Here is a 56,660-nt window from a genome sequence, read left to right as displayed (position 1 = left end):
TAGGATTTTTAAAGAATTTATTTGTAAATTAAGGTGGAAAATAAGTATTTGGTCAATACTTTGTAACATATCCTTTGTTGGCAATGACAGAGGTCAAACGTTTCCTGCAAGTCTTCACCAGGTTTGCACACTGTAGCTGGTATTTTGGCCCGTTCCTCCTGCAGATCTCCTCTAGAGCAGTGATGTTTTGGGGCTGTCACTGGGCAACACGGACTTTCAATTCCCTCCACAAATTTTCTATGGGGTTGAGGTCTGGAGACTGGCTAGGCCACTCCAGGACCTTGAAATGCTTCTTACGGAGCCACTCCTTCGTTGCTCAAGCGGTGTGTTTGGGATCATTGTCATGCTGGAAGACCCAGCCACGTTCCATCTTCAATGCTCTCACTGATGGAAGGAGGGTTCAGCTTCAAATCTCACGATACATGGCCCCGTTCATTCTTCCCTTAACACGGATCAGTCGTCCTGTCCCCTTTGCAGAAAAACAGCTCCAAAGCCTGATGTTTCCACCTCCATGCTTCACAGTAGGTGTGGTGTTCTTGGGATGCAACTCATCATTCTTCTTCCTCCAAAAACGATGAGTTTAGTTTTTACCAAAAAGTTCTATTTTGGTTTCATCTGACCACATGATATTCTCCCAATCCTCTTCTGGATCATCCATATGCTCTCTGGCAAACTTCAGACGGGCCTGGACGTGAACTGGCTTAAGCAGGGGACGAGCCTGGCACTGCAGGATCTGAGTCCCTCTCGGCGTCGTGTGTTACTGAGGGTAGCCTTTGTTACTTTGGTCTCAGCTCTCTGCTGGTCATTCATCAGCTCCCTCCGTGTAGTTCTGGGATTTTTTCTCACCGTTCTCATGATCATTTTGACCCCACAGGATGAGATCTTGCGTGGGGCCCCAGATCGAGGGAGATTATCAATGGCCTTGTATGTCTTTCATTTTCTTACAATTGCTCCCACAATTGATTTATTCACACCAACCTGTTTGCCTATTGTAGATTCACTCTTCCCAGCCTGGTGCAGGTCTGCAGTTTTCTTCCTGGTGTCCTTCGACAGCTCTTTGGTCTTGGCCATGGTTGAGTTTGGAGTCTGACTGTTTGAGGCTGTGGACAGGTGTCTTTTATACAGAAGTTACATGTCTGTGAGAGTCAGAAATCCTGCTTGTTTGTGGGTGACCAAATAATTATTTTCCACCATAATTTACAAATAAATTATTTAAAAATCCTACAATGTGATTTCCTGGATTTTTTTTTTCTCATATTGTCTCTCATAGTTGAAGTGTATCTATGATGAAAATTACAGACCTCTCTCGTCTTTCTGAGTAGGAGAACTTGCACAATCAGTGGCTGACTAAATACTTTTTTACCCCACTGTATAAGATCCATCCATTTTCTAAGCCGCTTCTCTGTCAGGGTCGCGGGGGGGTGCTGGAGCCTATCCCAGCAGTCTTCAGACGGAAGGCAGGATACACCCTGGACAGGTCACCAGTCCATCGCAGGGCAGACAGACAAACACAGACAGTCACTCACACACTCACACCTAGGGGCAATTTAGCATGTCCAATTGGCCTGACTGCATGTCTTTGGACTGTGGGAGGAAACCGGAGAACCCGGAGGAAACCCACGCAGACACGGGGAGAACATGCAAACTCCACACAGAGAGGACCCTGGTCGCCCGGCCAGGGATTCGAACCCAGGCCCTCCTTGCTGTGAGGTAACAGCGCTACCCACCACACCACCGTGCCTACCTCAAGTATAACATATAGTGACATACCATATATGTGTAGCCCCAGCAAGGAAAATACCATATGTGGAGGCCAGATTCCTCATGGTGAAGGTTTGTACTGTGTTTAGTATTGTGTGTGGTACCATGCATGTGATATGATTGTACCCAGAGCATTAGGTTCTGCCAATTTTTGTCTATACCTACATGGTCACACTTTAGTTTGTGTATATTTTCTCTAGACATTATCTATATTTAACTTTATATATATGTTATTTGTTGTTATATGTTATATTGTTTTGTTTTGTTTTTTTACTTACTTATTTTTTGTAGAGTATCTGAACCTCAGCACAAGCATTTCAATGCATAAATGTCTTGACATGTTGTGCAAAGGACAAATAAACTTGAAACTGTCACTTGTTATGTACTTGGCTTCAGTCCATGATTGTGACTGTGCGCTGTTTAATGGACCAGCTGAATGTCTGGGTTTCTGCACGCAAGACACAAAAATTTTGTTCCCCAGACATGACATTGCTTCTTGGTTGGTATGATGTATAATGTTTAAATCAAATCAAATCAAATTTATTTGTAGCGCTTTTTACAACAGATGTCACAAAACTGCTTCACAGAATTCCAGTAAAGACAAAGTTTTAACAGGAATGTAAAACCACCAGTTGGGCAAGCCAGGGGCAACAGTGACAAGGAGAAGCTCCCTCAGAAGTCAGGAAGAAACCTTGGGAGGAACTAGGCTCACCAGGGGGGACCCATCCTCCTCGGGTCAAACTACCTACAAGTGATTATACTACTAATATTAATAGCAGTAATATTGGTATTAGGAATAACTAGGAGTCTATGAGAACATCAGCGTAGGGTGGGCAGCTCGTCCAAGGTAGGTGGTGGTAGCTGGGGCGTGGGCAGCTGGTCTGAAGTGGGTAGCAGGAGGGCTCGGCAGTCGATCGTCCTTCAGTGTCCTGCCGGACATGTGGGCAGTTGGATACTCGGAAAAAAGGCAGGGAGATGGAATTAGTTTTATTCTATCTGTTTGTACATAAACAGGGAATGTGAACATTTCCAGAGTGTGGCTAACGACTCCGGCAGATCTGACTATGACAGCTTAACTAACAGGAGAGAACCAGAAGGACACACAGACACGGCAGCACTCTGAGACAGTCTGGCGTCCCTCCGCTCCACCGCTCCACAAACTTGAGTGACCGCGTGCGAGCAGCGGGACGACAGCACCAGCGTCTCAGTTTACTATAATTCCCTGTAATAAGCCAGCACTCTGTGATCTGAGTGGTCGTGATGGCTCATAATGAGAAATAAGGTCTTGCAGGTACTCAGGAGCAAGACCATGTAGGGCTTTATAAGTCAATAAAAGGATTTTATAATCAATACAGAATTTAATAGGCAGCCAATGAAGTGATGATAGCACTGGACTGATATGATCAGATGTTCTAGTTTTAGTGAGGACCCTGGCTGCGGCGTTTTGGACTAGTTGGAGTTTGTTTAAATTCCTGCTCGTGCATCCTGACAGTAGCGCGTTACAGTAGTCCAGCCTGGAAGTAATAAAGGCATGTACTAGTGTTTCCGCATCACGCAGGGACAGGGCATTTCTGATCTTGGCGATGTTGAGAAGATGTAGAAAAGCTGTCCTAGTGATGCCGCCTGTGTGTTGATCGAATGATAAATCTGAATCTATTATAATGCAGAGATTTTTAGCTCCTGATCCAGGTGTGGCTGGAAAGTCGGCGAGATTTAAGATTAAATCTGGTAATTTACTTCTTGCTAATTTTGGACCCAGAAGGAGAACCTCTGTTTTGTTACTGTTTAATAGGAGGAAGTTGCGTGACATCCAGCCTTTCACGTCTTTTACACAGTCCTCCATTTTCTTTAACCTGTATTGGTCATCAGGCTTGGCTGATCTGTACGGTTGAGTATCGTCTGCATAACAATGAAAGTTTACGCCATGATTACTTATAACTGTGCCTAACAGTAACATGTATAGTGTAAATAGTAATGGTCCTAATATAGAGCCCTGTGGAACTCCAAATCTTACTTTTGAATAATTGGAAGATAAATTGTTTACCCTAACAAACTGCTAACGTTCTGTTAGGTAAGATCTGAACCATGATAGGGCCGTCCCTGTGACTCCAACCATGTTTTCTAACTTTTCTTAGAGAATATTGTGGTCTGTTGTATTGAAAGCTGCGCTGAAGTCAAGTAACACTAAGAGAGATATTTAGACTTGATCAGAGGCAAGAAGATCATTAGTTATCTTAACTAGAGCATCTCAGTGCTGTGGTGTGGCCTGAATCCAGATTGGAATTTTTCATATATGTGGTTCTTATGTTTCAAGGTGAAGGTGGGGTTACATCAGGGATCAGCTTTGAGCCCCTTCCTGTTTGCAATGGTGATGGACAGGTTGAAAGATGAGGTCATGCAGGAGGCTCCATGGACCATGATGTTTGCAGATGACATTGTAATCTGTGGTGAGAGTAGAGAGCAGGTGGAAGAGAATCTGGAGAGGTGGAGGTTTGCACTGGAGAGGAGAGGAATGAAGGTTAGAAGACGAAACACGTTACAAGACGGAATACATGTGTGTGAATGAGAGGGAGGCAGGTGGAAAGGTGAAGATGCAAGGAGTAGAGGTCGTAAAGGTGGATGACTTCAAATATCTTGGGTCAACGATCCAGAGCAATGGACAGTGTAGAAAAGAGGTGAAGAAGAGGGTGCAGGCAGGATGGAGTGGGTGGAGACGGATGTCAGGGCTGATGTGTGACAGAAGGATAGCAGCAAGAATGAAAGGGAAGGTCTACAAGACAGTAGTGCGTCCTGCTATGATGTCTGGTTTGGAGACTGTGGCTCTGTCTAAAAGACAGGAGGCTGAGCTGGAGGTGGCAGAGATGAAGATGCTGAGATTTTCGTTGGGAGTGACAAGGATGGATAAGATTAGAAATGAGCAGATCAGAGGGACAGTGAAGGTGGAGCAGTTTGGAGATAAAGCCAGAGAGGCCAGGTTGAGATGGTTTGTACATTTGTTGAGGAGGAATAGTGGATATAATGGTCAAAGAATGTTGGAGATGGAGCTGCCGGGTAGAAGGAGAAGAGGTAGACCTCAGAGAAGGTTTATGGATGTAGTGAAGGTGGACATGGAGATGGTTGGTGTGAAAGTAGAGGAGGCAATGGATAGGGCAAGATGGAGGCAGATGATCCGCTGTGGCGACCCCTAAAGGGAGCAGCTGAAAGAAGAATATATATGGTTCTTATGTAGATATGAACTAAGTTGTTGGGCCACAGCTTTTTCTAAGATCTTTGATGTAAACGGTAAGTTATAAACAGACCTGTAATTTGACAATATGCTAACATCAACATTTGGTGTCTTGATCAGAGGTTTTGATACTGTGGGTTGAATTTGTCGTCTAATATTTTCAATATTATTATTAAAGAAGTCCATAAAAACTTCACTAGTGAGAGTTGCTGGGATTTCTGGTTCAGTACCTGCCTGATTTTGTGTGATTTGGGGAAATCACATTAAACAGAACTAGGACTATACTTATTTCTCTCGATCAGCGAGGCCAGATATGCTGAGCGAGCTTCAGTGAGAGCATTTCTATCCTCTATAAGGCAGTCCTTCCAGTCCTTCCAGGCAGAGCGGAACACTTCCAGTTTGGTTTGACGCCATTCCTGCTCTAATTTCCGAGCTGTTTGTTTTAAGGTCCAGGTTTTATCGTTATACCACGGGGCTTTTTCTGCCTTATTCTTTTTATTTTAAGTGGGGCCACATTTTCTAAAATGGATCGTAAGGTATTTTCTAAATAATCGGTTAGTAAATCTAGTTCCATTGGATCTGATGCAGTGGAGACTGGGGTTGATAACTCTAGAAGATTTTCTATAAATTGTAGGGCGGTAGAAGGTTTTATTGAGCGCTTTGTTGAATAACGATGGGACGTATATATATTATGGCTAAGTCGTAGCTCATATGAAATTAGGTAATGGTCTTATTACCATTATACCTAACAGTTGCACACAGCCAGGTTTGCAGCGAAGTCACTAAATTATTTTATAAATTCAGAGTCGCCCCCTGGTGGCCTGTAAATGTTAAATAATGAAAACGCCTTCTTTTTTGTGACCGGATTTGTGACGTGAATAGAGAGGACCTCAAAAGAAGTGAAGGTGTCACATAGTTTCTGACTAATATCGAGAGTATTTTGGTATATTATACAGACTCCACCTCCCTCACCTGATAATCTTGGCCTAAATGCATAATTATAGCCTGCAGGCGTGGCTTCATTTAAAGCTGAATATTCATCTGGTCTAACCCGTTTCAGTGAGACAAAAAAAGTAAAATTTATGATCGCTTATAATTTCATTCATGACGACTGCTTTAGAGTTTAATGATCTTATATTGAGTAGTCCAAGTTTTAGGTCCTGGGTGTTAATGCTATCATCAGAACATGGATATATGTTGATTAGGTTATTTAAACGGACTGATTGAGTTTTTCTATGATTAAATTTAGTTTTAATTTGGGGCAAAGACTCTATAAAGTTGATCTTGGGTGATGCCTCAAGGTGGATCGCAGACGGTCGGTTTAGCCTGACTGTCTGCGGTGTGGTCCCGGCTCTGGACTGTCAGCAGCTATTTACACTACTCTGGCGACTAACTAAAAGACTAAAAGACTAAACTAAAAGACCCCTACGTTAATGACTATCCTTGAATATCTCTTATCAGCTAAGAGTCTAAGGTTGCCACTAATGGCACTCTGGCTCCCGATAAACATCTAACTGTAACCGCTGGCACCCCTAACGGAGTAGCTAACTTCACGTGTCGAACAATCGAGTCTCATATGACCAGAGTGCTTTTAACAGGCTTCACAGTGGGTGCTTCACTGAGCCGGGCAAACCTGTTTGACACGTCAATTGGAGGAGCGTGGTGTTCTGGTGGGCTAGCTTTGGCCTGAGCGTTAACATTACCCTTAGCTTTCCGGCTAGACCGCCGAGTCGCCACCCATTCGCCCCGCTGTGAGGGCTCTGACGCCGGAGTCGAGGGGGTGCTAACTCTCCCTAGGGTACCCGGAGCTGCTAACGCTGCCTCTGGCTGCCTATCCCTTAATAATCCCCGGATACGCAGCTCTAGCTGGTCCACCTTCTCCGCCAGAGAGCTAACTAGCTGGCACTTAGCACAAACATAGCCACTGTCATTATCACTAGAGGCGGAAAAGGGCGTTAGGCTAAACAGGCCACACTCTGAGCAGACGAAGCAACCAGCAGAAGCCATGATACTTCAGGTGCTTACCACTTTTGGTTGATTTGGTTTAAGGTCATTGAATTATGGGTATTGTTGTTTATTTGCATTATTACTTCAGAAAGTGTAGTCAAATTTTTCTCTTCCTTTTTCCTCCTCACTGCACTCATCTTTGTTTTTGTTAAATACATGAGCTATCTGTAGTAAATTTCAAGCACCTCATCAATATTCAAGTCCAGTTTATCCTTTTGGAACAGAAGAAGCTCAAAAACATCAGATGGAAGTTAAACTCACTCGGCTGCCTGAGGTTCTTACAGGAAAAGCTCAGCTTCTTACCTAATCTAGCTGAAGCTTCAGTAACTGTCAGATCACTGTTTTAAAAATGTATTAAACCTTCAGCTCAGTTAGTTATCACACGAGCTGTGATCTGAGTCCGCAAGGAAGATAAGCATGGATGATGCTCATGTTTGGGACCAGACGAAATGAGATGTTTAATAGGAATACGGACAGACACAAAATGAACTGCAGACGAGGAGGCCGAGCAGATAAAACAGTAGTAATTGGTTGCTGCTTAATGCGAGGATTTGCATTTTCCATCCCTCACAGCAATCAATTCATTTAACAATTGCAGTGTGAATAACTGCAGACACATTTGACTACTAAATGTAAATGCATGTGGCTAAAATCTTATTTAATGGGGTCAAAGGTATGATGTATATTCAGGGGACAGGTGTGGCTCTGTGGGGATCCAAACCAGGAATTTAACCACTTATGTTAATGGGGAGTGTTCGAAAAATCAGCATTATACTCTAAGTCAATGATCACTATCATATCAATGTTGTAACCACTTACTAACAATAGTATAATGATCTTTAATGCACCCCTATCCTCGCCGTACACTCCTTTGTTTCACCCCTGGCCTACCACTGCACTTCTCCTTTGTTTCACCCCTGGCCTACCACTGCACTTCTCCTTTGTTTCACCCCTGGCCTACCACTGCACTTCTCCTTTGTTTCACCCCTGGCCTACCACTGCACTTCTCCTTTGTTTCACCCCTGGCCTACCACTGCACTTCTCCTTTGTTTCACCCCTGGCCTACCACTGCACTTCTCCTTTGTTTCACCCCTGGCCTACCACTGCACTTCTCCTTTGTTTCACCCCTGGCCTACCACTGCACTTCTCCTTTGTTTCACCCCTGGCCTACCACTGCACTTCTCCTTTGTTTCACCCCTGGCCTACCACTGCACTTCTCCTTTGTTTCACCCCTGGCCTACCACTGCACTTCTCCTTTGTTTCACCCCTGGCCTACCAGTGCACTATTCCTTTGTTTCACCCCTGGCCTACCACTGCACTTCTCCTTCTTTGACATAGTAAGACAAGGATACAGATGAGATGCTGCATTGTTCTTATGATATACTACGACAGGAGGAGCTGAGGGGGGGCCAAAAGGGAAGCATGACAAACACCCTGGCTCATCACGAGGTAATAGTAGGTGTTGGCTCAATGTTCTCAATGTAGACTATGTTCGTTGTGTAACTGCTCCCTTTCTGCAAGAATATAGACTTCAAAGACATTGGTGATCTCAGGCTGATTATTTAAAATAATTTTTCTGTCAGGGAGATTCCCATCACACTATATCAGTGTTGGCACAACTGGAAAACCCTTTTCTTTCAGCTGTTTGTTCAACTGCTAAGCACCATGTCAAATACAAGTCAGAGCACACCTGCAAAAGACATCCCGATGTAAGTGAGGAAAACACATGACCAAACATTGGTGCATCTATTGGAGACACAGACAATCAATATTTCCGTGCAGACATCTGATAGTCATGTGATCAGCTATTAGTGCAGAATGCAATTTAAAACAAGGAAGAAACAACAAAATTAGCAAAAAAGACAAGTAAAAGTAGACAATAATCATTACTTCTATAGAAACACAAAAAGTATTCCTTATTTACTCTAATTTCATGTAACTCACACTACCACCACCATGCTTCACTGTTGGAATGATGTTCTTATTGTGGAATGCTGAATTAGCTTTACACCGGATATAAAAGGATTTCATAGGGTTTGTTTCATCCTTAACAGAGTGTTTTGTTTCTTTAGAGTTAGTGTTTTTCTCTCCACAGTCTCTTTCAAATAGTGGAATCATAAAAACTGAAATGATCTAAACTGAGTGAGGCCTGCAGTTCCTTGGATGTTCATCTGGGTTCTTTAGTGACTCCCTGGATGAGCTGCTGTTGTTGTTTTAGTGGGAAGGTTCACCCCTTTACTCCAAGTTTACTCTATTTGGACAGTCTCACCACAATCCTTCCCTCCTGATTGGCCTGTTTTGGTTTATCTTGGCACCTCCTCATCAGATTCGCCTGACTGAGTTCCTCTTTCATGGAGTATTTATGCTCTCCAGATCTGCTCAGTCTCAGCACTTCAGGTCTAACCAAGACAAACACTGACACTGACCGAAGGCCATGGAGAGAACAGCAGTCGTCTTCGTCCTCCTCAGCTTTTGCTTCACCTCTCTGGGTGAGTATATGGCTCTCTTTAAAATGAACGTATACAGTAAGGGATGAACATTCAGACAGATTTCTTTGTGCTATACAATATATTCACAATACATAAATCCACACATTTTTATCAAGCAAAAAAATGTTTTAGACACAGACATTTAGAACATTTGAGATATATTCATAATAAAACCATTTGAAAAATAAATGCTTGGACATTTGATCTGCATTTTAGCAACATTAAGAGATGAAGATAAGATAATGAAACAGATAAAAATGGTTTTTTTCTTCTTATTTGTAAAATATATTTAACGGAAACACAATTTTCTTGTGAGTAAAAAGTTAAGACACCCCACATGTATTACTACTTAAAATGCCTTAAATTAGAATCAGGTGCATCACAGCAGCTGCACATGATTAGAACATTATCAGAGAGGATTTTGGAGGAGATTGTCTTATTGAAAGCTCAGACCCTGGCGAGACGCCTTCAGAAAGAAGGTTGTCAATGTAAATCAGATGTCAAGACAGCGGAAATCAGAATTTCCACTGTCCGGAAACAAGTGAAAATTTACAAGTGAAGGACATTTAAAACAACAACCATCATATCCAGGTCAGGTCATCCTATCAAGTTCAGGCCAAGAGCAGATCGCAAGATGCATAAAGAAATGTCCAACAATCCTGAAATGACAACACAAGACCTACAGGCATGAGGTACCATAGCAGATACTAAAGTGCTTAAATCTACCACAGAATCTACCAAGTTTGATTTTCATGGGAAGTGTGCAAGGAGGAACCTCTTGCTGTTTCAATCTTGGAGCAAGACTAAACTTTGCCAGAGAACACCTAGACAAAGACCAGGACCTCTGGATCATTGTGCTTTGGACAGATGGATTCAACGTTTGAGCACAAGGACCTCATGCCAGCTGTGAAGCATGGCAGTGGAAGTGTCACGGCTTGGGGCTGCCTTGCTGCAGCATGGCATAGCAAGCTCTCCATCATAGAATTCATTTTGAATTCTTTGCTGCTTTGAGGAAAATATGAAACTGTCTGTACAAATATTAGAGGTAAAGCAGAGGTTAAATGTGCAACATGACGATGCCTCAAAACACTGCAGTAAATCCACAAAGGTAGGCTCAAAAAGAAATGGAGAGCTGAAAGAGTTCCGCACTGGGAAGTGGGAAAAATTTCTGTCAATGCCAGAGACTCGTAGACGCATAGGAAAGGATAGAACTAGTATAGGACACGTCTAATTGAGGTTTTTCAGTCAAAGGGGGAAATACCATCTATTAGGGTACAGGGTTTCTTACCTTTTCCTCAGGAAAAGTTGGCATCTTTTTTCATTTTTTTGTTAAATAAATGATCAATTTTTTCATTGATTTTGCAAAGGCAATGCAATTACATCACCTTTATATATAGACATAGTTTGTTCATCTTTATTTGTGTTGGCTGATTTATGTGAATTGCTTCTGTAATATCTCTGTTTTTCTGTCTGTCTGTCTGTCTGTCTGTCTGTCTGTCTGTCCTCACAGCTTTAGAGTGCAGGGTGGTTCCAGGTAGCCTGAAGCAGCTTGATGTTGGGAACGGTCAAGTGTTTGGGGTCAGCTCCAATAATCAGATCTACACACTGTACAGCACTGGCTGGATCCAGGTTCCTGGATCTCTGAAGCACGTCAGTGTGGGACCTGCTGGCGTCTGGGGAGTCGATTCCAACAATTACATCTACAAACTTGTAGGAGGACATTGGGTTATTTTTCCAGGTGAGCTGCTCTTACTTGAGAGCCAGCAAATATCAACAAATAGCCTCCAGCCCAGTGTGTGAATGAGAGTTCAATGTTCAGTAAATGATGTCCTGAAAGTTTGCTCAAGTGCTCAGTCCAAGTAAACTCAGGCAGCAGGAACATGGAGAGAGTCTGATACTGTGTATATAGTTTGAGCAGGGTTTGTGTTCGTGATCTGGCGGGACTGTGGCTGTGGCCAGTTTAACGACTCAAGCTTGGAAACTAGGACTTTCCCTTGTGCAGCAGTGGAGCTGCTGTACCAGCCTGTGAAGCAGCTGGTCAGGATGCTGCCCAGTGTGGACCTGTAGAAGCTGCAAAGGAGCCAATGTGGCAGGATTGAGACCATAAGCATCCTGTGTGTTCGTGTACACAAGATGCATATGGAAAATATAAAATGTGGTCTGTGCAAAATCTTTGACATTTTATACTGCTTACTTATATCCAGTATGTTAAAGTTAATCTCAGCAGATAAACAGAAACTGTGCACTCAAATTTAGGTTTGCTCCCTGTAGAGCAGAAGTATTCAAACTTTTTCCTCCTGAGGTCCCCTTGCCAGTTTTTTCAGAACTTGGGGCTAAACAAACTTGACAATATACAAACTACCTCAGTCTGTGTATAAGGTCAAATCATCATAAAGCATGAATGCTTTAAAGACTGGATCTGTCCAGCGTGAGAGAGATTATGCTGGCATGCAGGCTGGAGAGAAACAAAAGAAAAAGGATGAGAAAGAGGGAGTCTGTCTCGTTAAGGTAAAAAGCTGAGCAAGCCACGTTTAAGTTTTGGTGTTAGAGATGTGTTAAAGCACTTTGGGTATCTGGTGCCGGTTGTTGTACATGTGTTTCTGAGGTCTCGCTGGGTGTCCCAGTCCGATTGGGAATGTGTCCCAGTCAATTGTTTGAAATTCTGCCCCCATACTACATTTTTGATCTTTGCCTGCTTTTGTTTCCCAGGCCTGCTGAAACAGGTGGATGCTGGAGGAATGATCTCTCCAGCAGGCGTCAACATGAATGATGATATCTTCTGCCTTACTGGGGGATCTTCCTGGATAAATATCCCAGGAAAGCTGAAGTACTACAGCTGTGGGCCGTACAGCTGCTGGGGAGTAAACGGTGCAGACAACATCTACATTATGAAGGTGATCTACAGACACAGCTGAAGATACAACAGATAATGTACTTCATGAATATTTGCCCATTAAACAGCATATAGGGTGTGACGAGAATATAACTGTTCTTAAGCAAGGGGGGGTTGACAAGTGGCATTTTGTGCTTCTGAATCCGGGGTTGATGCACCAAAGGTGGTGGTTCCATATTGTTTTGGCTCAAATTCACATAAATTATCTTAAAATAAACCATCCAGACTCGTACTCTGTAGCTTGCTCGAGCTCTCGTTCTCTCTCCCAGCTCTTTCTGCTCTGCCTCTCCATTCGTCAGCTCGGCTTCCTGGGTCGAATGTGAGGCAAGTTTCCTGTGGAAATCCACCACCAGCTCTTTGGTTTTAGCCGTGTTGATCCGGAGGCAGTTCTGCTGGCACCAGTCCACAAAATTCCTTGTAAATACTCTGTATTCCCTTTCATCATCGCCTGAAAAGCAGCCAATGATGGCAGAGTCAAATCTGTTGAAGAAGGAATTGAGGTCATGTGCCCATTGCAGGTTTCCTACAGGCTGCCTGTTGGACTCATTAAAACCTGAGATGGTTTTAAGACCCCTCCAAACTCCAATTGCATTGTTCTGTTGAAGCTGGCCTTCAGTTCTCTTCCTGTACTGGTCTTTGCCCTCCCCGATTTTCCTCCACAGCTCCTTCTGTACTCTCCTCATTTTCTCTTTGTTTCCAGACCTAAATGCCCTCTTCTTTTCTTCCAGAAGGGCCTTCAGATCTGGGGTAACCCAGGGCTTGTTATTGGAAAAACACCGTACAGTCTTGGTGGGTAGGGTGTTCTCCACACAGAAATTTATGTAGTCTGTGATGCAATCAGTGAGACCACCAACATCCTCACCATGTGGGTCACGGAGAACCTCCCAATCTGTTGTTTCAAAATTGTTGTTACACTATTGATTGTACTTTTATTTCAGCGATGTTTAAAAGTCTTTTTTAACATGTTTGCTACTGTTATCTTATATCTTTTATTAGCCTCTACCATGCTTCCTACCTAATTTTCAGTCTGAGTCTGCTTTATTTCAGGATGTGACTCCAACGACTTGTGCTGGCTCCTTAAACTGGGAGCAGATATCTGGAGGTCTTTCCATGATTGAGGTTTCCACGGATGGAAAAGTCTTCGGGGTCAGTTCGATTGGAGAGGTCTATCAGAGGTAATTTTATTAAGCAGTTATTATTGCGTGTAGTGGATGTTTGTTAACAAATGTGGTAGGTGAGCAGCTCCTAAGTGGCGCAACCATCTAAGCATTGGCTCTATCATCAGGAGATCACGTTTTTCATACCTGGTGACCTCTTGGACTCCGTGGCCAGGAGTCCAAGAGAGCTCAATTGGTCTCGGCCTCGGGGTGGGTAGGATGGCCCCTCGAAGCCTGTGCTAGCAGTCGCCCTTCTGGTGCTGGTGGTACTGGATGGTATTCGACCCATTAACTAGTGATTAGAATTAGGCATGACTAAACTGGGGGGAAGAGTGGTAGATGAGTCTTGAAATGAGAGACCTTGTCTTGATACCAAATGACCAATTTGATTTGATTGGTGTCTTGCAGGGATGGTGTTTCACCAAGTAACCCTGCTGGCACTGGGTGGCGCCAAGTACCATCTCCTCAGAAAATCAAGCATGTTTCTTACGATAACGGCCACCTGTGGCTCATCGGCAGAGATGACCGCATCATGGACTGCACCGAATGAAAGGGCAGAGAGCTCTAGAGCCCTGCAGTGAAGTCCAGATCAGACACCTCATCTCATCTTAGAGTCTCTGAGGATGAACAGCAGCACAAAAGTTATGATCTATAATGGTGACTGGAACTCTTTCCTGACTACGTTTCCACCTTTTCTATTGCATTTAACCAAAACTTTCACATGTTGCTAGGCTGAAAAAAGAAGGTAATATTACGCCCAATGCAATAAATGTTTACTTTCATTAAGCATTAAGCAAATATGAATCTTGTGTTATTTTTTCCATTTCATATATGTCCTATGATTTATGGGCTTTGTTTTGAAAAGTCTGGGGTACTAGGAAAAAAGCTTATAGAAGATTCCCTTAGAAAAATATTTCTCTTGAAAAAACAGAAGTCCTCTCATCATATGTAAAAGTACTGGGTAATTCCAGCTGCTTTAAAATAGCTGTGCTATTTCAGAGATGTGTGGTGCGCTCACCCAGGGAATCTAACTCCTGCCTGCTGGATGGAGTGCAGAGGTCTTACCCACTACACTGTACTCAACCACCAGCCACTAGTATTATGCATTTGTGGCCAGGCTGGGCTCCTCAGTGAGTTAAATCAAATGGCTCAGTTCACTAATAAGAATCAAATTAATCTCAAAGTAATGACATTAGCAGATTTACAAATATAACATATATATTTAAAAGTTGTTCATTTCTCCCAGATGCAAGCATTACATTTAGTTTTACTTTGATGCTAATGTCAGTTTGGATGTAACAAAATACAAGTATTGGGAAAATGTATTCAGAAAAGAGAATATAAGCATTTGCATTACATCCCAGTTACACTTTGTAAAGACAGTGTTCAGAATCCTGTGGTATCAGCAGAAGAAACACCCAAGTGACCATGATTCTGCTGTAACAAGTGCTCTTTACTGAACACACCGGTAAAAAGGAGCACCTATAAGACACTGGACTTGAGAGAGAGGTCACCTCTAGCCCCTGACGGTGCACATCTACTCCCCGACACCAAATAACACAAACTACATGTACACAACAATTAACCACATTAAACAACAAACAGTCCCTTTGTTGGAGGTGTGCTACCATGAGCCTTTGCACGTGGTCATCTGCCGAGCCACACCATCAGGCTCAGGCACCAGCAGCCTGCTACAATACGATTACTTTACATTTTTGGAAAGTATTTTTAGAAAACACTAAATCTTAAAAAAAAATACAATCCCATTTGCAAAAATGTTTGGACGCTGTGCAAAATGGTACATAAGAATAAAATTCAGTGATGTGCAAGTAATTTAAACCATGTATTTAACTGAAAGTAGTACAAAGACCACAAATCACATTTTTTTTCACACGTTTTTTAATAAAAATTTCCCATTTTAAATTTGATGCCAACAACACGTTCCTAAACAGTTGGGACGGGTCTGTTTACCGCTGTGTTTCATCACTTCTTCTTTAACAGCTCTGTCAGTGTTTGGGAACTGAGGAGACGCTGCTGTAGCTCTGAAAGTGAAATGTTTTCTGTTCTTGTTTGATGCAGGATTTGAGCTGATCGTCAGTTTCAGGAGCTCATTTGTCATATTTTTCATTTTATAATGTGCCAAATGTTCTCCGTGGTGACTGGTCTGGACTGCAGGCAGGTCAGTTTAGCATCCGGACTCTTTAATACGGAGCAGTGCTGCTGTAATACATGCAGAATGTGGTTTAACATCACCTTGCTGAAATAATCCAGGCCTTCCCTGAAAAAGACGTCGTCTGGACGGCAGCAGATGTTGATAAAACATGTTTATATCATTCAGCTTTAATGGAGCCTTCACAGATGAGCACGTCACCCATGCCATGTGCACTAATGCCCCCTAAACCATCATGAATACTGGCTTTAGAACTGAGCACTGATAACAAGCTGAGTGGTCTTCAGCCCGGAGGACACAGTGTCCACGATTTCCTAAAGAATTTCAAATGTTGAATCGTCAGACTGCCGGACACTTTTCCACTTCCCCTCAGTCCATTTTAAATGAGCTCAGGCCCAGAGAAGGTGGCAGCGTTTCTGGATCCTGTTTATATTTGGGTTCTTCTTCGTGTTTTAGAGTTTAACAGCATTTGTGGATGCAGTGATGAACTGTGTTCACAGACAGTGGTTTTCAGAAGTGTTTCTGAGCCCATGCAGTGATTTCCACTACAGAATCATGTCTGTTTTTAATGCAGTGCTGCCTGAGGGCCCAAAGATCACGGCCAGCAGATACTGGTTTTCAGCCTCGTCCCTCACAGATAGAGATTTCTCCAGATTCTCTGAGTCTTTAATGATATTGTACCGCAGACGATGAAAAGCAGAAGCTCTTTGCTGTTTTATGTTGAGAAACGTTCTTCTTGAATTGTTGCTCTATTTGATGGTGCAGTCATTCACAGAATGGTGAACCTCCTCACATTTACTTCTAAAAGACTCCGCCTCTCTGAGACGCTTTTTTAGACCCAATCATGTTACTGACCTGCTGCCAATCAACCACCAGATGCTTTTGTTTTTTTTAAGCATTGTACAACATATTGCTGGCATCAAATTCAAATATACATATACATATAGGGTTTAAATGATTTGCACATTATTTCATTTTTCTTGTTATTTACATTTTGCGCAATTTTCTTGGAAATGAGGTTGTAGCTATGTATTGTGTACAAACAAATCGACTATTTGAGCAAACTAATTTAAATGAACACCTGGAGCTGACCCAGTTGAAGAGTCTTGTTTTTAACACAAGACAAATAGATGAAATGAGCTCACTTGAAGTGTGAAAGTTTCTTACCTATCTGTGACTTTTCATCTTGAGCTGCAACATAATAGAATGATTCAGACGCTCGTGGATAGAAAATGGAAAAAAGCTTTACTTGTGAAATTGTGATCCAAAGTCGCATTCAGGTAACAAGCAAAAGTCAAATCCAACAGAGACAGAAAGTACAAACAAACAAACATAACAACTGGAAAACAGAGTCCAGAGGGCAAAGGCAAAAAGGGAAAAGTCCAAAAATACAGAAAAGAATGCAAATGCACCTCACAAAGATCTAAACTAAAAGCCCAGGCTTTGTACTACTCCCACTAGGCAAACTAAGACAGTGACAGGTGAAACTCATTAGTATTCAGGAGAGGCTGAATGGTAATTGGAGCAGGGTGGAAGGTCAGGAGTCACATGAGCTCCCAGAGGATGCTGGGAGATGGAGTCCATGGAGGTGTCAAGTCCGGAGGGATGCGTGACACCAGCAAGAACAGTTTGCTTATAGCATGGGTCGGTTAAGAAGAGTAATTTCATACCTTCAACAAAAATCAAACATCTTGGCTGTAAATATGTCTCAGTGTGTGTTAATGTACTAAACGCTCTAAAAAGTATAATAGGAATAAAAACCCAGACTTATTTTGCTCTGCTTCAAGCTTTAGCTCAGCTACAGCCGCTTTTCTCATATCTCCAGCAGGAAACTTTTCCACAAGAGTGGAACAGTACTCTGTAAAATGTCTCTCGACTTTCGATTTTATATGAGGTTGAAGTTGCTTCTCATTCATCAGCTTCTTGTTCAACTTTTTCCGTTCCACCTTAAATGGGGCCTAAGGTGCCAGAGTGTAACAGCTGTATCATTTAAGGTGGAACGGGAAAATTTAAACAAGAAACTGGCGAATGAGAAACTTCACAGATTTTGGCCTTGTGACACCACATTTCCATCGCTAAGTCTGCTCTGCTGTAAGCATCTTCAGAGTAAAACTAGAGGTGATGTGTAACGCGCCAACGTAAATTAGATGCTTGTGGTTAGAGAACAAAAATGAGATTTTACTAGTGGAATCAGCGTCCAAGATCGTAGTCGAAAAACATGCAGGGGTCACATCTAAAAGACACGGCAGACACAAACAGACAAACATATCACGCTAGTAACAGTCCAAAAAGGGGCAGGAACAAGGCGTCATCAAAAAACAAGCAAACAGGTCCAAAACCGGAATCAGAGAACAAGGGCAAACAAACCAGAGGGCAGAGCAAAAAGCAGAGTCTGAGAAATGAAAAGCTGTTCATTCACAGAATACAAACTATAGATGCAACACTCAGTAAATCACAAACAGATACGATATGTCGCAACCTTCTAGGACTAAAGCCTGGGCTCATAAACTTAACTGAGAAAGTCATATGATCAACAACACAGGTGGCACACATCAGTACTCCGGTGATCTAGAGCGCTGATAGGAACGTGAGGAAAGGTCAGGAGTAAAGTGATCTCCCTAAGGATTCTGGGAGATGGAGTCCGGATCCTGGCTAGAACTCATCAGATGCGTGGCGTGATGTCAATGTCGAGAAGAAATAAACTTATATTTTAAAACATGGATATTTGCTAGTGTCATTACTAACTTTGAGATTTTTTATATAAAAACAAAGACAGATAATGAAAGGGAGATTTCCTAGATGGCCTCTGAACAATGATCAGTACAACATCACTTTGTTAAGTAGAAGATACGGTACGACGCCATTTAATAACTGAGGCTCTAAAAAGACACAAAGACCGGAATATTGCTGACATTGGCCGAGTTTGAAAGAACTGGCAATGCTGTTGAATGGAGAGCTGTTTAGCAGCTGAAACAGCTGGTTCTTACTGGTGAACTGAGCATTTGATGTGGCTCACTGAGGATCCCAGCCTGGCCACCAATGGCCATCAAAACAAAGCCCATACATCACAGGATATGTATATTGGAAAAAATAAGCTGGATTCATATTCGGTTAATCAAAGTAAAGATTTATTGCATTGGGCGTAATATTACCTTCTTTTTTCAGCCTAGCAACATGTTAAATACAATAGAAAACGTGGAAACGTAGTCAGGAAAGAGTTCCAGTCACCATTATAGATCATAACTTTTGTGCTGCTGTTCATCTAAGATGAGATGAGGCGTCTGATCTGGACTTCACTGCAGGGCTCTAGAGCTCTCTGCCCTTTCATTCGGTGCAGTCCATGATGCGGTCATCTCTGCCGATGAGCCACAGGTGGCCGAGATCGTAGGAAACATGCTTGACTTTCTGAGGAGATGGTACTTGGTGCCACCCAGTGCCAGCAGGGTTTCTTGGTGAAACACCATCCCTGCAAGACACCAATCAAATCAAATTGGTCATTTGGTATCAATACATCAATACATCAATACCACTCTTCCCCCCAGTTTAGTTGTGTCTAATTCCAATCACTAGTTAGTGGGTCGAATACCATCCAGTACCACCAGCACCAGAAGGGCAACTGCTAGCACAGGCTTCGAGGGGCCATCCTACCCACCCCAGAGACCAATTGAGCTCTCTTGGACTCACCAGGTATCAAAAACGTGATCTCCTGATGATAGAGCCAATGCTTAGATGGTTGCGCCACTTAGGAGCCGCTGACCTACCACATTTGTTAACAAACATCCACTACACGCAATAATAACTGCTTAATAAAATTACCTCTGATAGATATCTCCATTGGAATTGACCCCGATGACTTTTCCATCCGTGGAAACCTCAATCATGGAAAGAGCTCCAGGTATCTGCTGCCAGTTTAAGGAGCCAGCACAAGACGTTGGAGTCACACCCTGAAATAAAGCAGACTCAGACTGAAAATTAGGTAGGAAGCATGGCAGAATGCAAAAATGACCAAAATGGCATCTGACGGCCGTGTTGAATGCACATCTTTGGCTTCATCTCCTGTAAAATCTCAATCTCCAGACTAGCTGCGTTCCTCAGAGAGCACTGCAGTGCTCACAAAGCGGCTTCGCTATGGCAACCAGGCCCACTAGACTCTCTTAGCAGTGGGCTAGGGGGTAACAGCACAGTGCACGGATGGGTTAACCAGTGTAAATATAGTAATATATATAAAAATAGAAAAACTGTAAATAGAGCACAAGAACGTGCTGACAAAGTGTATTGTATAGTTGCCACACAGCGATGTAAGTAGATCAGTTTTTATTTTAAGCAAATGTTTATGTTGGGCTGTTTTGGGTTCATTCGTACAAAGACTTTTATGTTGAAAAGCCTGAATGTGGGTGGACTGGTGGGTTTTCCAGAGCAGACAGCTGTGTTTTTAGCTTTTAGCGTGGGAGAGGTTGTGTTTCGTCTTGGTGTTCGGCTTTGTTTGGCACTGCCTTTAGCAAATTAAAAAATAAAGCTGTGTTAAAGACAGTAAACTCTGAATGTTACAGTATTTTGTAGTTCACCTCTATAGATAGTCTACATTTAGCCCCAAACAAAGAATATCTGAATCCTAAAATTAAACATTAAATACTGACCCAATGAACCAACATCCAAATCAGAATTTTTGGGTCCAGCTCTAATACATCTGTTTAGATTGATGGAGAAATTGAGCCCCAAAGTGGTCAGTTGTTTTGAGATTTTATAGGGTTGTAAGCAATCTGGGGATCTGGACCACCAAACTATATTTTTTTTCAATGGTATTAAAGAATTTGAAGTATAATTATGAACAAGGGTGTCATTTAAAAGTGTTTATATATATATATATATATATATATATATATATATATGTGCTTAATGTTAGGGTGCCAGTTGTTAAAAAAGAGAACTTGTTAGTTAGATTAGAGATTTCTGTGCCTCTTTACAATGTTCAAGGCTGTTTCTATCAAGGGAACGGGAAGATGTCACATACAACTTCAGGCACCACTAAGTCTGCACATCACACACACACACACACACACACACACACACACACACACACACACTTACCTTTCACCTCCATTGACTACACTTCATCTTTAGCTTTAGGTAGTGTATAAATCAGGTCTTACGATGTTCTGAGGTGTATTACAGTGTTTGTTTCCAGAGTTTGTGCGGTCGGGTCGTTCATCTCTGTTGCCCTGACAGTGAGCGCTTTTCTCTCTGGTGAATGCTGATTGGATGAAGGAGGCCACTTCAGATACGCAGGGTTGTTAAAAATTCTTTTGGTAAAACCTTAAGAGTTCAGTTCAGGCAGGAGCTCAGAGAGTTGAGACTTGGAGTGATAAGCAGGAACTCATTGTCTTGGGAGACGGGAGAAAGAGGGAACCCAAGTCTACACTCAGGTTTGCTGGGGTGATGGCGCCCTGAAGGCTCTCAAGCCTATTTTTTCCATTTTATTTAAAATTTTCATGTTTAGCATGGTTTTTCTGTCTTGATTTCTATTTTTCATATTTCCTTCATTATCATAAAAACTGTTCTGTCCAGCAGTTTCATCCAATAAACTAGCTAAACTCCTTTTGGACTCAGGCTGGGTTTTTTTTACATCTCAATGGACATTTTCTCCATTTTCACAATCTTACAGAGTAATCACAGTTCCCTTAGACACACCAACGAAGTTGATAATTGAGCCTGTCAAATGTCTGCTGAAAGCTGATTTGCTCATGGTGTCCACAACTTTCTAGATATCATGCCAAGTTGTTTACAAATCGCAATATTTTTTGAGGTCCAATAAAAGGTCCAGGCTCTTGCTGATAATTCAATACAAGTTTTGTGAGGGTTGGATTAAAAAAATAATAAGTCCACAAAAGTAGTTCTTGCAAAAAAATAAAATTTTTCTCCCCAGAAAAGCACCACTATGAGTTTTTTTTATTAATGTTGGTTTAGTATGAGCCAATAAATCAGCCTCACAAAGCAAATATGTCTGTAAGCCTCACTGTATTGGAAATTTGGGCAAAAACATAAAACACCATGCTGCTGTTGCCCCCCCTTCAGGCCAGTTGGACTAATATTCACTTCAAGCCCTGTATGCTGTTTAATGGAAAGGTCCTCATAGTTGACATTATTATCTGTTGTATCTTCAGCTGTGTCTGTAGATGTGGTGGTTGGTTAGTGTAGTGGTTAACACATTTTCCTTCTACACTGTAGACTGCAGTTCAATCCCCCACCAGGGCAAGCGCCCTACACTATACCAATAAGGTATAGCACCTAACACCACCTTTGCCTACCTGTGTAAAAAAATTATCAATTTGTAAGTTGCTCTGGATAAGATCATCAGCCAAATGCCATAAATGTAAATGTAGATCACCTTCATAATGTAGATGTTGTCTACAGCGTTGACTCCCCAGCAGCTGTACGGCCCACAGCTGTAGTACTTCAGCTTTCCTGGGATATTTATCCAGGAAGATCCTTGCCCACCAGTAAGGCAGTAGATATCATCATACATGTTGACACCTGCTGGAGAGATCATTCCTCCAGCATCCACCTGTTTCAGCAGGCCTTAGAGACAAGGGCAGACAAAGATGTTGTTTAGGGGCAGAAGCAGATGGATAGAAATCAAAACACTTAAATGTAAAGACGTGGGGAAAAGCCCACAGGTTGAGAAACACTGTTCGACAAGGGTTTCTGTGGGAATTTGTGCCCATTCAGTCAGAAGAGCATGAGGTCAGACAGTGATGTAGACCGAGAGGGTCTGGCTCACAATCTCTGTTCTAGTTCATCCAAAAGGTGTTGGATGGAGTTGAGGGCAGGGCTCTGTGAGGGCCAGTCAAGTTCTTCCACACTGACCCAGTCATGACTTTATGGAGCTGCTTTGGTCACTGGGGCTCAAGTCATGCTGGAACAGGAAAGGTTCTTCCCTAAACTGTCCCACAAAGTTGGAAGTGTATAATTGTCCAGAATGTTTTGGTGCTGAAGCTTTAAGATTCCCCTTCACTGGAGAAGAGTTCTAGACCAACACCTGAAAAACATATCATCATCCCTCCTCCACCAAACTTTACAGCTGGCACAGCGCAGTCAGGCAGGTAACGTTCTCCAAACCCAGACTCATCCATCACACTGACAGATAGAGATGCGTGATTTGTCACTCCACAGAACACGGTTCCACTGATCCAGAGTCCAGCGTACTTTACAACAGTCCATCCAGTGCTTGGCATTTCACATTTTGATCTTAATGTCCACACATATTATGGATGGAGTGGTGTAAAGCGGTGTGCAGCTGCTCGGCTATGGAGACCCAGTTCATAAAGTGATTGAAGAGAGGATAGGACTGTGCGCTTCAGCACTCACCAGCTCCACTCTGTATATATGTATAAATATATACTTATATACATATAAACCAGCGTAAACACCCCTAATCAACTGACATGTGTTGTATATTTTTCTAAGAGACACGGCAGAGATTCAAACAGGTGAGAGTTGAGATAGAAATTTGCAAGAAATTAATATTTAAAAAAAAATTTGTAAAACCATAATTTTTAAAATTATTTTATTAGCCAGTTAATAATAGATTATAAAGATTCTGGACAAATTGGATAATTTTCATTCTGCATTTCGATATTGTTCAAGTTTGTTTCATCTGAAGTCCTCAAAAACTGGAAAGAGGGCACAACTAAATACAGCACTGCCTGCACATTTTAGCGCACAGTTTCTATTTATTTGCCAAATTTTACTGCAACCGCGACCCTATCTGGACCAAGCGGTTAATGATGATGATGAAGAATTTTACTGCAGTATAAAATCCTGCCACATCGGCTCCTCTGCAGCTTCTACAGGTCCACACTGGGCAGCATCCTGACCAGCTGCTTCACAGGCTGGTACGGCAGCTCCACTGCTGCACAAGGGAAAGTCCTAGTTTCCAACCTTGTGTCGTTAAACTGGCCACAGCCACAGTCCCACCAGATCACGAACACAAACCCTGCTCAAACTATATACACAGTATCAGACTCTCTCCATGTTCCTGCTGCCTGGGTTTAGTTGGACTGAGCACTTGAGCAAACTTTCAGAACATCATTTACTGAACATTGAACTCTCATTCACACACTGGGCTGGAGGCTATTTGTTGATATTGCTACATATATTGTTTACATATTATGTGCACTCATGTCCTCGCCTGAATGTTTATGCTTACCTGTTAAAGCACCAGAGGAGTAGCTTGAACATGGTTCGGTAAACTCTACCCCTCTGTACGTGTGAATGTAACATAATTGAACAAGGGTTTTTCTCAATGTTAAATTCAGCGAATAAGTAGTAATTATTACAGTGTGCAGAAGGGGTTACATTATTACAGTATCTCTCATTCTTTGTCGTTTTTTCAAATTTTGACATAATTTGAAAATACCCATTATCCTTCAAAGTGTGTGTAAATTTCATGAAGAATGGACCAAAAGAAACAGACCTAAATGATATTAAATGATACCAGAAAAAAATTCTGGTTCCATCGACTTACATTAAAAGTAAAGTATCTTCCTTCTCCTGTAAAGTCACCACTTTGGAGATATGAGGTTTTTGCTCTAACATCAGCGATAAGTTACAATACTGTATGTAAAATGTGAGTCAAGTAAGAGCAGCTCACCTGGAACAATAACCCAATCTCCTCCCCCAAGTTTGTAGATGTAATTGTTGGAATCAACTCCCCAGACGCCAGCAGGTCCCACACTAACGTGCTTCAGAGATCCAGGAACCTGGATCCAGCCGGTGCTGTACAGCGTGTAGATCTGATTATTGGAGTTGACCCCAAACACTTGACCGTTCCCAACATCAAGCTGCTTCAGGCTGCCTGGAACCAACCTGCACTCTAAAGCTGGGAGGACAGACAGACAGACAGACAGAGAGACAGACATAGATAGACAGACAGACAGAGAAAGACACACAGATAGACAGGGACAGATAGACAGACATACATAGATAGACAAACAGACAGACAGACAGAGATAGACAGACAGGCAGATGAGAGAGCAGAAATAAGTATATTTGCATATTTACATTGCATATAAAACATTTACAAGACAGTAGTGCGTCCTGCTATGATGTTTGGTTTGGAGACTGTAGCTCTGTCTAAAAGACAGGAGGCTGAGCTGGAGGTGGCGGAGATGAAGATGCTGAGATTTTCGTTGAGAGTGACAAGAATGGACAAGATTAGAAATGAGCAGATCAGAGGGACAGTGAAGGTGGAGCAGTTTGGAGATAAAGCCAGAGAGGTCAGGTTGAGATGGTTTGGACATGTGTTGAGGAGGAATAGTGGATATATTGGGCAAAGAATGTTGGAGATGGAGCTGCCGGGTAGAAGGAGAAGAGGTAGACCTCAGAGAAGGTTTATGGATGTAGTGAAAGTGGACATGGAGATAGTTGGTGTAAAAGTAGAGGAGGCAGTGGATAGGGCAAGATGGAGGCAGATGATCCGCTGTGGTGACCCCTAAAGGGAGCAGCCGAAAGAAGAAGAAGAAGAAGAAGACGACATTGCATATAAAACACATTTGTTCTATTTGCACGAGAGCAGGTGTTGCACTAAGTGGTATAAGGTAGTTACAACACAATGAATATAAACAACTATAAATATTGTGACTGTTTACAGTCTAAAGCTTCCTAACAGTAGCAGGTTATGATATGCACAGTGTGTCTTAACAAGAGAGGAGATACGGTGATGTGGTTCAGCTCAGTTCAGACAGCAATGGCTGTCAACCTAAAAATGAATGTCGTAACCAATTGAACGAATTTCATTCCATTCAAACAATTCAAAGCATTTATTTAAGCTGAATAAAACTAGCCAATTTACTTTTTGCCACATAAAGTAATTTAGGTTGATCTGACAAACCATTTTTTACAGCATAGCTTGACTGACTGACTGATTAATTGATTGATTGATCCTCTAAGGGAAATTGCTGTGTTGCAGCAGCAATTCACATAAATCAGCCAACACACATAACTTACACTCACAACAGGGACATGAGGTAGTTAAAAAATTAACAAATTACAAATATTTACAATCCCATTTCCAAGACAGTTGGGACACTGTGTTTTTAGAGGTGAAACATTATACATTTACATTTACATTTACAGCATTTAGCAGACGCTCTTATCCAGAGCGACTTACAAGAAGTGCTTTGTCAATCTAGAGAAAGTATCTTTGCTAGTTATCAATAGCTTAGAGAAAAAAACGGTCCTGAGCTCAGATACTGCTAGAAACAAAATGTCACTGCAGACACCAAGAGAAAAAGAAACAGAGTTGAGCGCAGAACTCCGTGCCATTCAATGCAATACAATAACAGAAACGTTACATGTAAAAAAAAAAAAAGGCTAGATTCAGTAAGGCCAGTACGCTACCAGTGCATATACCTACTTCACATTTATATGCATAATGTGTTTTTGACTACGTACATATAAGGTCTTTGCTATGGCTCTGTAGCTTTTTCTGTTCATGTTGTTTAATGAGGCTCTTCTTGAGAACTCCAGGAAGCTCCTTCAGCTTCATCATGTACATACACATATACATATGTTACATAAAAAAATGAAGTCTGTCTGAATATTTGTTATTCATTTTAAAGAGATTCACCACTCACCCAGAGAGGTGAAGCAGAAGCAGAGGAGGATGAAGACGACTGCAGTTCTCTCCATGGCCTTCAGTCAGTGTTAGTGCTTGTCTTGATTAGAACTGCAATGCTGAGACTCAGCACATCTGGACAGTATATATAGTCAATGTATAGTCAGGTGAATCTGATAAGAAGGTGCCAAGATAAACCAGAAAGTGCCAATCAGGAGGGGAGGATCCTGGAGAGACGAAGTTTATGATTTTATTGTGTTATGCTTGACAATAATGGCAAGAATTACATCTCGGCTTGTGTGTCAAATATAACAATAAAGTCATAAACACACTTCCATTAAAGTCCTTGATAGATACCAAGGCAAATGACAGGCAGGTTATTCCATTAATATATGAGTAGAATAGGTTACCAGATAACTGGGGGCTGTGACTGTTCATAGAGAAATTAACCATATTAATCTTTAGCTGTAATTCCCCAGGGATCCTCTTCATTTCCTGAAGCTGACTTTTACCGACATGGTCTCGAGGAGTGAATCCTGTGGGTTTATTTTGTGATATTTGTGATTTCTTTACTGAGACCTTAGAGAAATCCACCATCCAGGAGTTACTAAGCTAATCAAATGGAGAGTTAACCTGGCTTAATGGCAACATCATCAAGTGTTCAAGAATTGTGCCTGTCCAGAAAGGAACTCAGTTAATGGAAGTCACCCATAGAATGACGGTAACACTTTATTTGAAGGCTACCTACATAAGAGCTTCATAACGCATTCATAAGCACTGAATAATGTATTTATAAAGCACTACTTGAATATTTATGAAGGGCTTATGCCAGTACTCGCAACATGACATATGATGTTTTATGAAATAAGCTTATGCCAGTACTCACAACATGACATAGGATGTTTTATGAAATAAGCTTATGCCCGTATTCACAACATGACATAGGATGTTTTATGAAATAAGCTTATGCCAGTACTCACAACATGACATATGATGTTTTATGAAATAAGCTTATGCCAGTACTCACAACATGACATATGATGTTTTATGAAATAAGCTTATGCCCGTATTCACAACATGACATAGGATGTTTTATGAAATAAATTACATTTTATTGACATGATATGAATGTGTTGAACATATTTACAGCACTATACATCATTATCTGTGTCAGCATTCTCAAGATATCATTGTATTGACATTTGGTAAAATATGCATGGAAACCATCCCCTCTTCCCTTCATGGTATATAATACATAAAGGTTGCTTTTTTACAGTTTATATATGAATTTGAACTTAACGTCATTCTTTTTCCCTCTTAAACCAGGTACATGTAGTCTTGGTCTCACAGTAGTGTCAGCAGGACAGTGCTTACCTGTTACGAAGTACGTTTGACGGCTTCATGAAGGAATTTGATGCCCTTAAACTAAAGTGATGGATATTTACTTCATTTATAACACTGTTATGAAGTATGATTCCCACAGGATGTAGAGGTTATAAGACAGATGGCTATTTATGAACACTACATATCTGTTCTATGAATGATTTTAAGGCCCTCAAACTAAAGTGGTAACACATTTTCCATTCATAACACCTTTATTAAGAAGAATTCACTAGACATGATGACTGTGAAAATGAAGATAATGTTAAAATGAAAAAGAAAAAAGACAACAAATGGAATGCTACAACTTTGTTTATATCAAACAGATAAATGTCACAAATACAGCTCCAAGTCACATCCTTATCCATATTACTGGCTACAATGGGCATCAAAATACACACAAGAGAAAACAAATATATGCACCTTATACATTTTTGCCTGTATATTTCTGATCTTTGCAACAACAACAACAACAACAAAAATAAAACCAGCAGCATCAAGCTCACAACTGGTACCTTTTACTGGTTATAATAACTGGTTCATTTGCACAAACAAAACAGCAAATGGAGAGCTATAACCTTATTTATAAGAGACACAGCAAAAAATATATATATATTAGTTGTAGTTTGGTTAAGCCACGTTCTGAACTGTATTAGGAATTTGACACAGTGTAACAGTCTTCCAAAAGAAGGGCATTATGCTTAAGAAGACAAGAAATAGTCCTTATGAATATACTGCCAATAAAACAAAAAAAGGCAGAATTACAAGCTCATGCTTCTACATTTTTTACTTCTATGAATAAACAATTGGTAGAAGCTCCCCTTTGCCTTTCATCTCAGTTTTTTTTTTTTTTATGTCTGCAGTGAGCGCAGAATGGCATCTATCTGCAAATTGAGCAAGCTTTTCTTGTTTGTCATTCCATGGTAGAAGGCTGGCAAAAACATCTGGTGAGGCAATGCTGAGTTCTGCGATGGGAGCAGTACGGGCAATCGTGTTCCTGTCCACACCCAGGCGGTCAAAAGCTCTCTTCATTGATCCAGCCTGCTTGTAATACTTTAGGGCCTTCTTGTACCGGTTTATCACACCAGTCATAGTCTTCACTGCAAAATAAACTTATGTTAATATACAAAGGAAATACCTTAATGGTTACATATTAAAAATAAATAAATAAGATTTAATTTGTAATTAAACTTTTTTCTAGAAGTACAATCTGCATGTCTGTAAGAAGGCATTACAACATTAAGCACACAATACAGCTTTTAAAATAAAACCCAGAAATAATAGTGCAGATATTCATATATGATGATTAAAACAACACTATGTAACAATTTTACACATGTATGTGTACAGCTCAAAGCGTACTTATGACAGTGGTGTAAATGTAAATTACACATTGCAACTGAAGGGGCAAAAAAATACCAGATCTTGCATAATGCCGCTTTAAATAAATCTAGAATTGTAATGTCATACTTTTCAATAATAAAGCTGACATTTGGAGTATTAATCCAAACTATTTAGACTGCTATTGTTCATGTGATTTCTGACTTTAAGTGCAAACTCAGAGAAGCTGCCTTATGAAATGGTGGCACTTGGTAATAAGGTAATTAACTGGCTTGTTAAGCTGTTATGTTTTGTGAATATTATTAACATTTATTTATTTGTTAAAAAAAGAATATATAAAATGCTTCATACCAAGATCACCTTTAAAGCAAAGATTCATTGTGAGTTTGACATGTGTTCAGGATAGTCCCTCCAAATTTAAGATTAAGATTAAGAGATACTTTTTTGATCCCACAAACGGGGAAATTCCACCTCCGCATTTAACCCATCCGTGACGTGAAACACCACATACGCACACTAGTGAACACACACACTAGGGGGCAGTGAGCACACTTGCCCAGAGTGGTGGGCAGCCCTATCCACGGGGCGCCCGGGGAGCAGTAGGGGGTTAGGTGTCTTGCTCAAGGACACCTCAGTCATAGACTGTTGGCAATGGGGATCGAACCGGCAACCTTCCGGTCACAGGGCCGGATCCCTAACCTCCAGCCCACCACTGCCCCAGATTTAGACAAATAACTAAAATCAAAAGAATTATTTTGCCTCAGAACATAATAAGAAAATGCTTATTGAAATATTAAGTATTATAGCATTGGAAATGAGCTTATAGGCTATAGGGGATTGGTGGCTTTCCTGTATTTTATCAGCCATCTAATGTCATTCTGATACCAAACATTTTTGCAAACATTAGTAAACTGATGCACAAATATTTAGGCTTTTTATCATCATCTTTTTGATAAGTTTGATAAGTTTGCAACACCAGTTTATGGCCATCACCAATTTGTAGCCAGCAAGATACTATGAAAGAGAATGCTGTACATAAAATCTAAAGCATGTTACCATGTACATTATGAACAAACTACTCAAACTCACTTCTCATCCGTGGGTTATCGTAGTGGGATGACTTCTCATTTTTCACACGTGGTTTAGCCTCTTCATCAGATAGCAGCGAAAAGTTGAAGGACCCAGCAGACTCTGAGTCAGAAGATATCTTTATGCTGGAAGACATGGCTATAGCATAGACCAAGATAACAGAATCAATCATTGTTGTGTTAATTCATTATTATTATTATTATTATTATTCTGTGATAAAGAAAAGAAAGAAAAAACATGTATTTCCAAAACAGTAACTTTACAAATGGCAAAACTGTTTTGTACCAAGTAATTCTGTACCACTTCAAGCAAATGTAAATCACTGTAGTACTGGAATTTTTAAACAAACAAAAGACTCGGCATACCTGAACTTGAAGACTGGCCTTTCCCTTGTGATGTCAGCTGGCTCTGTAGGAAGGCTTTATCAGCTTGAAGCTCTTTAACCTTCTCTTCAAGAAAAGAACACTTTGTCTTTTCAATCTGGAGCTGGGCCTTCACTTTTTGCAGCTCCAGAACTGCGGATGGAGAATCTGACATGGGGAAAATACTCGTAAATGTATGTAATAATGTGAAAAGACACTGCAACCAACAAATTAGAAATAAGAACATCAGATAACCAGGCTAACACATGGTGCCAAGCTCAGTGAAATGCCCATAGCACTAAAGGCAAAAGTTAAAAAGCTGTTGGTTAAGGCATTTCTGGACTGCAGTGTTAATAAATATAACTTTTTAAACTGATATTTACTAGAAAGACTAATAAATGGGACAGAGAGCAGAGTAATTTTGTTATTTTCAGCACACAAACCTTTAGTTTTAGCAAATGACTCGTCTGAGGCGGTGGAACTTGCTCCCGCTGCAGCTCTCGGTTCAGCCTCAGGCTCAGCCAGAGCTGTGGTGGACCTTACGTAGCGACGCTTTCGGGTATCCATCTTCGACTGCTCTTTGAAATAAACACGTTGTTTAACGTTAATAAGGATTCCTTGAAAAGTTTAGCTATGAAATAATATGGTGCTAACTGGGATATACATAGCCAAACACTTAAAACTATATTCAAACCTAGGTTAGCTGACATCAGTTAATGAAGTTAAAAGTTAAGCCAGAGATACACATATAAATTAGCAAGGTATATAACTAATAACTCTGTTTCTGCAGATAGGTTACTTGCTCAATGGAACATTACAGGCAATGCTTGGCATTTTCCTCCGGCATGCATGACAATCTTAGCTAGTTAACCTAACGTTAGTTGGCTAACGCTTGCTAGCTAGCTAATCGGCTCAATTATTCAAATACGAGTTCAAGCGTAATAACATTTCTTTACTTCTGCGTAATGTTATATGTAGCTATCAAATTAATCAAACAGCAAATAAAAGTGTAAAACAGCTAAATAAGTGCAACGCATAGCGTACTTACATCTTTAGTGTCTTTTTTCGTGCCTTTTCAGGATGGAGGGTGCTTGTTGCTGCAGGCTGGTAAAGACTGCGTGGGTGGGTGGCGTCGGTAAAAGTGCAAATGCCTTGTACAGCATTAACTTTTTCTCAAGTGTCTCAAGTATCTTTAAAAATACTGTATAGACACTTGTATTGATGTATTTGATTAATTAAAGATTGTATTAAAAATATAGTTTATTGCTCATCTTTACTGCTGTGACGTCACTAAATTAGTTACCTTTTTTTTAACCTCAGCATGTACAATGACCCCACGACCCTGAAGGAGGAGCGGCTTGGAAAATGGATGGATTTATGTACAATGACTAATCTTAACAACGAATTTTTGAGGGCAATGTACGTGTCTGAAAGAAAACTGGTGAGATGGATGCAACATAAAGTTATTCTAAAAAAGACCATGAAGTGTGGAGTCTGCAAGCTGCATATGAGGCTTGAGAAGTGCAGGACTGCTGATGGATTACGCTGGTAATAGCAAAATCTAGTTGTTTACGTAGCATAGCCTGCTGAGCCTAGGTATATAAAACTACAAATGGTTTTATTTCCTTTCTAGGACATGCACCAAGTTCCACAAAAAAGTGAAAAAGTCTGTACGACAGAACTCCATTTTCTACAAATCACACTCAAGTTTGAAAAAATGGATGCAGTTCATTTACAGGTTCGATTTCATAATTTTATTCTCACTTTGTCCTGTTCACTTACATTTCATATTTTAGCTGACTAATTGGAAATAGCAGTGTACATATTTGTCATTGACTCATCTGCTTCCCCTTAAGAGATCTCTGCTGAAAACAGCTTAGACCAGCATGAATTCTATAAGTTAGTGTATGCTGATCTAGTGCTGGTTTATCTGATTACTGAGCATAGAGATGCTGGTTGACCAGCATCTAAAACACAACATATACTGCTTTTGGTGGTGACAAGGGATGTCAGAACACCATGTCTTAGAGGCCAAGGTCCTGATGGTGTAGAACAGTTCTCTGTTAATATTTTGTCATTAGGTTTTCACAAGGACTTCGCCTTCGTCAACTGGACATGATAAGTGATGGAATTGCTGGAAGCTCTGTTACTTTGACAAGAATGGCACAGATCATGAGAAAGGTATATGTGAAGCATTTCTGACCATAAATAAGTTAAAACACACACAGATTTCAATGGAACACAAACTGCAGCTATGACAGTGTGATCAAGAGGTGGTTGATCTGTCTTAAATATAATATCACAATATAAAAAGACATTTTAAAGACACTTGATGTGCATTACTTTTTTTCTTTTTTTTTTTGAAAGAGAAAAATGGTCCAGAGGAGCCACATAAAAAATACTATAAATACAGTGATTACTGTGCTAAATCTAATTAAACAGGATTAATTATGTTCTACTTGTAAAAAGAACATGACCATTGTTCTTTAATCACTAATGATATACACAATGCGCTCACAAAAACATACTGTGACATAATTTATCAGGTTAACATGTATCCACACTCCTAGTGTGATAACATTCTTTTATTATACAAAATCGATACATAACATCTATATACCTGTCTGACTGCCTAACATATTTTTGTTGTCAACTGTATGCTGAATTACTATTACTAAAGACCACTTGAAGTGTTACTAAGTGTAGCACTGTTATTTGAAGGTTTGTATTACAGCTCACACTCGCATGAAACAGAAAGGAATGAAAATGGGTGGCCCTGGGACCTTTGTTGTCATTGAAGAGAGCAAGTTCACTCACAAGAGAAAGGTTAATATCTTTGGCTAATAATTATGATTTTTGTTGTTATTTTTATATTTCATTGGATTAATGGTTCTTTTTTCAATTTCTAATTTCTTCTTGTAAAGTTTATTAACACAAGTCTCCAAATGTTATTGAATTCTCTACAAGAATACATTCAAACATACTGTAAAACCTGAATGAGAATATCAGTATCCTTTGGTCATACGCTCTCAGAATATTGTTGATTACTAAATGTTTGTATTCTGATAATTTATCTTCACTAGTACAATCGTGGACGGTGTGGCAACACTTGGCGAAGGAATCGACAGTGGGTCTTTGGAATGTTAGAAGTCAGCCCAACAAATAGCCGTCCCATTTTGAAGTTAGTGTGCACCCGCTCGAGAGCAGTCCTAATGCACCACATCAGGGCCCATGTGAGAAGAAGGACAGCTATAATAAGCGATGAATGGCGTGCATATGCAGGACAACTAGATAGAGCTGGCTACAGACACTACACTGTATGCCACAAAAATGTCTTTGTTGACCCTGATACTGGAGCCCACACCCAGCACATTGAACGGGCATGGGGTACATTCAAAGTGGAGGTCTGGCGGCATAGAGGGAATAGAACAACAGCCCTCTTGAAAGACCACTTGAAGGTTATTGAGTGGCACCACTGGCTAGCCAAAAGTCATCGTCATTATGTATTAGGACGGCTCTTTCATGATATCAAACAAATGAACCAGTTATTACAACCAGTAAAAGGTACCAGTTGTGAGCTTGATGCTGCTGGTTTTATTTTTGTTGTTGTTGTTGTTGTTGCAAAGATCAGAAATATACAGGCAAAAATGTATAAGGTGCATATATTTGTTTTCTCTTGTGTGTATTTTGATGCCCATTGTAGCCAGTAATATGGATAAGGATGTGACTTGGAGCTGTATTTGTGACATTTATCTGTTTGATATAAACAAAGTTGTAGCATTCCATTTGTTGTCTTTTTTCTTTTTCATTTTAACATTATCTTCATTTTCACAGTCATCATGTCTAGTGAATTCTTCTTAATAAAGGTGTTATGAATGGAAAATGTGTTACCACTTTAGTTTGAGGGCCTTAAAATCATTCATAGAACAGATATGTAGTGTTCATAAATAGCCATCTGTCTTATAACCTCTACATCCTGTGGGAATCATACTTCATAACAGTGTTATAAATGAAGTAAATATCCATCACTTTAGTTTAAGGGCATCAAATTCCTTCATGAAGCCGTCAAACGTACTTCGTAACAGGTAAGCACTGTCCTGCTGACACTACTGTGAGACCAAGACTACATGTACCTGGTTTAAGAGGGAAAAAGAATGACGTTAAGTTCAAATTCATATATAAACTGTAAAAAAGCAACCTTTATGTATTATATACCATGAAGGGAAGAGGGGATGGTTTCCATGCATATTTTACCAAATGTCAATACAATGATATCTTGAGAATGCTGACACAGATAATGATGTATAGTGCTGTAAATATGTTCAACACATCCATATCATGTCAATAAAATGTAATTTATTTCATAAAACATCCTATGTCATGTTGTGAATACGGGCATAAGCTTATTTCATAAAACATCATATGTCATGTTGTGAGTACTGGCATAAGCTTATTTCATAAAACATCATATGTCATGTTGTGAGTACTGGCATAAGCTCTTCATAAATATTCAAGTAGTTCTTTATAAATACATTATTCAGTGCTTATGAATGCGTTATGAAGCTCTTATGTAGGTAGCCTTCAAATAAAGTGTTACCAGAATGACTTGTAGTTCATGGAACCATGAATTGTGATCGCTACCAAAAAGTCCTGCAGAAGATCAGTCCAAGATCTGAAGCTCAAGCATTAAACAGCAAGGCAACAATCCAAAGCGCAAGGGCAAGTCCACCACTGCATGGATCAAAAATGGCCCATTAAAGATTATGACTGGCCTAGACAAAGTCCTGATCCCTGTTGAGATGTTGTGGTTGGACCTTCTTCTTCACCTCCATAAAGCCCTCCAATGTGGCTTAATTAAATCAATTCTACAGAAAAATGTGGGCCAAAGTTCCTCCACAGCGATGTGAAAGAATGATCTGGAGTTGCAGTTGTTGCTTCTAAAGGTGGCACAACCAGTTAGTAAGTCTGGGGGGGGGGGGGTTTCTATTTCCTCATTTTTCTTCTTCTGTTGTGCCTTTTTTATGAGTGTCTGACACCGTTTAGTGTGACAGTTTATGGCAAAAACAGACCAAGTCAGGAATACATCGCGTGTTTTTGTTAACCTGGTTTATTGGGTTTTCTAGTTTTAGTTTTTTCCTTTCTACTTTAGTTGATTCTTTCTTTTGTATTGCATATCACAACGATGGCTGTCAGACATCCACACACAAATATTGATTGTCATCAATAGATGTTCATATGCCTGATCGTGTGTTTTCCTGACTTCCAGCAAATGTGTTTTGTAGGTGTGCCCTGACTTGTATTTGCTCAAAACAGAATGTCTGTTGTTTTAAGTGCATGTACATACAGCAGGTCTGTTGTCCTGACAAGATCTCTACCAGTTAAACCAATAGCTGTAGGGGAAGAGTTTGACAGTGGTGCTAAAACACAGGAAGGATGGTGATGTGGTGTGATGGAAATCTTCCCTGGATAAATTCCAAAACCAGGACCTCCTCATTCCCTCTTAAACCCCTGTCCCATACTTATGCTTCCCTTTTCTTTCATTATTCTCTCTCCACTGCTTCCTCTCCTGCCTATGTCGCTGCACAGGTACGACCAGCTGATCTAACAAGATCTAAGTTAGAGCTTGGTCAAGTGTTCTGCTGCCAAAAAAGGGAACACAGGCATTTTCTGGACTAATTGGGAAGTGGGGATGCTGGTCTGAATCCCCAAAGAGCCCCACCCACCCCCTATTGAACTTGCAGCATAACTAATATCGAACATTTGAAGGTTTGGGCTGTACTAAATTTCTCTGATCTGTGGATTCCAGAATGCATATTTGGTTGCTTTAAATGACAATACTTTTCAAATGTCAATCTATAGTATTCAGTTACATCATTAAGGAGGACCACATTTGTGCCATGTTGGTAGGTGAGCTGTAACTCTGAGCTCTGATGGAGCTCGTCTCATCACCGCTACTGCAGATACAGCCCTGCAGGAGGATAAACACCAACAACACTGACCAGAATAACCATGAAAAAGATGAAAACTCCTACATACAGTATCCTACATACAGGGGGCACGGGTTGCGGCCACAGGAATATGTATGCTGCAGGGTGCAGTAATGGCATCAGGAACTCTGGCGGCATACACAAAGCCAGGAATGGACTGCTGCACCAACCTGGAGGAACATAAAGAAACGGAACCCTCTCGGCCTCTCCCCAGGCTCACCTGAGCTATGCAAGCTTGGAGTTGCGCTTGAGAGCATGACAATCACGTCTCACTGGCTGATCTAATGCCATGTCCCAAACTACACACTTTCGTACTTCACCTACTACACTAATGAGTGCACTTCTAATGGGATATGCACTATTTAACACACTATTTAGTGAGCTTGTATGCAGTTTGGGACATGAAAGTGATCTCAGCCGTTTAGATTTAACCTTAGATTTATACCACAGCGACAAATCAACTTAAATTTAGGCAGGTACCTTAAAGATATTGGTAAATTAATTTAAAAAATGAAATTTTAAACAAGTAGCTCCCACAGCACTGCTGAGCGACTAGTGAATATCCTGTAAAGCTTATATGTGATTAATGAAAGGTAAAGTAAGGTTCTGCAGCTATTCAGCAGTGGAGTATGTGGCAGATGGTGCACGGTTTACTATCAGCTGTAAGATGAAGAGGTGGTCTCACTGAGCTAGTAGATAATGAGTAATGGCCTACACCTGGGCATTTTAATGTAGAGCAGTTTTATGTGTGCATAAAGTGTAATTTTGTGTATAAAAGCTGATCAGCTTGTGCCAAATTTATTTAAGCAATCCAGCTCTGAACTACTCCTGCCCCGTGTCCCTCTTCCAAATGTAGCCAAGAGGTTTATAGAGATACACCTCAGAAATACGTAATGAATTGCAACAGCAAAGTAACACAATAGGTACTATTCATCCACAGATATTAATATCTCAAGATAACCATCAAGGCATGACACACAAACGATGATTCAGGAGAATCAGTAAGGTGTCACGGAAGAAACAGAACATTACACAAAGCCAGAAAGTTCGACACACACCCTGGATGGAGCCAGAAAGTTCGGTGCAGGACCAGGATGGAGCCAGAAAGTTTGACGCACGACCAGGATGGAGTTAGAAAGTTAGACACAAGACCAGGATGGAGTTAGAAAGTTAGACACAAGAACAGGATGGAGTTAGAAAGTTAGACACAAGAACAGGATGGAGTTACAAAGTTAGACACAAGACTAGGGTGGAGCCAGAAAGTTAGACACAAGACCAGGATGGAGTGAGAAAGTTAGACACAAGACTAGGGTGGAGCCAGAAAATTAGACACAAGACCAGGATGGAGTGAGAAAGTTAGACACAAGACTAGGGTGGAGCCAGAAAATTAGACACAAGACCAGGATGGAGTGAAAAAGTTAGACACAAGACTAGGGTGGAGCCAGAAAGTTAGACACAAGACCAGGATGGAGTGAAAAAGTTAGACACAAGACTAGGGTGGAGCCAGAAAATTAGACACAAGACCAGGATGGAGTTAGAAAGTTAGACACAAGACCAGGATGGAGTTAGAAAGGGTTTCAGGCCTGGAAGGATGTTGAGTGAGGCCAGAATACAATATAGAGGACATATTCCTGTTGTCCCTTTTGGCCACTGTTGTTTTTTCAAAACCTATAACTAATCACAACAACATGTCAACAGTGTGAGGTATTACAAAAGAGTTTCTGAAAACTAAAGTAGTCAACAACTTTTTTCATATACTTACACAAGGAAAACAACTGGGGAAAAAACCTGTCAGTTAACAAAAACTCGAGACCTGAGAGAATATAATCTGCCGGCTCAGCAGAGTGACATGCATGTGCCAGTAAACTCAAAACTGAGCGTTGAGCCTTTGGAGCGCTCCTTAAGTAGAGCGTGCACAGCTGCACAGCTTGTCATGGTTCTCTGACTTCTTCTAGTGGTTGGAGGTGTCCTAGAAGGAGGACAGGTTACAGTTAACCATATTAACAATAATGGTTTGCTCATGCTGAAAAGCTGCTATTTTAGAATAATACATGAATTTCGGTCTGAATTTAAGTTTTCCCCCTTTGTTTATGCTGCAGTCTTCCAAGCTGGAAGTGTTCCACACTGCCTGGAAGGACGGCCTTATAGAGGATAGAAATGCTCTCATTGAAGCTCGCTCAGCATATCTGGCCTCACTGATCAAGAATAATAAGTATAATCCTAGAATACTGTTTAGTGTGATTTCCCAAATCACAAAAAATCAGGCAGGTACTGAAGCAGAAATCCCAGCAACTCTCACCAGTGAAGTTTTTATGGACTTCTTTAATAATAAAATTGATAATATTAGACGACAAATTCAACCCACAGTATCAAATCCAGCTTGGCAGTCATCTGACTTGGCTGATATAGAACAAAACACAGCTGTAGAAAAGAGCCTGGAAACCTTTTACCCCCTCCCACAGCTGGAGCTAGAGAAGATTATCTCTTCTGCAAATTACACAACCTGCACACTCGATGCAATTCCATCAAAATTACTCAAAGAAGTACTGCCAGTTATTATAAAGCCTATCTCAACTATTGTAAACTCATCCCTTAGTCTGGGCCATGTTCCCAAAGCTTTTAAACTAGCAGTTATCAAACCTCTGATCAAGAAACCAAATCTTGATGTCGCCGTTTTGTCTAATTACAGGCCTGTTTCTAACTTACCGTTTATATCAAAGATCTTAGAAAAAGCTGTGGCCCAACAACTTAGTTCATATCTACTCAAGAACCATATATATGAAAAATTTCAGTCTGGATTCAGGCCACACCACAGCACTGAGAGAGCTCTAGTTAAGATAACTAATGATCTTCTTCTTGTCTCTGATCAAGGCTACATATCTCTCTTAGCGCTACTTGACCTCAGCGCGGCTTTCGATACAATAGACCACAATATTCTCCTAGAAAGGTTAGAAAACATGGTTGGAGTCACAGGGACGGCCCTATCATGGTTCAGATCTTACCTATCAGAACGTTATCAGTTTGTTAGGGTAAACAATTTATCTTCCAGTTATTCAAAAGTGAGATTTGGAGTTCCGCAGGGCTCTATATTAGGACCATTACTATTTACACTATACATGTTACCGTTAGGCACAGTTATAAGTAACCATGGCGTAAACTTTCATTGTTACGCAGACGATACTCAAGTGTACATATCAGCCAAACCTGATGACCAATACAGGTTAAAGAAAATGGAGGACTGTGTAAAAGACGTGAAAGGCTGGATGTCACGTAACTTCCTCCTATTAAACAGTAACAAAACAGAGGTTCTCCTTCTGGGTCCAAAATTAGCAAGAAGTAAATTACCAGATTTAATCTTAAATCTCGCCGACTTTCCAGCCACACCTGGATCAGCAGCAGAAATCTTGGCGTTATAATAGATTCAGATTTATCATTCGATCAACACACAGGCGGCATCACTAGGACAGCTTTTCTACATCTTCACAACATCGCCAAGATCAGAAATGCCCTGTCCCTGTGTGATGCGGAAACACTAGTACCCGCCTTTATTACTTCTAGCAATTTAAACAAACTCCAACTAGTCCAAAACGCCGCAGCCATGGTCCTCACTAAAACTAGAACATCTGATCATCAGTCCAGCGCTATCATCACTTCATTGGCTGCCTGTTAAATTCCGTATTGATTATAAAATCCTTTTATTGACTTATAAAGCCCTACATGGTCTCGCTCCTGAGTACCTGCAAGACCTTATTTCTCATTATGAGCCATCACGATCACTCAGATCCCAGAGCGCTGGCTTATTAATAGTCCCCAGAATTCCTAAGGCTGCAGCTGGGGGAAGAACTTTTTCTTATAAAGCCCCCAAACTCTGGAATGATCTTCCAGAAACTGTTCGGGACTCAGACACAGTCTCAATCTTTAAGACTAGGCTGAAAACTCACTTGTTCAGTTCAGCTTTTGGTAGCTAATGTCCCCCCTAGATAAAGGCAGCAGATCCAGGGGTCCATGGACACAGGGAATTATAGTAAACTGAGACGCTGGTGCTGTCGTCCCGCTGCTCAAACGCGGTCACTCAGGTGGACGGTGGAGCGGAGGGATGCCAGACTGTCTCAGAGTGCTGCCGTGTCTGTGTGTCCTTCTGGTTCTCTCCTGTTAGTTAAGCTGTCATAGTCAGATCTGCCGGAGTCGTTAGCCACTGTGGAATTATTAGCCTTATTATTGTTCATATTACTCTTAAGATGTATTAAAGAAAGCTTATGTTTAGCATTGAAAGCTTAATGGTCATATTGTCCAATTCTAAGAGCTAAGAGTCAGCACATGAGGCTGTGTGCTGACTAACGGTGGAATACACAAGGACGTCAGATAACAGGAAATACCTCGAAGCTAATAGTAGTAGACACTGGGATTAGCACACCACACATGTGGTTCATCTGGTCAGATAAGCAGAGCCATTGTCTGGAAAACGAGGGGAGTTGATAAACACAGGGGACACCTTAAGCTGACCTTGCAGACGCGCTCACATCTCGAGCGCATCCTTAAACTTTTATGATGTGGATTGGTGAGCTGGGCTAACGCACACACTGGAGGCTTGATGGAATCTACTGATATCTTGGGTAAGGGAGGAGCGGTCATGCGACTATGAAAAGGGAGTCAGATGAGAAGGGGTCAGAGCTGACCTGGGAGATACATGATGCATGTTCTCTGTTTGTAACCTCTCCAGAATTCTGTAATAAAACTGTTTGTTTCACTTCAGTCTGATCTACTCGTCTCATTTGTTTTGCATCAACGAACATGCAGGACTGGTTTCGTCCACAATTTGATGACCCCGACGTGATGCAAAGGAGACCATTGGAAAAACAGGCTTGATCTTTCTCCTCCATTACTCATCACAGGCGCACCATTTATTCAGGTTGGCAGAAACCTATTTAAATAAATTCTGCATATTGACAACTGCTAAATTATGGATGGGTAAAAGAGGTTGGATCAGGTGATTAAATTTAAAGGACTGAATTGGAACAAACGTAAGGTGAAAATAATGGAAAACGTTTTTGGGTAAATGGTAAAGTGATACTGAGTGATTAATAAGGTATGGGTTTGTGTTTTGCCAGGAATAGGTGAACCCCTCCCATCATCTGATGAGGTAATGGGATAAGGACTGGGTTAAAAGCCCCTGGGATTGGCTCTCCCTAAAACAGGGTTGGAGTCCCTGAGGTTCAAGTCCTCTAAAGCAGCGGGTTGGAGTCCCTGAGGTTCAAGTCCTCTAAAGCAGCGGGTTGGAGTCCCTGAGGTTCAAGTCCTCTAAAGCAATGGGTTGGAGTCCCTGAGGTTCGAGTCCTCTAAAGCAGTGGGTTGGAGTCCCTGAGGGTGGTCCTCTAAAGTACCAGGTTGGAGTCCCTGAGGTTCGAGTCCTCTAAAGCAGTGGGTTGGAGTCCCTGAGGTTCAAGTCCTCTAAAGTACCGGGTTGGAGTCCCTGAGGTTCAAGTCCTCTGAAGCAGCGGGTTGGAGTCCCTGAGGTTCGAGTCCTCTAAAGCAGCGGGTTGGAGTCCCTGAGGTTCAAGTCCTCTAAAGTACCGGGTTGGAGTCCCTGAGGTTCAAGTCCTCTAAAGCAGCGGGTTGGAGTCCCTGAGGTTCGAGTCCTCTAAAGCAGCGGGTTGGAGTCCCTGAGGTTCAAGTCCTCTAAAGCAATGGGTTGGAGTCCCTGAGGTTTGAGTCCTCTAAAGCAGCGGGTTGGAGTCCCTGAGGTTCGAGTCCTCTAAAGCAATGGGTTGGAGTCCCTGAGGTTCGAGTCCTCTAAAGCAGCGGGTTGGAGTCCCTGAGGTTCGAGTCCTCTAAAGCAGTGAGCTGGAGTCCCTGAGGTTCGAGTCCTCTAAAGCAGCGGGTTGGAGTCCCTGAGGTTCAAGTCCTCTAAAGCAGCGGGTTGGAGTCCCTGAGGTTCAAGTCCTCTAAAGCAGCGAGTTGGAGTCCCTGAGGTTCAAGTCCTCTAAAGCAGCGGGTTGGAGTCCCTGAGGTTCAAGTCCTCTAAAGCAGCGGGTTGGAGTCCCTGAGGTTCGAGTCCTCTAAAGCAGTGGGTTGGAGTCCCTGAGGTTCGAGTCCTCTAAAGCAGTGGGTTGGAGTCCCTGAGGTTCGAGTCCTCTAAAGTACCAGGTTGGCGTCCCTGAGGTTCAAGTCCTCTAAAGTACCGGGTTGGAGTCCCTGAGGGTGGTCCTCTAAAGCGCCCATTCGTGATAAGTTTGAAGTTCCTCACATGCAGCAAACCTAACAGTGATAACTGAGCATTGTGAGTTGAGCAAGTAAAACTTAGAAGACGTCTTGGTGAGTACCAGTTTTTGATCAACATGGCTGAATACAGTAAAAGAGATTTAGAAAATAATTGGATAATACAGTTGGGGTGGGGAATTGGCAATGGAAAACATTGGAGAGACAGATAATCATTTTGGCTAAAGCGGTTTATGACTTAGAGATAGACCCAAAAAAGTGGAAAAAGTGAAGGCAGAAACGGAGAAACTGTTGAGAAAATGGATGTTGGATAAAGAACTGTCTCCCCAAGACCAGATTTCTTTGGGACAGGCATTAAAGGATTTTACAGCTAGAGCAATAAAGGAATTAGACGAGGCTAAGGCAGAACATGAAAAGGCAGGAATGTTTAAGAAGGGGAAAGCCAGGAAGAGGTTATCAGATGCAAAACAGGAAATAGCTAAGGTCAGAAGGTTGAAGTGCACATATAATGGCAACCTGGATAGAATGGTAATTATCCCCAAGTATCCCCACCCTCCTACGATAACCTAAAGCCAGGCATTTTGACATGGACACCTGAGCTAGAGCAGGCATTCATTGAACTAAAGCAGGAACTAGCACATGTGGCTGACCTTGCTAGACCAGACTACACCATTCCATTCTACCTGGATGTTTCTGATACACCCTCATTGGTAAATGGAGTGTTGTTTCCGAAAAAAGGGGGAGGTAGACAGGTGGTAATGTACCTGAGCATTCCTCTAAATTTAGTAGAGAAAAGACAACTAAGTTGCACCAGACATGTTGCAGGACTAGCCAAATTAGTACAAAAAACAGCACACATAGTTGCAGGATATCCATTACATGTGCTGACCACACACAGAGTGGTAGCATATATAAATTCTCAGATGTTCACACTCACTCCCCTCAGGCAATGACGCATACATAAAGTACTGACGGCCCCCAACATTACTTACACTCACGACGGGATTAACATGGCAGATAACATGTTAGAAGGACCCCCGCACGAGTGTGCGAGAAAGGTAAAAATAGAAGGGAAAATAAGACCAGACCTCAAGGGCACGCCAATAGAAGGGGCACTAAATCTGTGGACAGATGGGTGCGGTTACAGGGGAGAAGGTGGAGAAATGAAAGCAGGGTTTGCGGTAGTACAAGAAATGAATGGGGAAGTAGATGATTTTTGGACAGTGATCTCAAAAGAAGTCAAGAACGGGTCCCTCAGCTCAGAAAGCGGAACTATTAGCGGTCATGGTGGTGCTCGAATTAGCAGAAGACAGGGAATTTAACATCTACACAGATTCAGCCTATGCAGTGGGAGCAGCCCACATCAAATTACCCCACTGAAAGGAGACAGGTTATCTCACCAGTGCGGGCAAACCCATAAAACACAAGGAAGAGTTGTTAGCACTAGAGAAAGCGATACAACTACCAAAACAGGTTGCCATCATAAAGTGCAAGAGACATCAGAAAGGGGACTCATTGGTAGAAAGAGGTAATGAGGCAGCAGACAAGGCAGCAAAGGAAGCAGCAGGTTATAAAAGAACCAAGTTGGCAGATGGTATTGAAGGAAGGTGAACCATGGGAACCGATTCCGACAGGAGAAAAGCTCAGGCAAGTGCAGGACAAGGCTAGCCCAGAAGAAAAGACTATGTGGCTGGATAAAGGTGGTAGAAACACCAATCAAACACGATCAACTTCCGGCGCCGGCGAGAGTGGTAGCCTGTTACAGCAGCTCCTGCTTACTTTCGTGTTTTCCTACTTTTTCTCTCTCTGTTAGTATGTAAGTTAGTTGTGAGTTGTTTTTTGTCTTATCTGCACTATGGACACCAAACTACTAGAGTTTGCTCTGGTCCTCGCTCTGCTTTTTTCTTTGTTTACGCCCGCGTGCGGAGCCATGGCTCCATTGTTTACAACCGGGGTCAGCTGTTGGCGCCGGACGAGAGACCCGACATCCCCCACGAGCTGAGGAGGAAGAGACACGGGTGTCGTGCCGGAGCTCTGCGTCGGGCTAAGAGGAGACGCTACAGACCTGTTCTCCCCTCCGTCATTATGGGGAATGTGAGATCTCTCCCCAACAAGATGGACGAGCTGGTGGCGCTGACGCGACACCAGAGAGAATATCGCGAATACAGCGTTATGCTGTTCTCGGAGTCGTGGCTAACGGCGCTAACCCCGGACACGGTCGTCACGCTGGACAGCTTCCAGCTCATACGCGCAGACAGGACAACGGAGAGCGGGAAGAGGAAAGGAGGTGTGCTGGCAGTGTTTGTGAATGATAGATGGTGTAACCCCAAGCACATCACCATCAAAGAGCAAACCTGCTGTAAGGACATCGAGCTGTTAGCCGTGAGCATGAGGCCCCTGTACTTGCCCAGGGAATATCCGCATGTAATCACGGTAACTACGTATGTCCCCCCCTCCGCCAACGCTGAGACTGCCTGTGAGATCCTGCACTCATCTGTGAGCAGACTGCAGACTCAGCACCCTCAAGCCCTCCTTCTCATCTCTGGCGACTTCAACCACGCTTCTCCGTCCTCCACTCTGCCCACCTTTACCCAGTATGTAACCTGCCACACCAGAGACAATACAATCCTGGACATGTTTTATGCCAACACAAAGGAGGCATATAGGTCATCACCCCTCCCTCCCCTGGGAAGAGCTGATCACAACCTGGTTCATCTCCTGCCTGTGTACAAACCTCTTGTACAGAGGGAACCAGCAGTCACCCGCACAGTAAAGAAATGGTCTGAGGAAACTGAAGAGGCTCTGAAGGACTGTTTTAATACAACGGTGTGGGAAGTGCTGTGTGATCATGAGGAGGAGGACATAGACAGCCTCACACACTGCGTAACGGACCATGTGAACTTCTGCGTGGAGAACACTGTACCCACCAGGACTGTACGGTGTTTCTCTAACAGCAAGCCGTGGATTAACCCTGACATAAAGGCTCTTCTGAAGGAGAAGAAGAGGGCCTTTAGATTAGGGGATAAGGAGGAGCTGAAAGCGGTGCAGAAGGAGCTGAGGAGGAAGATCCGGGAGGGCAAAGCTAGCTACAGGAGGAAGATGGAGGAACAACTACAGCAGAATAATGTCAGCGGAGTCTGGAAAGGCCTTAAAGCAATCTCTGGCCACAAGAAGTCCGACTCTCAAGCAGTAGGGGACCAAAAGTGGGTGAACGATCTCAATCTGTTTTTCAACAGGTTTGATCACTCACCCGCCCCTCCCACTACACAGACATCTCTGCTGAAACCCTCCTGTCTGGCACTTCCAACATGCTGCTCTACCCCCTCTCTCACAACCACCCCCAACAACTTTCAGCTCACACCCACCCCCCACTGGTTCTGCTGGTTGTCGTAACACCCCGTTCACGCATTACAACACTCAGCACCCCCCCTGCTCCAGTCTGACCTTCACAATGGCCCAGGTGAGAAATGAGCTCAGGAAGATCAAGGCGAGGAAGGCTACAGGGCCGGATGGCATCAGTGCCAGGCTCCTCAAGTCCTGCGCAGATCAGCTGTGCGGGATAGTGGAGCACATTTTTAACACAAGCCTGAAGCTGGGGAGAGTACCACAACTGTGGAAAACATCTTGTGTGGTGCCATTGCCAAAAACACAGCACCCAAAAGACCTCAGCAGCTACAGGCCGGTGGCACTGACGTCACACCTGATGAAGACACTGGAGAGGCTGGTCCTTAGACAACTCCGCCCTATGGTGAGCTCATCTATGGACCCACTTCAGTTTGCCTACCAGCCTGGCATCGGGGTGGATGATGCCATCATCTACCTGCTGCATGGAGCTCTTTCTCACCTGGAGAAGCCTGGGTGCACTGTGAGAATCATGTTCTTTGATTTCTCCAGTGCTTTCAACACCATACAGCCTGGGCTCCTGAAGGACAAGCTGGAACAGGCAGGGGTGGGCCATCACCTAACACACTCGATCCTGGACTACCTCACCAACCGTCCACAGTATGTGAGGACAAGGGACTGTGTGTCCGACATGGTGGTCTGTAACACAGGGACCGCACAGGGGACGGTGTTAGCACCGTTCCTCTTCACCTTGTACACTGCAGACTTCATGTACAACTCACCCAACTGCCACCTACAGAAGTTCTCTGATGACTCAGTGATCGTCGGCCGCATCACAAATGAGGACGACAGAGAGTACAGAGAACTGATTCAGGACTTTGTGGACTGATGTCTGCGGAATCATCTACAGATCAATGCAGGGAAGACCAAAGAACTGGTGGTGGATTTCCGCAGGCGCACACATCCCCCTCCAGCAGTGAACATCCAGGGAACGGACATTGAAAGAGTGGACTCCTATAAGTACCTGGGTGTGCACCTTAACTGTAAACTGGACTGGTCAGACAACACAGCTGCACTTTACAGGAAGGGACAGAGCAGACTCTACCTGCTCAGGAGACTGAGGTCATTTGGAGTGCAGGGGCCACTCCTGAGGACCTTTTTCGACACAGTGGTGGCATCAGCCATCTTCTATGGAGTGGTCTGCTGGGGCGGCAGTATCTCCACTGCAGACAGGAAGAAACTGGACAAACTGATCCGGAGGGCCGGCTCGGTCCTAGGGACTCCTCTAGAACCAGTGCAGGCGGTGGGAGAAAGGAGGATGCTGAACAAGCTGGCATCCATGCTGGAGAACGACTCCCACCCCATGCGTGAGACTCTGGCAGCACTGGGCAGTTCCTTTAGTGACCGGCTCCTTCACCCCAAGTGTGTGAAGGAGCGCTATCGCAGGTCCTTCCTTCCTGCTGCTGTGAGACTGTACAACCAGCACTGCTCCCAGTAGACCACATACAATACAATATACACTTACATTCAGAATGCGAACATTTTTCATTGTGCAATAGGCTAAGTGCAATACAGATTTATATGCAACTCTTATTTTATTTTATTTTATTATTATCCTTATTTTGTTGTAAATAGTCTAGAGATTTTGCTTTAATTTTTATTATTTATAATGTTGATAATGTTTATACTGTTTCCTGTTTCTACTACTGAGTGCCTTACTCCTGTTACTCTGCTGCTGCTGTAATACTGTGAATTTCCCCGCTGTGGGACTAATAAAGGATTATCTTATCTTATCTTATCTAGAAAGAGTGAATTAGTCTGGGAAGGTCCCAATGGACTTTGGAAAAGCAGGGCTGGGAGAAGCTCACGGGTTGGCACAAGTAGGAAAGGTACAGATGAAGGAAAACTTGAAAGGATGGTGGCATCCATTTCTAACCGCTATGATAGCCACACATGTAAAAGAATGTGAAGTATGTAATGTAAATAATGTGGCAAAAAACTTGCAAATCAGGGGTAGGAAAATTCCCTAAGCCCAATGGCCCAGGGGAACACATTCAGATAGATTATACAGATATGATTCAGACAGTCAGGAAGTACAGGTATCTGTTAATGCTCGTGGACGTATTTTCGGGCTGGGTGGAAGCGTTCCCCACTATGAGGAAAGATGGCAAATCAGTCTGTAAAATGTTGATTAATCACTGGATTCCCCAACATGGGGTTCCCAAAAGAATTCACTCAGATAATGGTACTCACTTCACAAGTAACGCCTTGGCATGGGTAGAACAATTATTAGGCCTATAGCTTCTTAAATGGTAAGATATCTGTAGATTAGTCACTGTGTGAAAATTGGCTTTGAGAAATAGTCGGATTTGGCTTGATAAAATTTGGGGAACACCCCGGGCCCAGGGAATTTGGTAGATAAAGTTAATAAAGAAAAGTGAATGGTGGCAAAAGCATGCTATAGTAATGTATGAATGAGTCGACTTTAAGGAAAATGCTGAGCTCGTTCTGTGTGTGTTGTATAGTTTTTCATTCTTAGAGAAAAAAAGAAGAGAAAGGGGGGTTGGTCTCTCTCTCTCTCTCTCTCTCTCTCCCTCTCTGTGTGTTGTGTGTGTGTGTGTGTGTGTGTGTGTGTGTGTGTGTGTGTGTGTGTGTGTGTGTGTGTGTGTGTGTGTGAAGCTGGACTTCGTCTGTGTGTCAGCCCCTCCTTTTCTGAGTAAGACGTGTGTGTGTGCAGATTTGGGTCTGTGTGTGTGTCTGAGCGCCACACCTCCCTCTTCTCTTTCTGGGGGTGAAGCGTTTATGTTCTCTGACCTGCTGTGTGTCTATAGAGTAACTTTATGAGAGTTGAGGATTGATAAGGAATGATATTTGCTTTATTTAGTTAAAACTTAAGGAGCCTTTGTAGGGGACTTTGCTGAAAAATTAATAAATAAATAAATAGATTTATGAGTCTCTTATATGGAGGACAAATACATTTAGAATCACTAGTTAAAGTGAGTAATGTTTATAAAATTTGAATATTATTAATGTGAGGAGGAAAAGTTGTATGGATGAGGAGTCCAATGTTTTGTTTTACCTTTATATGGTTATAAACAACAATGAGTCTTCTTTGGGAGACAAAAGAGGACCTTTGATTATATCGTGGACATCTAAGAGTTAAGTAAAATCTATGAACCTCTTTTCAGAGACGTCGATAAAATATATATATAAATGAGATGAGCTCCCAAGAAAGGACAGAATAGTTGAGGAAGTAAATAGCCAGTGTGCTGACAGATAAGTGTATAAATGTGTGCAGTGTTAAAAGAATGGATTGGGATTAACTCTTTGGTGTGTCATATTCACTTTTGTTTGAGTGAGCAGGAGAGAGCCAGATGACTGTGGGCGGAGAACCAGTGCATTACGTAACCTGAGCTCCATTGAAGACATCTGTGGGTGAATAAGAGGCGTCTGTTTTATCCACAAACTCTTTCACAAACTTAGAAATTAGTATTTAGATGTAAGTGCATTTAATTCTAGCTAGCACTGTTTATAAATCTTCAGTGTGTGTTCATTTATTGATGAATAAAGAAATTTGTAATTAACAGTAAGGGTTAATAAGGGAACTGTTAAAAAAGACAAAAAAGCAAACTAAGGTGTCAAATGTAATTACTCCGGTTGATGTTGTGCGGAAGAGTTTATGGTGGGAACACAGCCTGCCATAGGAGGTATCAGGAGACTTTTAGCTAATCTCCTAGGGGTTCCAGCTATGGATGAGATTCTACAGGAAGCTGGACTAAATTGATATGTGGGGACTGCTGAGAATGATCCAGAGCTGTTTTCTGCAGTTTGAGGTCGAATGTAGAGAGCATTGAGTGATACATTTCCGACAAATCCGCATCCTGATAATATTCTGATTGAGCCACTCGGACTGAAAGAAAACCCGAGAGCTTATGTTTCAAGAGCCCTTCAAGTGTGGAGAAATGTTACAGGAAAGGATCCGGATTTGAATCAAATGGAACAGTCCATTTTGCGAGCCAAAATACAGAAGAGGTTGCCCCTACCAGTGAGGAGCAAACTGGCAGAGGTGGTTGGCCTTGGAAGTATGACAAAAGGTGTGTATACAGATCATATAGCCCACCTGGTGGGGCTTTACAGGAAAAAGGAGTAAGATCAGAAAGAACAGGATCAAGAAATCCTCAGGAAACTTAAGCACATACAACTGGTGGATGACAAGAAGAAGGAGAAGAAGCAAGCTTTGGTTAAGTGTCAGTCTCTGCTAAATCAGCTATCATCACAACAATAGCTGAGTCAGGTTCAGCTCTAACCATGTCAGCTATCATTGATACCTCCAGCTGTTGCATGCTCTGATGAAGCACATGGGTTAGCTTATGTTGCAAGAGGGGAAGTTAGAAGTAAAATCACAAAGGCGTCTGGGTTTTGGGCACCAAGCTTACTTGAGCAGATTGATTATGTCATAGGCAGGTGCACAATCTGTTGGAGAAATAATGTTTGGAAGGGTATGATAGTTCCTCCTGGTCGCATTCCGACTCCAAGGGGTCCTATGCATGAGTTGTTGTGGATTTTTGTTGGCATGATAAAACCAGTTGAAGAGAAAAGATATTTATTAGTGGTAGCAGCTTTATCGGTACCTAAATTTTGTGCAAAGAAGTCATAGGTAGATGGGGACTTCCAGATCTCCTCAGATCATGGGAAAGAGTTTGTGGATAAGATAGTAAGAATGATTGGGGATAGGACAACGTCTTGGAGCAGTTTACCATCCATAAAGTCAAGGGATTTGTGAAAAAATGAATGCTAGTTTGAAAAATCGCATTGCCAAAATCTGTCAGCAGACAGGTTTAAATTGGGTAGCAGCACTCCCATTAACATTAATGACGAAGACGAGGATGAGGTGGAAGAAGGTGAACTGGTGGAGGAATATTCTTTTTGAATATTTAATCATTTTATATTCATTCTTAGTGGATCTCGCATTCTCTTATGGAGTTGTGATTCGCATATGATGTGTCTGTTGTTTTTCCCAAGGACTCGCTGTTGTTTTCTTTCCCTTTTAGAAAGAAAGGGGGGAGGTTTAGTGTTTGGAAATCGGGATGCGTTGAAGGGGTGCAAACCTTCACGGATGGACGATAAAAATGGACTGAGAGACTCTGAACAAGAAGGTCTACACCCAACACCATCAACACCACTTGGGGAGTCGACATGTGGAAAAGTTTCAGTCTGATACACTGATGTGTTTATATGTCTTTGCTTGAGTACGTTGGGACCTCAGATGTCTTTTCTTTTCTTTTTACGAGTTAGGGAAATGGGTTTTAGGTTTGTTATCGGGTCCGATAGGTCGACTAGCCCGCTAACGAACATTATTTTAATTTGTTTATTTTTGGGGTTCCACATGTATTTGCTTAAGTCAATTTCATACATATTGAATTTTTCTTTTAACGTTGGACTGGAGTTCCATAAAGGAGGTTGCTTGTGGCAGGAGAACCGTGAGAGAATTTTTCCTGTCCAAATTGTTTGATGGATATTTCAGGAAAGTTGGCTGCCTGACAGGTTTTTTCGCTCTCACACTCCAGACAATGTGCAGTTGTTAAGAAAATGTAATGTGTTATATGTGTAGTCGCACTCATGTTCATCTTTTGTTTTTCGAGGCTCTGTATAGCCACGAAGGGGGGAATATGAGGTGTATAGACGATCAACTATGAACAAAGACCGTTGTATTAGTAGATATGGGGGAATAGAATTAGACTACACCCTAGGCAGCTCCACAGCATGGACATTTGATTTGTCATTAACTGCGCAGGTCAGAACTCAACATATAGAGGTTACGATGTTTATCTTTGCTGGGATCTGCAGGTTACGACTAAGTGTGGGTTTGGATGGGGAATCTGGGATGGAGGACTGTGTGGCTTGTGCACATGCTCGTGCCCCGCTGTCCTTAGCCCCAGCTCCTTTATTTCCAGACAAAGATACGACAGGGTTTAAATGTATGAGGCCAGAGACAGGCTAACCACACTTCTATACATAGGATCACTTCGACCTCACCAAAAATTCACCCATTTACATAGACGCCATAGGGGTCCCAAGGGGGGTCCCCGGTGAGTATAAGTTAGTTGATAGCCGCAGGATTCGAAAATATTCCTATTATCTCTGCCCTCTTCCCCGTCACCCCCATCAAAAATGTAGACCGCATCAATTACGTTGATTACCAAGTCATGCGCCTTGCCAATTTAACCAAGGTAGCTGTTGAGGGCCTCAGCCACGTCTTTGATGACTATACACAATAGAATGGCCCTAGACAAGCTTTTGGCGGAAAAAGGGGGTGTCTGTCACACGTTTGGCGATATGTGTTGTACATTCATCCCCAACAACACCGCCCCGGATGGATCAGTCACTAAAGCCCTAGAGGGCCTCAAGGCTCTCTCCAAAGGAATGCATGACAACTCGAGGTTGGACAACGTCATCACGGGGTGGTAAGTTAAGGTGTTTGTTAAATGGAAGGCCGTGTTTATTTCGTTGTGCACTTCAGCCGCAGTATTTCTTGCCATCATTATTACATGCAGCTGTTGTTGCGTTCCTTGTATTAGGACATTAGCTGAGAGGTTTATCACCTCAGTGTTCCATAAACAGGAGCCTAAGGGGGCCATTATGCTTCCTCTCCTGGATAGCAATGGCCGCTCTGGTGACCAGGATAGTGATCTGAAGGATAACGTGGAACTGAATCTGGGTACAATTTATGCTTAGATGTTATGTCTGAATGTTGACCTTTCGGGTGAAAGGTCAAAAGGGGGAATTGTGGAATTATTAGCCTTATTATTGTTCATATTACTCTTAAGATGTATTAAAGAAAGCTTATGTTTAGCATTGAAAGCTTAATGGTCATATTGTGCAATTCTAAGAGCTAAGAGTCAGCACATAAGGCTGTGTGCTGACTAATGGTGGAATACACACGGACGTCAGATAACAGGAAATACCTCGAAGCTGATAGTAGTAGACCCTGGGATTAGCACACAACACATGTGGTTCATCTGGTCAGATAAGCAGAGCCATTGTCTGGAAAACAGGGAGAGTTGATAAACACAGGGAATACCTTAAGCTGACCTTGCAGACGCGCTCACGTCTCGAGCGCATCCTTAAACTTTTATGGTATAGATTGGTGAGCTGGGCTAACGCACACACTGGAGGCTTGATGGAATCTACTGATATCTTGGGTAAGGAAGGAGCGGTCATGCGACTATGAAAAGGGAGTCAGATGAGAAGGGGTCAGAGCTTACTTGGGAGATACATGATGCCTGTTCTCTGTTTGTAACCTCTCCAGAATTCTGTAATAAAACCGTTTGTTTCACTTCAGTGTGATCTACTCATCTCATTTGTTTTGCATCAACGAACATGCAGGACTGGTTTCGTCCACACTACACTCTGGAAATGTTTACATTCCCTGTTTATGTACAAACAGAATAAAACTAATTCCCTCTCCCTGCTTTCTTTCCGAGTATACAATCACCCATATGTCCGGCTGGACACTGAAGGACGACCGACTGCTGAGCCCTCCTGCTACCCACTTCAGACCAGCTGCCCACGTCCAGCTGCCACCACCTGCCTTAGACTAGCTGCCCACCCTACACTGATGTTCTCATAGACTCCTAGTTATTCCTAATACCAATATCACTGCTATTAATATTAGTAGTATAATAACTCTGTAGGTAGTCTGACCAGAGGAGGACGGGTCCCCCCTGGTGAGCCTGGTTCCTCCCAAGGTTTCTTCCTCAGTTCTGAGGGAGGTTCTCCTGGCCACTGTTGCCCCTTGCTTGCTCACCTGGGGGGGTTTGTACATTCTTACAAATAACACTACAAATAAAATTGATTTGATTTGATTATATACTGTATACATTATATATGTATAAAGATCTTGAAATCAGATATCAAAATTAATTACGGTTTGATTATGTAACATTAGCTTCACATAATGCATGAGAAACGCAGCTTGTTAGGTTGTCTTAGACAACTGCCTAAGTTTAACCACAGGAACAATTTCCATCGATCTACAAACACAAATATGGAACACTTGGCTGTTGAAAAGTATTCTAGGATTGCCTGTGCTAATAACTGAGAATCCTGACGTTTACAGATGACACCACTGTGCCAGGCCTCATAGCCAATGGAGATGAGTCCGCCTACAGAAAGGAAGTCGAGCAGGTGGTCTCCTGGTGCTGCTTCCCGGCCAAAAGACTGTAGAAATGGTGGTGGACTTCAGGCACAACCAGGTTTTAGCAAACAGAGTTTCTTCTTAAGAGGAAGCTGTGGAGCAGGTCATAGCTCTAGGATTTAGAAAAATATGAAGAACTAAGTAATTAAATTTATAATCATTATAATTTAAACAGTAAATTAATAAAAGCCTTTACTTCCAACATTACATGAAGTTCTCCGCTGACACTGTCTTACTTGCATATAAAAAGATTTTATTATAGAAGAACAGCATCAAGATCCAGCATCCAGCATTGCTTGAGAGAGGAGTCTCACCAATTGTTCCTCTGAGTTCTTGCTTAAAACTCTCTGCTATATATAGGTTGGTTGCTTACCAAAAGGGAGCTTCTGGACTATACAGTGGGGCAAAAAAGTATTCAGTCAGCCACTGATTGTGCAAGTTCTCCTACTTAGAAAGATGAGAGGTCTGTAATTTTCCTCATACTATGAAATTTTCACTTTAACTATGAGAGACAATATGAGGAAAAAAAAAAAAAATCCAGGAAATCACATTGTAGGATTTTTAAAGAATTTATTTGTAAATTATGGTGGAAAATAAGTATTTGGTCAATAACAAAAGTTCAACTCAATACTTTGTAACATAACCTTTGTTGGCAATGACAGAGGTCAGACGTTTCCTGCAAGTCTTCACCAGGTTTGCACTGTAGCTGGTATTTTGGCCCGTTCCTCCTGCAGATCTCCTCTAGAGCAGTGATGTTTTGGGGCTGTCGCTGGGCAACATGGACTTTCAATTCCCTCCACATGTTTTCTACGGGGTTGAGGTCTGGAGATTGGCTAGGCCACTCCGGGACCTTGAAATGCTTTTTACGGAGCCACTCCTTCGTTGCTGAGCGGTGTGTTTGGGATCATTGTCATGCTGGAAGACACAGCCACGTTCCATCTTCAATGCTCTCACTGATGGAAGGAGGTTTTGCCTTAAAATCTCACGATACACAGCCCCGTTCATTCTTCCCTCAACACGGATCAGTCGTCCTGTCCCCTTTGCAGAAAAACAGCACCAAAGCCTGATGTTTCCACCCCCATGCTTCACAGCAGGTTTGGTGTTCTTGGGAGGCAACTCAGCATTCTTCTTCCTCCAAAAACGATGAGTTTAGTTTTTACCAAAAAGTTCTATTTTGGTTTCATCTGACCACATGACATTCTCCCGGTCCTCTTCTGGATCATCCATATGCTCTCTGGCAAACTTCAGACGGGCCTGGACGTGTACTGGCTTAAGCAGGGGACACGCCTGGCACTGCAGGATCTGAGTCCCTCTCGGCGTCGTGTGTTACTGAGGATAGCCTTTGTTCCTTTGGTCCCAGCTCTCTGCAGGTCATTCATCAGGTCCCTCCGTGTAGTTCTGGGATTTTTGCTCACTGTTCTTGTGATCATTTTGACCCCACGGGATGAGATCTTGCATGGACCCCAGATCGAGGGAGATTATCAATGGTCTTTCTTACAGTTGCTCCCACAGTTGATTTATTCACACCAACCTGCTTGCCTGTTGCAGATTCACTCTTCCCAGCCTGGTGCAGGTCTACAATTTTCTTCCTGGTGTCCTTCAACAGCTCTTTGGTCTTGGCCATGGTTGAGTTTGGAGTCTGACTGTTTGAGGCTGTGGACAGGTGTCTTTTATACAGATAACGAGGTCAAACAGGTGCCATTAATACAGGTAACGAGTGGAGGACAGAAGAGCCTCTTAAAGAAGAAGTTACAGGTCTGTGAGAGCCAGAAATCCTGCTTGTTTGTGGGTGACCAAATACTTATTTTCCACCATCATTTACAAATAAATTCTTTAAAAATCCTCTAATGTGATTTCTTGGATTTTTTTTCTTATATTGTCTCTCATAGTTGAAGTGTAGCTATGATGCAAATTACAGACCTCTCTCGTCTTCCTAAGTAGGAGAACTTGCACAATCAGTGGCTGACTAAATACTTTTTTACCCCACTGTATAAGATAATCTTATTTGTTTGGGGCCCCTCCCTCAATTATAACATATAGTGACATACCATATATGTGTAGCCCCAGCAAGGAAAATACCATATGTGGAGGCCAGATTCCTCACGGTGAAGGTATGTACTGTGTTTAGTATTGTGTGTGGTACCAGGCATGTGATATGATTGTACCTAGAACATTCGGTTCTGCCAATTTTTGTCTATACCTACATGGTCACACTTTAGTTTGTGTATATTTTCTCTAGACATTGTGTATATTTAATATATTTAATTTTTTAATTTATTTATATGTATATATATATATATATATATAGTTGTTGTTTGTTTGTTTGGATTTTTTACTTACTTATTTTTTGTAGAATATCTGAACCTCACCACAAGCATTTCAATGCATAAATGTTTTGACATGTGCAAATGACAAATAAACTTGAAAC

General features: G+C 42.1%; 3 protein-coding genes and 1 long non-coding RNA gene across 4 annotated transcripts; 2 read left to right on the top strand and 2 right to left on the bottom strand.

Annotated features, from left to right (window-relative positions):
- The first annotated feature begins 9,382 nt into the window (after nucleotides 1–9,382).
- LOC108413449 (fish-egg lectin-like) lies at nucleotides 9,383–14,331 on the top strand. Its single transcript, XM_017685964.2, has 5 exons — nucleotides 9,383–9,483; nucleotides 10,994–11,221; nucleotides 12,193–12,377; nucleotides 13,424–13,551; nucleotides 13,942–14,331. The coding sequence occupies exons 1-5, from the start codon at nucleotides 9,429–9,431 to the stop codon at nucleotides 14,081–14,083; spliced, it is 738 nt and encodes a 245-aa protein (XP_017541453.1). The 5' UTR covers nucleotides 9,383–9,428; the 3' UTR covers nucleotides 14,084–14,331.
- Nucleotides 14,332–18,790: 4,459 nt separating this feature from the next.
- Nucleotides 18,791–26,440, bottom strand: LOC108415231 (fish-egg lectin-like). The gene is made up of 5 exons (XM_037543193.1): nucleotides 26,338–26,440; nucleotides 24,354–24,581; nucleotides 22,089–22,279; nucleotides 19,520–19,647; nucleotides 18,791–19,169 (listed from the first exon to the last, which is right to left on the bottom strand). The coding sequence occupies exons 1-5, from the start codon at nucleotides 26,390–26,392 to the stop codon at nucleotides 19,028–19,030; spliced, it is 744 nt and encodes a 247-aa protein (XP_037399090.1). The 5' UTR covers nucleotides 26,393–26,440; the 3' UTR covers nucleotides 18,791–19,027.
- Nucleotides 26,441–28,421: 1,981 nt separating this feature from the next.
- Nucleotides 28,422–31,057, bottom strand: LOC119264718 (coiled-coil domain-containing protein 106-like). Its single transcript, XM_037543373.1, has 5 exons — nucleotides 30,934–31,057; nucleotides 30,494–30,643; nucleotides 30,129–30,266; nucleotides 28,682–28,798; nucleotides 28,422–28,432 (listed from the first exon to the last, which is right to left on the bottom strand). Exons 1-5 carry the CDS (start codon nucleotides 31,055–31,057, stop codon nucleotides 28,422–28,424), a joined length of 540 nt encoding a protein of 179 aa, XP_037399270.1.
- Nucleotides 31,058–31,956: 899 nt separating this feature from the next.
- On the top strand, nucleotides 31,957–32,757 carry LOC119264615. Its single transcript, XR_005131151.1, has 3 exons — nucleotides 31,957–32,038; nucleotides 32,124–32,228; nucleotides 32,572–32,757. It is a non-coding gene; the product is annotated as an uncharacterized LOC119264615 (long non-coding RNA).
- The last annotated feature ends 23,903 nt before the right edge of the window (nucleotides 32,758–56,660 follow it).

This window comes from Pygocentrus nattereri, chromosome 12, assembly GCF_015220715.1.
Source record: "Pygocentrus nattereri isolate fPygNat1 chromosome 12, fPygNat1.pri, whole genome shotgun sequence".
Classification (NCBI taxonomy): domain Eukaryota; kingdom Metazoa; phylum Chordata; class Actinopteri; order Characiformes; family Serrasalmidae; genus Pygocentrus; species Pygocentrus nattereri.
Note: the sequence above shows the minus strand (reverse complement) of the source record. Positions and strands in the feature narration are given on the sequence as shown.

Coding starts and splice junctions, on each gene's coding strand:
- LOC108413449 (XM_017685964.2), top strand. CDS start 9,429: ATGGAGAGAACAGCAGTCGTCTTCGTCCTCCTCAGCTTTTGCTTCACC. Junction 9,484..10,993: donor CTTTTGCTTCACCTCTCTGG/GTGAGTATATGG, acceptor CTGTCCTCACAG/CTTTAGAGTGCAGGGTGGTT. Junction 12,378..13,423: donor ACAACATCTACATTATGAAG/GTGATCTACAGA, acceptor GCTTTATTTCAG/GATGTGACTCCAACGACTTG.
- LOC108415231 (XM_037543193.1), bottom strand. CDS start 26,392: ATGGAGAGAACTGCAGTCGTCTTCATCCTCCTCTGCTTCTGCTTCACC. Junction 24,582..26,337: donor CTTCTGCTTCACCTCTCTGG/GTGAGTGGTGAA, acceptor CTGTCCTCCCAG/CTTTAGAGTGCAGGTTGGTT. Junction 19,170..19,519: donor AATGGAGATATCTATCAGAG/GTAATTTTATTA, acceptor GGTGTCTTGCAG/GGATGGTGTTTCACCAAGAA.
- LOC119264718 (XM_037543373.1), bottom strand. CDS start 31,057: ATGGATACCCGAAAGCGTCGCTACGTAAGGTCCACCACAGCTCTGGCT. Junction 30,644..30,933: donor GTCATTTGCTAAAACTAAAG/GTTTGTGTGCTG, acceptor CTCCATCCGCAG/TTCTGGAGCTGCAAAAAGTG. Junction 28,799..30,128: donor CGATAACCCACGGATGAGAA/GTGAGTTTGAGT, acceptor TTTATTTTGCAG/TGAAGACTATGACTGGTGTG.